Source organism: Zingiber officinale, chromosome 1B (genome assembly GCF_018446385.1).
Source record: "Zingiber officinale cultivar Zhangliang chromosome 1B, Zo_v1.1, whole genome shotgun sequence".
Classification (NCBI taxonomy): domain Eukaryota; kingdom Viridiplantae; phylum Streptophyta; class Magnoliopsida; order Zingiberales; family Zingiberaceae; genus Zingiber; species Zingiber officinale.
The window spans coordinates 87030843-87102931 of NC_055986.1; positions in this window are offsets into that span (position 1 = coordinate 87030843).

Here is a 72089-nt window from a genome sequence, read left to right on the forward strand (position 1 = left end):
GATATTCTCGAATAATAGGTTGATATGCGTTCAGATTTAAATAAGTTCGACGAATCTCCTCTCGTTAGTTAGGATGATATTTCCAAATTTGTTGACGCAATATATCCTGGATCATACTATAAAGAATTGAGATCAACTTTTTTAGTTTTTATATTTTTGAATCTTTTAGGAGGAATTTCAGATGGAAGATCATTATTATTTGATCTTGTCGATGGAGTTATATATTGGAGTAGTTGGATTTTACTCGTTTGCTTTCTTCCTTTGAAAAAAATTATCAATCATAACGGATTTTTTCATTTGAAATATATGAAACCAGTGACAATGAAAAACTCAAATTAATTCAAATAAATGAATAATAATAATAACAACATTAAACTAAACATTAAACTAGTGACAAATAATAATAATAATAATAACATTATAATTCATAAAAAAAACACTGAGATCACAAAATAGGGGCAGACGGTTAGTCTCAAATCATGATATTATTTTAAAATTTTGGTACCAAATTATCAATTGAAAGTTTAGATCGTTAGTTTTCTGAATATATAATAAATTCTAAATTCCAGCAATCAACGACGATATAATCGAGGGTGAAAATAACAACTAAAGTTTTGGGATGAATGGGGGAAAATTTGATCGGCAAGAGAATGTGAATAGAGGAAAAATATAAACCACGTATGTAAATACGTGACATATCCACGTAAACCTAAATCCTAATGTTATTAAAATTTAATAATATTAAATCAATAAATCATGGACAAATCCTCTAAATCTAAAATTTAATAACATTAAATGAATAAATTTTGTACGTGGATTACGGTAATCTATAAAAGGAATAAATCATATATTTACAGATAGATGTACAGAGGGAGGGCCCCCCATCCATACATAAATCCGCCTTTGAACTCATACAACATATCGTAATTACTACCTAATTGAAAATTTTAACTATTTTATTTAAATCAAAATTATTATACGTAAAATATTATTATATTAAAATAATTTTTATTAACTTTATCAAAAGTAATTAAACTTCAACCAAATTATTTTAAAAACACTTTAAAATAGTTACAACCGCTACTTACGTGTTACACGATTGTAACCGCTATTAAATATCTTACTATTTTATTAAAAATCTCCCCCCTTTACTAATTAATTTTGGTGAATCCTAAAATGAATTTATGTTACTATCCTTTTTTCTATTCACACTAAAAATAATTTCAAGGTTTATTAGTAATTCTTACTATTTTATTAAAAATCTCCCCCCTTTACTAACTAATTTTGGTAAAACCTAAAATGAATTTACGTTACTATCCTTTTTTCTATTCACACTAAAAATAATTCCAAGGTTTATTAGTAATTCCACAAGCGAAACAATTAGTGATCTAGAGTTCGAGACTCAGCTACGCCGTATTATTATGAATTTTTCTCATCATTAATTTTCTCTAGTTATTTTATATAAAAAAAATATAGTTATCTTTAGTCCCATATCTTAGAATTGATAGCACTATGATCAAAGAAGCTTCTATAAATATTTTAGGCCGACGATGTTAAAAAATATACTTTTCTTAGTTTCTTTTACTAAGATAAGTATAATATTAAATTAAAATAATTTTTTGCATAGGGAAGCCCATTACAGTAGTTTATTGTTGGGATTCTCTAACGTATTATTGGATTATTGCATGAGTCTTGGTTCTGAACGTAAGGATGACACTAGAAAATCCAAATAATTCGAATTTTCAAATACCCAAATAATTTATATATTATTATATTCCACACGCAATGTGTTAATTATTATATTCCACACGCAACGCGTGTGCACGATTACATTAGTTTGTTATAATACTTCAACATCACTAGAAATAAAGGTTGTTACAATGTTGTTATTCTTACGTAGACGGTAGTTATTATCCATTATAGTAGTTAATCGTAATTATTATAATAACATTGAAACTACGATATTGGACTTTTTCATAAAAATACCATTAAAAAGTCAGCGTTCAATTTTTCTTCCTCTCCTTCTTCTCGAAGAGCCGACTCTTTTTTATTTTTCCCCAAACGCTAACATACTTACAAAACCCTAACCTCTCTATGATAACGTTGCAAGTTTTCCTTGCGACACCACCATCGCATGTCTCTGTCATCGACATTGCTGCCACCCGACCCCTCCATTCTGTCTGTCTCTCTCTCACTGCCTCGTCGTCGCTCGCCACCCAGCCGCGACGTCGTCGTTTGCCATTTTGCCAGCCTACACTGGTCGTCCAAGTGCGCCAGGCTGACACAGCAGCCCTTAATCTCACATTCCGACATGGTCACGCATTCGCACGCGGCCCTGATGTTTCAACTCATCTGTTCATACGTGACCTATGACGTCGTCGTCGTCGATCTCCTTCGCGACAAACCACTTTCATTAGAGGCTTCCATCCAAAGCCTCAGTTGCCGACCACCACTAGTATCTCGAGAACTCCAATCCTGATGACTCGTGGTGGGTTGGCACAAATAAGATAAGAAATATAACAACATGAACAAAAAATGATTAATCTTATCTGACCGGTCCATTACGAGAAATATATAACACCATCTGATACGGTTGGCAATGGAGGGGCCCAAGAGGAAAGGGTGAGAAGGGTCAAGGCCATATAGCGGTCAAAAGTCAAGAGGACATGACGGTCAATAGTCAAGGTGACTTGGCAGTCAATAGTCAAGGTGACTCGGCAGTCAATAGTCAAGCTGACTAGGCAATCAGAGGCAAGCATATGAGGTAGTCAGAGGTCAGACAGACTTGTCGATCAAGGGGGCAAAGTAGTTGAAAGACAAAGGGAGACGACAGGCGGAACACCGGGCACAGGTCGGGATCGGCAGAGCTGGGTAGAGGCAGCTCGATCTACAGGCCTGCGGTCGAGGGCCAGCAAATACTCACGGGTCCAGAGTACAGACCGTGATCGACAGGGCTGTTCATGGTTAGCCCGATTGACAAGTAACGCTTAGAGGCGGGACCTGGTTGAGGGGTGTGAGGTAGATGCAGACCGCGATAAATAGGATGAGCTAAGCTGTGCAGGAGTGGGAGGATAGATGCAGACCGCGATAAATAGGATGAGCTAAGCTGTGTAGGAGTCGGAGGATCACAATTTTCCGTCAAGGGTAATCATTACATACCAGTGAGACGTGCGAAGGCGGAGGTTCCTAAACGAAAAGATGCCCTCATAACCAATAGTAGCCTGACAGATGTCTTTCGCTACAAGACAAAACCCATGTGTAAAGGCGGAGGTTCCTAAACAAGAAGATGCCTTTACGACCAATAGCAGCACGACAGATGTCCGGGATATACGACAAAGCCCAGCATCTAACGTTTTCGGAGAGGGTTGCAGGTTCTGGAAGCGAGGCGGGTGCATAAAAAGGAGGGGATTCCTCGTACGCGGGTACCCTTTCTCGTCACTTTTTTCCACAACTTTTCACTTTCAGTCAGTTTTTTCCTTCTCTTTGCGTTTTCTGGGGAAAAAGGACCTGACTGGAGCGTCGGAGGGCCTGATCCGGGGACTTTTTCCCTGGGTTCTGGTCTCTAACGTGAGGAGGGAGATCGTCTGAGTGTATGCAGGATCCTGCAGCATCGTCAGCCGCTCGTGGGAGCCGAATCACCCACACTTTCCGTCAACAACCAGGCCGTCACGACCAGCCTTCGTTCGACTCAGCTTTCGGGCAGGATCAAATTTGGCGCCGTCTGTGGGAAACACAACAGCCTGATCCGAAGTGTGAAGATGGAGGACTCTGGTCGAAGCTCCAGCAGGAGGATTAACGTTACCATGACCGCGGGGGAGTACGAGCTCTTCAAGGAGGTCAGAAAGCTAGCCGCCTTTGAAAAACAAGGCACGATTTCACGACCTCGCCTAGCACCTGAAGCGTCCAAAGAACCAGCTCCTGTTTCCGACAGGAGTTCAAAGAGAAAGCAACCGGAAGAACTCCCTCGTACTTCATTCCGAGAGCCTCGCCGCAACTATTATCGATCTGGACCTCGAGAGCATAGTCCGAAGAAAGAAGAGCCGCCGATGTCGGTGGCGGAGAGCTCTTTACATCCACCCCGGGATTCAGGAGAGGGGAAGGCTATAATCTCTGCCAGAGATCTGCCTGAAGATTCGGATGATAAGGTACCCTTCTCGGCTCAGATCTTGAGGGAAAGCCTGCCAAGGGGTTATCGAGCCCCAAACATCGGAGAATATGATGGGAGCAAGGACCCGGAAGAGCATCTGCGGAAGTTCAAGAACGCGGCTATGTTGTATCAATATAGCGATGCGTTCAAATGCCGAGTCTTCCTACATACCCTATCAGGGTCGGCGCAGAAGTGGTTCGATGGATTGCCCCCAGAGTCCATCAACCGCTTCATGGATTTCAAAATGGCCTTCCTACGTCATTTCGCCAGTAGTCGTAAGTATCAAAAAACCGACCATTGCCTTTTCGCTCTTAAACAGGAGCCGACCGAGCCTCTGCGAAGCTACATCAACCGGTTCAGTCAGGTGGCCAATGACGTCCCCTCCGCCACCTCAGAAATATTGATGAGCGCCTTCTCCCACGGATTGCGAGAAGGGGAATTCTTCAGGGACCTCATCAAAAACCCCGCCCGGAGTTTTGACGATATGGTGGAGAAAGCTTCTTGCTACATCAAGGTGGAGGAAGCTCAGGTCGCTAGGAGGAAGGCTGAAAAGATGGTGGCTCCTGGCAACCGACCTGAAAGGAGAGCACCCCAACCAGCTCAGCCCTTCCAGCGCGTTCAACCCAGGCCTGCCCCTCAGCCCGCTCAGGGAGTCAGACCAGCCCCAAGAGTTGCTGCCATACACGCGCCCAGGCCTGGACCAAGGGGAGCACCATATTCCAGGCGAGCTGCCGAGCAGGGTCTACCCCCCCCCGGAGTTAGCGCCCCAAATACAAAGAATGGAGGAAGAACGGGCCGCGGCTGGACGTGCTCGTCAGACCCGACCTGACCTAGCCGGTCCTTCTAACCAAGCCGGTCCCGGGGAAGATCAAAGAGATGCTGGAGAGCTGGAAAATCGGGGCAACGCTGCTGTGCGAGAAATCGGCATGATTTCAGGAGGGCCCACTGACGGGGACTCAGGCCGAGCCCATAAGTCACATGGTCGGCGGTTATATGTGGGAGCCGTGGGATGCAGCCACGAGCAGGCGTCCGACCCTGTTATTAGCTTTGGGCCCCAAGACTTGGAGGGTCTGGAACTACCCCACGACGACGCTCTCATAATCAAGGTCGTTATTGCTAATAGCCGAGTGGCTCGGGTCTTTGTGGATACCGGGAGCTCGGTCAATATTTTGTTTAGAGCTACGTTCGAGGAGATGCAGATTGACACCGCTGAGCTCCAACCTGTAACCACTTCTTTATACGGGTTCACAGGTAACGAAGTCAAGCCCATGGGTCAGATTAAGCTAGCCATATCCATGGGCACTGAGCCACTGGTGCGCACAAGGAGGAGCACCTTTATAGTGGTGGACTCTCCTTCCTCCTATAATGTCATCTTGGGAAGGCCAGCTCTGCATGAGTTCAGGGTTGCTGTCTCTACTTTCCACCAGAAGATTAAGTTCCCGGTCGGCGAGCAGGTCGGAGAAGTCAAGGGAGAGTAGAAGGTGTCCCGAAGTTGCTATATTGATATGGTCCGGGTGGAGGCGCGCAAAAGCCGGAGGACGCAGGATGGTGGTGTACACGCTATCCAAGAGGAGCCTCTGCCTATTGCCGAGGAGCCTATCCCTTGGGAAGAGATTCAGTTGCACCCTGACAGAGCAAAGAGCATCACTCGCATTGCCAGCGACTTACTGCCGGAGCTTAAGTCGGAGCTGATACAGTGTCTGATCCGCAATAGGGACGTTTTTGCTTGGTCACCGGAAGAGCTGCCCAGAGTCAAACCAGAGGTAGCCTAGAACAAGCTGCATTTAATGCCCGAAGCTAAGCCAGTCAAGCAGAAGAAGAGAAACTTCTCTGCCGACCAGAATAAAATTATCCGAGCTGAAGTGGATCAGCTCAGGAAGGCAGGACATGTTTGAGAGGTGCAGTTCCCGTCCTGGCTTTCTAACGTTGTATTGGTAAAAAAGCCTAACAACAAGTGGAGGGTGTGCATAGACTTTCACGACCTCAACAAAGCCACCCCCAAAGACTGTTATCCTCTCCCGCGGATCGATCAGGTGGTGGATTCAACTGCTGACTGTGAGAAGATATGCATGATGGGCGCTCAGGAGAAGGTTAGCTTTATAACGGCTGACGGTACTTTCTGCTATACGGTCATGCCATTTGGACTCAGGAATGCTGGGGCTACCTACCAAAGGATGATGGACAAAGTCTTTCAAAGTCAGATTGGGCGGAACGTCGAAATCTATGTTGATGACATCCTAATCAAGTCCCCCTGGCGTCCAATCTCATAAGAGATGTAGAGGAAACCTGCGGGACTCTAAGGCAATATGGTGTAAAGCTGAATCCTCTGAAATGCTTGTTCGGGGCCAAAGGAGGGAAGTTTTTGGGGTATCTGGTGACTGAACGAGGGATAGAAACCAATCCTGAGAAGGTTCAAGCACTTCGAAACATGCAGATCCCTCAGAATCTGAAGGGAACGCAGAAGCTAGTCGGCAGGATAACAGCGCTGTCCCGATTCATCTCCAGATCTGCAGATCGAGCCGCGCCCTTCTTCAAAGTGCTCAGGAAAGCAGCCAAGTTTCAGTGGACGGAAGAATGCACACAGGCCTTTGAGGAGCTAAAGCAATACCTGGAGGTCGTGGGGGCCTTGCTGGTTAAAGAGCAGGACAATGTACAACGGCCAGTGTATTTTTTCAGTCATCTATTAAAGGGGGCTGAGTCTCGGTACACGGCCCTGGAAAAGTTGGTTTACGGACTTGTTCTCATGGCTGGCGCCTCCGACCGTATTTTTTGGCGCATCCCATCACCGTCCTGACAAACAGTACAATGGGTCGAGCTTTCACCAAGGTGGAGGTAGCAAGTCAGCTTATCAAATGGGCAACCGAGCTAGGGGAATATGATATACAGTATCAGCCCCAAACCGCAATCAAAGCACAAGCTCTGGCGGATTTCTTGACAGAGGTTTATCAAGCAGACTCGGAGGAGGTCTGGAAAATTTATGTAGACGGGTCGGCTACCCATCATGGAAGTGGTGTAGGCGCACTTCTAATATCTCTGCAAGGAGACATTATGCAGCTGGCTGTACGGCTAAATTTCAGAGCTACCAACAATGAGGTAGAATATGAAGCCCTATTAACAGGTTTGCAAGCAGCTCGGCATGTAGGGGCCAGCCGAGTCATAATATATTCAGATTCCCAGCTAGTAACTTAATAGGTGACCGGGCATTTTGAGGTAAACAATGAAAAGATGCGAGTTTACAAGGAAGCCTATGAAAAGATGAGGGAAGAGTTTAAAGAAGTCACAGTCACTAAGATTCCCAGGGCTGAAAATGAAAGAGCGGATGAACTAGCTAAAATGGCCAGCTCCCTGACCACTTGGGCGCTTGACAGATCTATAGCATAGACCTTCCTTATAGCTCAGATAGATCTACAAAATAACATGGGAGAAGTAATTGATTGAAGGGCGCTCATAATAAGCTTCCTCCAACAAGGAATTGTACCCACCAACTTAGAAGAGGCGCGTATGCTCAGGAGACAGGCCCATTCTTATGTTATGATTGGAGATCAATTGTACAAAAAGTCTTTCTCCAGACCTCTTCTCAAGTGCTTGAATACAGAAGAAGCAGATCAGGCCTTGCGGGAGATACATTTAGGGTGCTGTGGCAATCACGCAGTGGAAGAACGTTGGCTCGGAAAGTACTATTGGCCGGGTATTTCTGGCCTACCCTACAAAAGGATGCACAGAAGCTGGTGAATACTTGTTTGTCATGCCAGAGGTATCAAAACCTGACGCACCGACCCACAGAGCTGCTAAGAACTTCTATAGTGTCTTGCCCATTTGACCAATGGGGTATGGATATTGTAGGACCTTTCCTAATTGCTACGGGGCAAAGACGTTTCTTGCTGGTAGCAGTAGATTACTTCTCCAAGTGGGTGGAAGCGGAAGCCCTGGCCAGAATCACTGAAGATGCGGTGATCCAGTTCCTGTGGAAGAATATCTTTTGCAGATTCGGCTTACCTCATAAGTTAGTGTCGGACAATGGCAGACAATTTCAAGGACGCAAGATACAAAATTGGTGCAAGGGGTTTGGCATAACTTAGGCCTTTACTTCAGTGGCTCATCCTCAGAGCAATGGTCAGACAGAGGTGGTCAATCGAGAAATAGTGCGAGGGCTCAAAGTCAAGCTGGATCACACGGGAGGCAGTTGGGTGGACGAGCTGCCGAGCATTTTATGGGCCTATCGTACGACACCCCGAGAAAGTACAGGTCTGACACCCTTCCATTTAGTGTATGGTAATGAAGCAGTAGTACCTCCGGAGGTCGGGATACCGTCCGTGAGAAGAATGATGTATGACCAAGGGAACACAGAGCGACGGCTGACCGAACTAGATTTTATCAGCGAAATTCGTGAACAAACAGCTGCCAGGTTGGAAGCCTATAGACAGAGGATGAGACAAAACTATAATAGAAGGGTGATCCCCCGATTCTTCGGAGAAGGAGACCTCGTCTGGAAGCAGATGAAACCCTTAGGGGAAGTGACGAAGTTAGCGCCTCAATGGGACGGACCATATAAAGTTATCAAGAAATTGGCATCAGGGGCCTATTATTTGCAGGACGCTTAAGGAAGGAAGATGGATCGACCTTGGAGTGCTAACTACCTACGACCCTATCGGGTTTAAGTGGGCTGACTCTGTTGGTGTAAGCCGGGTCAGGCGAGGGGCCTGTAGACAGTAGGATAGTCAAGTAAAAATCCGAAGATGCATATGTACATGTAAAAATTCCTCAGTTTAAGCGGTTGGTACAGATCATTTAAAAGGAGCAAAAATCTCATCCGGAAAGCCTTGAATGATTTTGTCTTGATCCAAAAAGTCTGCGGGAGGGATGGAGTTCAAGAAATTCTGCGCGTGAAGCTGTCGGATAACCCCAGCCGCCGTGTATGGTATGGTCGCGGAAAAGCGTGCCCCAGCCTGGGATAAAAATTCAGGAGAGGTCAGATAGGACATTCGACTTCGCAGGCAACGATCCTCCTCTCCTTCTTGATAGATCGCCAGGGCAGCGGATACTCCCGTCAAAGCCGCCCGAGACTGGGATAGTTCCTCCCTCAGGGCCCTCAGCTCAGCTCCTTGAGCTTCCAACTGAGCTGCCTGAACCTCCAGTCTATTGTTCTTCTCCTGCAGAAGGGTATCTTTGGACTGTGCTTCCTGAGCCTGGTGGGCTAGTTGTTGCTGATACCCCGCCTCAGAGGCAGCTCTTTCCTCCCTCATAGCTCGGAGTTCATCTTTGACCTGCATCAGGGAACTTTTCTGCCGGTTGGTCTGACTTGTTAAGGCTTGGATCTCTGCTCGCAATGCATAACTGGCTTGGGCGGGGTCATTCAGTTGTAGCTCTAATTCAGAGACTCTCTCTCGGAGTTCTTTGCTTTCATGATGGAGGGCGTGGAAGGATTGGTTCAGCACCAAAGATTCTGCATGAGTCTGGATGGAAGATATAACCCTCAGTTAAGGCAAACTAATACCAAGTATAAGGTGAAGAGTACTTACTTTAGCCCAGGACTTCGAGAACCTATCCATCTGAACTAATGGTGACGCGCTATCCATTTGACTCATGCTCTCCGCCCACAAACTGCCGAGGCAGCCTCTCATCATCAGAATGCTCGTGGGGGCGTCGTGTCGACGAGCTAGAGCAGCTTCAGAGGGGATAGTGGTCCTGTAATGATGGCGGGCGGAGGAGGAAGGTCGAGAAGGGCCGGCGTCAGAACCAGGAGGAGCAGGAGGTGGCTCGGGAACGGGCTCAGTTGGGACGGGGTCATGACGATCGCCTGGGCTGTCTTCCTCAGCAGGAGTGGGGTCAGAGTCAGCCACGATGGCAGCAGGGAGCGATATGTTAGCAAAAGGAACAGGATCAAGCATTTGTGAAGTCAGACCTGGTCTCCGACGTCGTCTGTGAAGCAGGGGCTGGTTGTCAGAGTCAGAATTATCAGAGCAAGGCTGACCCTGTGGACAGGCTGAGGCAGCCCTGTCTGTGGCACCCCAACCGGATGAGCTTCGACCTGCGCGATGAAGGGCTGCGCGACCACGTCTAGAGGCCCGGGGGGCTCCTCGGAAGATGCGGCTGGCCGGACGACTGGCTTGATCACAACCCCGGCCTCGGTTCGGGGCGGCATGTGAAGGAGAAGCCGTGTGCGAGGCGGGGTTGGAAGCGGGCTGAGTCGCTGCCCCAATTGAGGTGGATCCAAGATGAGGGAGTAGCCTCCTATCCAAGATCACCCGACCGCGTCGCAGTATTTCCAGATCATCAAGGGGCAAAGGCAGAACTTCTGAGGCGCGATGCAGAACCTCCGCTGTAGACACCAATACGAAAGGTCATTCTCACAAAGAAAATGGTCGAAAACGGGGGAGGGGGGTTCAGCCTGAACTTACCTAAGGAGCGCGGTGTTTCAGAGGAAGCGGGGCTCAGCCGGAAAAAGGAAAGTAGGTCTTCAGATAGCAGTCTTGTCAGATTCAAGCGCCAATCCTCCATCTAGGTTGCAGCCGTAGCAAAGGAGAAGTCCATGTGGAATTCGTCCAGCGCCGGAGTTAGAGGGAGCTCAGACTGCCAGTGCATAGGCCAGCCTGTTTCTTCGGGAAACCGAAGAAAAAAGAATTTTTTCCTCCAGTTAGCACTGAGAGGAGGAAGAGGAGGAAGAGGAGAGAAGAAAGCAGTATGACTGCGAGCCTGGAAATAAGAAAGACCATCGGCGTGCCGAGCAAGAGCAAAGAAGCAGTGAAAGAGGGGAGCGGACCAAGAAACCTCGCAAACTTCGCAGAGTATTACAAAGCCACATAAAATCTTTATGGAGTTGGGAGTTAGCTGACCTAAGGGGATCTTAAAGTAGCGGCACACTCCAGACAGAAAAGGATGCGGGGGTAGACCAAGGCCAGATACAAATTGCTCAGTGAAGAAAGTACAAGAACCAGGCGGAGGATCGAAGTACAAGTTCACACCAGTAGGGATGATGGGGCGAAAGCTAGTAGGGATTTCGCAAGTGTACTGTAGGTCATCCTAATCCAACTCAGCGAAAGTCGAAGCGCCTGGGAAGTGCTCCGCCAACAAGGAGATCCAAGAAGGAGAAACCATTGCAGAAGAGATTATCTCAGAAAATAGGAAGAGCAAACGTAAAGAAGAGGTTTGGAGAAAAGGGAGGGTTGCGGCAAATTCCCCGAGAAAGCCAGTCGGTGGCGGCGACGTTTGAGTATTCCACGGTGATGGTGAATCACAACAAAAGGGAAAGATTACGAAGATACTTATAGGTATGGCGGAGGAAGGACACTTTCGTAAATTGGCAACGGATGGTTGATGCAGGGGCGGAGATAGACAAGGAACGCCCTGTGATGGTCCTCGAGAGTATAACCAGGGGGCATTATGGGAAAGGCAGGGGCTCGAGATACGAAGCACCTCCTAAGGTGATTACTCCAAGCAGGACAAAAGTGTACGGAAGGGCCACTAGGAAGGTGGGTAGATCAAATCAGCGGGCTTCAGGGACATGCAAAGTAAAGTCTAGCCCTGGCCGGGCTAGGTATAAAGGCAACTATCGGAGGAAGAGCGACGTAGCCGAGCAAAATAAGCAAGGGCGAGTGGATTAGCAGAGATCAACCAAAGTCACGGACGGCCTACTAAGAAAAGAAGCAAGCTAAGGACACATGAAGGGGAAGCCATACGATTATCCAGACATAAAGGCAGATAAGTATAATCATCTAAAGTTCAATAGGACCACGTAAATAAGTACAATCACGGAAGATTCAGCGTTAGCACATGGAAGTTAACATTACAACATGTCGCCAATCACACAACATCCGAAGAAGAAGGGGCAGGGTCACTGGAAGCCAACGGAAGGGGCCCGGGGTCGGCTGGCACTTTGGCGGAAGACGCAGGATCAGCGGACGCTTCTAGAGCAGCAACAGGAAGGGCCTGGGCAGAAGTATCCGCGGGAGCCGGATTGGCCGCAGGGTGAGGAGCCTCCAGGAAGAAGAGTCCATCATCCGCTTTGAAGGAAGGGAAAGTTTCCTGCGGCAATTCCCTGGATAGGCAAGCTGTGTCCAGAAAGGTGGCAGGAGGTGCCGAGCGTAGAAAGCCTTGCTCGTATGCCTGTCTGACCCCGCCAGCGACCCCGTGACACAGCAACAAGACCATCCAGCGCCCCAGCTTTTGGAGGAAAAAGGAAGAGCTGACATAGGCCAGTCTGTATGCCTTCAGCCGCTCTTATTTGCCAGCTCGGTACACTTCCAAACTGTTCTTGTTCTCGGCAACCTCGGCGCGGGCCACGGATAAGTCCCTTTGGCCCTGAGTTGCTGCTTCCTGGGCCTTCAAGAGATCTGCTTGCAAAGACTGAAGAGTGGCTTGGCACGCTTCCCATTGAGTTCGCATGGTCGCCTCCCGATCAGCGGCAGCAAGGGCCAGAGCTTGGGCATCGGCCAATCCCATTTGCAAGAGCTCCTGAATCTGACGTAACAGTGTCAACTCCGCTGATATGGAAAGCAGCGCGACCTCCTTATTTTTGTTGGGTTCTTCGGGCCGCGGAAACCGCTTTTCGCGTCGCGGAAACCCCGAATCACCCAAGGCCAACGGATCCGTGCAAGGAAAACTAAACGATAAATACAAGTACGAGTTTGAAAAACCTTCTTTAGATCTACTCCTAGATCTATGTGTTAAGAATATACCTTGAAGCGTGCCCTTTCGTGTTCCCGCTCGTCCAAGGAGTTGCCGGATCTCTAGACCGTCAAGCGTCGGTCCTCTAGAAGTATCCACACGGATACGTAGGTGGAGAAAACCTCACACAAAGGTGTGCTAGCACCTTGGTAAGATTCGGCCAAGTAAGGAGGAGAGGGAGAGGAAGAGCTTCAAGAGGAAGAAGAAGAAGATATACCCACTTGAATGAAAAATGAATTCACATTCAAATCCAAAGTGGCCGGCCACTCTCAATGGTGAAAACTCCCAAATTAATTGCATTAATTGCAATTAATATGAAGCCATTAAAGAGAATGACTTTGTAACTTCCATGAGGTGGCACCCATGATGATATGGAGTATCATCATTGGTCCACCTAATGCCAACTCACCAATGAGGTGGCAAAAGGTCAAGTCAAAATTAACCTTTGGTCTTCCTTCTTAAGTCAAGTCAAACTTGACATAATCTTTTCCATGGTTGATCTAATCTAACCATTTGATTCAAGCCAACTTAATATAATGAATCTAATTCATTTAATTAAATTGATTCAATGAGTCAAAATCTAAATTAGACTCATTGAACACATGAATCAACTTGAGTCGAACTCAAGTTAGCCCAATTAGGATTACTCTTAATCCAATTTGATTAATCAAATGAATCTAATCCTCTTGGTTCATCATATGAACATAATCTCCATCTAATTGTCCTAAGTGTGTGACCCTATAGGTTCTTGTAACGTTGGCAATGCCCTAAACCCATTTAGGAGCATAAGTAATGAGCGGTATCTAGCAACACATCATTACTACCCAAGTTACAAGAATGTCGAGATCCGACATCACCTTGTGACTACTAATTGTGACTCCTCACAATATGTGACATTGTCCTTCTATCCTAGACATCTAGATTGATCAATATGAGGCATAGACCGTGTCATCCTCTAATCAATCTAAATCTTGAACTCCAAGTAGACTCACTCGATCAAATGAGCTCAACATCTAATGTTGACTCATTTGGGCATGGCCATGCACTTAGTGGTCTCACTCTATCAAGAATACCGATGTCGCTCCCGTCATATGGGAGGGATAGATCCCATCTACATCACTCACATCCCTCTACATAATTCGTTATATACCCAGTAATCGCCTTTATAGTCCACCCAGTTACGGGTGACGTTTGACGAAACCAAAGTACATAACTCCTTATGTAGGGATCCATGGTGACTTCAGGTCCAAGGACTAATAGTCATACTAATAGCCACATGAGAAAGTATATGACATTCATATAACGATCCATGATACTTTCTCATGGCGGGTCATTCAATATACATTCTCCAATGAATACCCATGTGTCAACTTGATATCTCCATATCCATGACTTGTGAGATCAAGTCATCGAGTTGACCTACATGCTAGTCTTATTACATTAACATTGTCCTTGAATGTTAATACTCGACAAGGAATGATTTAGAGTAGTGTTCCCTATATCATCTCACTATCGATTCAACTAATCGATTGATATATGTATGAACCTTCTACTCAAGGACGCTATTATACTTAGTCTATTTGGCACTAATACAAATAAGTATAATAACCAAACAAATGCCTTTATTAATATACAAGAATATGATACAATGAGTCCATACAATCATCAAATGATTGGCTCTAGGGCTCTAACTAACAATCTCCCACTAGCACTAGTGCCAATCAGTATAGGCTCTAAGGCCTAATGACCTAGTGTGACCATCATGCTTCCTCTGTGCCAAAGCCTTGGTCAAGGGATCTGCGATGTTAGCCTCTGTAGGTACTCTGCAAATCTTCACATCTTCTCTATCGATAATCTCTCGAATGAGATGGAAGCGCCGTAGTATATGCTTGGTCCGCTGGTGTGAGCGAGGTTCCTTCGCCTGTGCTATAGCTCCATTGTTGTCACAATAGATCTCAATGGGGTCAGCAATGCTGGGTGTTGGTGCAATCGACCTAGGTTTTGATGTGTGTGTCAAAGAGTTTAAGTTAGGCTTTCATATGTATTTGATATGTGTTTGAGTCTTGCAGGACTTTGTGGAACACATGAGAACTTGGTGCGGCCAAGTGTGGGAAGCTCATCCAAGGGCTCGGATCGTTGAGTCGGTGAAGGGTGGTGTGGAAGACATCCGAAGGACCGCAAGATGAGGAGTAATGGAGTGGAGCCGAGGGAAGTGGACTTCAAGGCAGCGTGAAGGATGACACGGAGAGGAGCTGCGGGCTCGGGTGCATCTGAGGGACGAAGGCCGAGGAAGAGGACTTCAAAGGCGACTCCGGAAAGGATGAGAGGAGTGAATGTACTGGGACCAGTCGACTGATCCAACTTCACAGAATGCATAGAAGCATTCTGTGCTTGTTGGCTACGGGGACCATGTTGGAGTGTATACTAAAAGCCTAGCTTTTGGTATAAACATTTATCTAGAAATAAGAATCACATTGGTCAAATGTCTACATTTATGATAAATGTAGTTGTTCAATTAATTTATATTGTAGATGACATGGTGTGTGGTGTCACACACAGAAGATCATGTTATCAGTACCTTATAAATTATAAACAGTAGCTCACGACCATGATGGAAAGGAACAAACCATTGGAAGGTCGTAGTGTAATTAGGTATTAGTTTATCTTGACTATATAATTACACTAGTACACTCAGAGTGTATTGAGTAGGACCATTTGAGGTCGTTTCTTTTATACTGACTTTATAAAGAAACAAAGACCTCGGTTATTATGGAAGTGTGTGCTCTTAATCCTAATGTAATAACAAGCACATATATTTGATATTTATTTCTTTAATTTATCAATGGGTGAGATTTAGTTCGTTGAATCAATAAACCCGATAAGTTGGGAAATGATATCACTTATAGTGTGTGTTGTTGATTATAGAAGGAAACTGTGTCCTAGAGATACTAGGTTGATAATGTCCTCAAGAGGAGCTCATAAAGATTGTCATGTTAAACCTGCAGGTGGACTTAGTCCGACATGATAATAAGGTTGAGTGGTACTACTCTTGGACTTAGATATTAATTAAATGAGTTGTCGGTAACTCACTTAATTAGTGGACATTTAATATCTTAAACACAGGAGACTAACACACTCATAATAAGAAGGAGCCCAAAATGTAATTTGGGATTGGTGCGTAGTTCAATGATAGTTCTCTAGTGGAATGAATTATCATTGATAAAATTAAGTTGTGTGTTCAAGGCGAACACGGGATGCTTAATTTTATCGGAGACCAAAACCAATTCCTCCTCTCGGTCCCTATCGTAGCCTCTTATTTATAGAGTTCTATACCCACCTATACCCACCTTCTATACCCACCAATAGGGGCCGGCCAAGCTAGCTTGGGAATCAAGCTCCGGCCTAGGTATGAGATTGGTGGCCGGCCCTAGCTTGAACCCAAGCTAGTAGGGCCGGCCAAAATAAATTAAAAGAAATTTAATTTTAATTTTTATTATTATGTGGAAGATATATTTTAAAGAGAATTAAAATTAAAATATCTCTCTGGTAAAGATCTACAAAGATTAAAGAAAGAGATTAGATCTCTTTCCTTATTTGTAGATTGAGAGATGTTATTTTTTCTTTAAAATTATTCACATGTTGATAAAATTAAAATTATAGAAATCCTTTATCAACCATGAAGAGATTTTAAAGAGAAATTTTTTTTAAATTTCCGAACAAATTAGGAAGTTTTAATTGTTGATTAAAACTTGTCCTCTTTGTTTTCCAATAATGTGGCCACTTGAAATTAATTGGAGAAATTTTATTTTATTTCTCTCAATTAAATCATGTCAAGGAAATTAAGGAAAATTTATTGTAATTAAATTTCCTAATTTGCCTAGGCCAAGGAATATAAAAGAAGGGGTGAGGGTGCCTTCACAAGACACAACATCTATTATTCCTCTCCTCTTTGTTCCTTGGTGTGGCCGGCCAACCTCTCCTCTCTTCCTCTTGTGGTGGCCGAACCCTACCTTCTATTGGAGCTCTTGTGGTGGCGGATACTACTCGGAGAAGAAGAAGAAGAAGGAGAGAAAGCTAGCATCTCTTGGAGCTTGGTTAGTATTTTGTTTTCTTCCTTGGTGAAGCTTCCTCTTTGTTGCCGAACCTAGCTAGGAGGAGAAGAAGGTGATTGGTGGTTTCTCGTCTCGGAAGATCGTTGCCCACACAACGTCCGAGGTTAGAAGAAGAATCGGTAGAAGATCAAGAGGTTTTCTACAAGGTATAACTAGTAAATTTTATTTCCGATCATGCTAGTTATTTATGGAAATAATACCAAATACAAGAGGCTTACGTTCTAGAATTTTGAATATGTTTTTTCGAAGTTGTGTTCTTTGTTTCTTTCTTTTCCTTGTGATTTGATTGTTCTCTTTGGTTAACCTAAAGTTATTTTAGGAAATTAAATAGCTTTCTATTAAAGGTTTTGTCTAGTCGGTGGTGGTTGCTCCATATCCAAGAAGGCCATGTGCCTCGCCACCTCAGATCTGGGAACCTATATGGAAATTAATATTTAATGGAATTAATAACTTAAGGAGACTTGGGTCGAACGTGTTAAGTTCCGCAGAGATCCAAGTTAAAACCTAAAAGAACAAATAGATTAATTTTGGATCAAACGTGTTAAGTTCCGCAGCGATCCAAAATTTAATTTAAAAGAACACATGGTAGCTAGGAAAAGGTTCAGACCTTTGTACAAAATTTTTGTACAGTGGAACCTCTAGGCTTTCCGAGTAGCAACCAACAATTGGTATCGAGCTAGGGTTTTGCCTCGTGTATTTGGTATTTAGTTTAATTATGCACATGTCATACATAATTTAGGCGGGATAATAGTAGGATGTGCTAACTTTGTGGATGCAGGATCCAACTATTATGGCTTTTAGTTAATTATGTGTGTGATTGAACCCTTGGACATGTCAAGGGCAATTTATATGTGTGCATGATTGTATTAAAATACAGCAGAGTCGTATTTAGTTTTATTAGGATTTTATTTTTGATCTAGATACATGTACATTCCTTTTATGGAATATAGGATCAAAATGTAAAATTCTATTTATGTCGCGGAGCGAATCTTGCAAAGCGTGGAACCTTCTAAGGACCAGAGGCGTAGTGAACTAGTAGTAAGATGGATGCGACAGCTAGACCCAAATATGGCAGCAGCTTGGGATGACAACACACGGAGGACAACTAGAGATAAAAGCCATAATAGTTGAAAATTAGATTTTCTATTTATTGCTTTTATATTGTGTGTGCATGTTAGTATACATGACTAGTAGGCTAGCATAGTTAAAATTCCTCGCTTATAAATAACTAATGGGAGAGGGATTTTAAATAAATCCATGGTCTCCATTATCGGTTTGTAAGTGATGCAAACAAGCTTGCCTGGCTCGAGTGCCTTCCTCCATAACGGATGAGCTTGTTTGTGGATCACTAGAACGTACTTCCATTTTGGATGACTATAGGAAGTTAATTAAGAGCGTGTGATCTTCCCCAACGAAGGGCATAATCTTATTAATGGACTTAGTGTCAAGTAATGGTATACACTTAGACACATCTAATAGTATCCTCCCCGACGGAGTATTATTTGTGTGACCAAATGAAACCAACTATTAATTTGTCATAAAACTAGGTTGACAAGATAATAAAATTAAAGGGTTAAAACCCCTCTTACAAATGATTGATTTTGTATACGTCCATACTAACGTGACATACAAAATTAACGGTGTTTGAGATAATTTTATTTGTCATAAAGATACGTTGACAAGATAGTTAATGGGTAAAACCCTCCTTTTACAAATGTTGAATTTGTATACGTCCACACTAACGTGGCATGCAAAATTCACGGTGTTTGAGGTGTTGGTGAATTTAAATAATATTGTTTGAGGAATCAATATTTTATTTTAAATTCAAAGAGTTTTGACCAAATATTTGATCAAAGACAGATCAACTATTAATTTTATTCGTCATAAAGTAAAGTTGACGAGATAATAAAATTAATGAATAAAAACTCCTCTTCGATTTTGTATACACAAAATTCATGGAGATTTTAAGGAGTTGATCTTGACCAAATATTTTTGTGATTCTTAGGATGTTTGTCAATCCCTAGTAGTCATACTATAGAAAAAAACTTATTAGTCCCAATTGTAATGATTGGAAATAGGACTTGGATATTAAGGTAGACTGTCTTCTTAGAACTAAGAACAATTTAGATGTATTTAATTCATTAGTTGAAACATGTCCAGTGGTATTATCTACTAGAACCTGGAGTGTAGATACAAGATGCCATTAATCATGTCTGCAATTCATTGCAGGGTTCCAAGAAACCCGACAACTAAATGAAAGGTAAATCACCGTCCACATGGGCACTACTGTAAAAGTGGTAGCTGTTGCAGTGGGAGATGTTTATCCTTTGATAAGAATAAAATATGGTTTTTAAGTAATTGTCTTTACGTACCAAGTTTAGAAAGAACCTGATTTCAGTTTCTAAACTATTATAGATATTGTGTCTATTTTGATAACAAAGTTGTTATCAAGAAAAATAGGAAAGTTATCTATTCTGGTATGATGGTTGACAATTTATAATCCAATAACTCCCACGATGCAACAAATGGAAATTAGTAACACATCTTCTAATTTTAAGAGAAAGCAACCTTCGGAAATGAACCAATTATATCTTTGGCATATAAAGCTAGGTTATACTTGAGTAGGATTCATTGGTAGCTGATGAACTTTTGGGTTCATTGGTAGTGGAAATCTTTCCAACCTACGAGTCTTACTTGGAAGAAAAATAACCAAGAAGCTTTTAAGTCCAAGGGGTATAGAGTCAAAGATATGTTGAAATCGGTTCATTCTGATTTGTGTGATCCTATGACTATCCAGACAAGAGGTAGTACTGAATATTTTGTCTAATTTATAGACAACTATTCAAGATACAAATAAATTTACTTAATGTACCGCAAGACTAAGTACTTTGATTAGTTCAAAGAGTACAAGGTTGATGTGGAGAAATAAAGTAAAAAGTCACTATGGAAGATCGTAGTGGCAAGTACCTCTTGAGAGATTTTAGGAGTCACTTATCAGAATTTGATCCCAACTAACTGCATCTGGTACACCCCAACTGAATGGTGTAGTAGAAAGAAGGTAAAAGAACTCTTATGGAATAATTAGATAGATGATGAGTTATTCAAAAAATTACCAAATTTGTTTTAAGGATAAACTCTGAAAATGAAAGTGAACATAGTGTCTTTCAAGTCATAACTCTCTACTCATATAGAATTGCTGAATAGGCGTAAGCCTATTTTGAAGCATATTCGGATTCAGGTAATCCAGCATATATGTTAAAGAGAGATAATGATAAGTTGGATAGGAGTTCACTTGTTTGTAAGTTATCCTAGATAAACAAAAGTAGGTTTATAGTCTTAAAAATCAGAAGGTCATTGATAACATCAATGACTGATTTTTAGAAAAGGACTATATAATGAACCACGTGCTCATAAGTAAATTTGTTCTTAAGAAAATAATAAAAGACATGTCTAATCTAGTACCAACTGTACAAGATGAGATACCACAAGAAAACTGCAACACATATCACAAATAATACACAATTGCAGAAAATGCCTTGTCGTAGTGGGAGGGTTGTTAAGCAACCTTAAAAGATTAATGTTTTGGGAGAGTTTTTGAACTCGATCCCTGAAGGACATGAACCTGATCTCCGGACATATGACGAAGCACTCCAAGATAAATATGAAGCATCTTGGCAAAGAGTAATGAATAATAGAATTAGAATATATGTATTCTAATAAAATCTGGAAGCTTGTAGAACCACCAAGTGGTGTAAAAGCCTTTGGGTGTAAAAGGTCTATAATAGAAAAAGAGGGATAGACAGGAAGGTAGAAACCTTCAAAGCAAGGCTTGATGAAAAAGGAAACCTTTTCACTGGTAGCCATGCTTAAGTCTATCCGGATTCTTTTATCTATTTGGCAAGTGGATGTCAAGACAGCATTCCTTAATGGAAGTCTTGAAGAAAGCATCCATATAAAGCAACCAGAAGGGTTCATTGCAAAGTGCTAAGAGCATCTTGTGTGCAAGCTCAATCAGTCTATGGACTGATACAAAGCTTCAAGGTCTTGGAACATCCAGTTTATCAAAGTAATCCACACCTATGGATTTATTGAGTGAATTGAGAAATTTTTGTTTATACAAAAGATGTGATGGAAACGTGTTGTTATTTCTTGTACTATACGTAGATAACATTTTTGGTAGTTGGAAACAATATCAAAATGTTGTCGAAGTAGGGTATGGTTGTCCAAATAATTCGATATAAAGGACTTGGGAGAATGTATATATTTTTAAGATCAAAGTAATAAGGGATCACAAGAAAAAATATATTTATTCCAAGCTTGATACATCGGAAAAATCCTTGCTCGTTTTAAGCATGCAAAACTCCTCAAAAGGTTTCTTACCTTTTAAGCATGGAGTGTCTTTATCTAAAGAGATGTCTCCGATGACATTAAACGCGATTGAGGACATGTAGGCGATTCTTTATGCTTGGCAGCTAGACAACCTAATGTATGCTATGCACGAGATCAAATCTGTTTTGCCAAGAGCATAGTTAGCAGATATCAAAGTAACCCTAGACAAGGACATTGAACTGCAGTAAAGCATATATTAAAGTACCTTAGAGGCACTAAAGATTATATGCTAGCTTACAAGGCGATTAATTTGGTTCCTATGGGTTGTATGGATTTTGACCTCCAATCGGATAGGGACAATAATAAGTCAACCTCGGGGTTTTGTGTTTATTTTAGGAGGTAAAGTCATAACTATGGAAGAGTGATAAGCATAGGTGTTTTTCTGGACTCCACCATAGAAGCTTAGTATATGGCAAGCCTCTGAGGTAGCCATTAAAATCAGATGACTCAATAACCTCAAGATAGACTTAGATATGATTTCTGGTTTGTCCAAAATTATTACAATTTATTGTAATAATGTTGGTGCAATAGTAAACTCGAAGAAACCATAAGTCTATAAGGCAAGTAAACACAATAGAGCGCAAGTACCACCCAATACGAGAAATCGTATAAGCGAGGAGAAGTTGTTGCCGCCTAGATTGCATCGGTGATGACCTATTGATCCTTCCACTGAGGTCCTTAAGGCAAGAGCTTTTGATGGGCATGTTGAAGGGTTAGGAATCGGATGTAAGGCAGCAGATATAACAGTCTTTTAGTATACGTGGGAGATTGTTGGGTGTATACTAAAAGCCTAGCTTTTGGTATAAACATTTATCTAGAAATAAGCATCACATTGGTCAAATGTCTACATTTGTGATAAATGTAGTTGTTCAATTAATTTATATTGTAGATAACATGGTGTGTGGTGTCACACACAGAAGATCATGTTATCAGTACCTTATAAATTATAAATAGTAGCTCACGACCAAGATGGAAAGGAACAAACCTTTGGAAGGTCGTAGTGTAATTAGGTATTAGTTTATCTTAACTATATAATTACACTAGTATACTTAGAGTGTATTGAGTAGGACTATTTGAGGTCGTTTTTATATCGACTTTATAAAGAAACAAAGACCCTGTTATTATGGAAGTGTGTGCTCTTAATCCTAATGTAATAACAAGCACATATATTTGATATTTATTTCTTTAATTTATCAATGGGTGAGATTTAGTTCGTTGAATCAATAAACCCGATAAGTTGGGAAATGATATCACTTATAGTGTGTGTTGTTGATTATAGAAGGAAACTGTGTCCTAGAGATACTAGGTTGATAATGTCCTCAAGAGGAGCTCATAAAGATTGTCATGTTAAACCCTGCAGGTGGACTTAGTCCGACATGATAATAAGGTTGAGTGGTACTACTCTTGGACTTAGATATTAATTAAATGAGTTGTCAGTAACTCACTTAATTAGTGGACATTTAATATCTTAAACACAGGGAGACTAACACACTCATAATAAGAAGGAGCCCAAAAATGTAATTTGGGATTGGTGCAGTAGTTCAATGATAGTTCTCTAGTGGAATGAATTATCATTGATAAAATTAAGTTGTGTGTTCGGGGCGAACACGGGATGCTTAATTTTATCGAGAGACCAAAACCAATTCCTCCTCTCGGTCCCTATCGTAGCCTCTTATTTATAGAGTTCTATATCCACCTATACCCACCTTCTATACCCACCCAATAGGGGCCGGCCAAGCTAGGGCCAGCCTAAGCATGGATTGGGTGGCGGGCCCTAACTGAACCCAAGCTAGTAGGGGGCCAAAATAAATTAAAAAGAAATTTAATTTTAATTTTATTATTATGTGGAAGATATATTTTAAAGAGAATTAAAATTAAAATATCTCTCGTAAAAGATCTACAAAGATTAAAGAAAGAGATTAGATCTCTTTCCTTATTTATAGATTGAGAGATGTTTTATTTTTTCTTTAAAAATTATTCACATGTTGATAAAATTAAAATTATAGAAATTCCCTTTTATCAACCATGAAGAGATTTTAAAGAGAAATTTTTTTTTTTTAAATTTCCGGAAACAAATTAGGAAGTTTTAATTGTTGATTAAAACTTGTCCTCTTTTGTTTTCCAATAATGTGGCCGGCCACTTGAAATTAATTGGAGAAATTTTATTTTATTTCTCTCAATTAAATCATGTCAAGGAAATTAAGGAAAATTTATTGTAATTAAATTTCCTAATTTGCCTAGGCCAAGGAATATAAAAGAAGGGGTGAGGGTGCCTTCACAAGACACAACATCTATTATTCCTCTCCCTCTTTTGTTCCTTGGTGTGGCCGGCCAACCTCTCCCTCTCTTCCTCTTGTGGTGGCCGAACCCTACCCTTCTATTGGAGCTCTTGTGGTGGCCGGATACTACTCGGAGAAGAAGAAGAAGAAGGAGAGAAAGCTAGCATCTCTTGGAGCTTGGCTAGTATTTTGTTTTTCTTCCTTGGTGAAGCTTCCTCTTTGTTGGCCGAACCTAGCTAGGAGGAGAAGAAGGTGATTGGTGGTTTCTCGTCTCAGAAGATCGTTGCCCACACAACGTCCGAGGTTAGAAGAAGAATACGGTAGAAGATCAAGAGGTTTTTCTACAAGGTATAACTAGTAAATTTTATTTCCGCATCATGCTAGTTATTTATGGAAATAATACCAAATACAAGAGGCTTACGTTCTAGAATTTCGAATATGTTTTTTCGAAGTTGTGTTCTTTTGTTTCTTTCTTTTCCTTGTGATTTGATTGTTCTCTTTGGTTAACCTAAAGTTATTTTAGGAAATTAAATAGCTTTCTATTAAAGGTTTTGTCTAATCGGTGGTGGTTGCTCCCATATCCAAGAAGGTCATGTGCCTCGCCACCTCAGTACTGGGAACCTTATATGGAAATTAATATTTAATGGAATTAATAACTTAAGGAGACTTGGGTCGAACGTGTTAAGTTCCGCAGGAGATCCAAGTTAAAACCTAAAAGAACAAATAGATTAAGTTTTGGATCAAACGTGTTAAGTTCCGCAGGCGATCCAAAATTTAATTTAAAAGAACACATGGTAGCTAGGAAAAGGTTCAGACCTTTGTACAAAATTTTTGTACAGTGGAACCTCTAGGCTTTCCGAATAGCAACCAATAGACCAGTCGACTGGTCCTGCGACCAGTCGACTGGTACATAGCCGTTGGCAGGATTTGCTTTCTGCAGAGAGCCGTTGGCTGGGTCCAACGGCACACCAGTCGACTGGTGCTTGGACCAGTCGACTGGTGTCAGGGTTTGAGTTGATTGATGATCAACTCTTTCCTCTTATTTAAGGGGAGCTTTGGGGCATTAAGGAGGTTACTGATGCTTGTAGTTTAACTCCTATTCTGTGCCCAAAGCACCCAAGACAATTCTCTTCCTCCTAATTCTAACTCCATCTTGTAAAGAGGAAGAGTGCTTTTGTGAGAGGTTTGCTCCACCGAGAAGGAGAAGCTTTAGCCGGAGATTGCCGGGGACTGATCCACCAAAGGATCAAGGGCTCGTCCACCTCAAGGACATGTCGTGGAGTAGGAGCAAGCAATCTCCGAACCACGTTACATCGAGCGTGTTAGCGTTTGTATTCTCATTTGTGGTTCATTGTTTTAGTTTCTATATTTCCGCTTGCGCAAACTAACGTACTGTAGAGAAGAAATCGATTTGGGGGTGGCCTAGCTATCCAACCCCCCTTCAAGCCGGCCACCGATCCTCCAACAATTGGCATCAGAGCAAGGACGCTCTTCAACGGACTAATCGCGAAGAAGAACAACATCATCAATGGCCGGCTCAAACATTCATCCACCCAAATTCGAAGGGGACTTCTCTTGGTGGAAGAAGAGAATGGAGGTATTCTTCGAGACCGATTTTGATATTATGCTAATCATGGAAAATGGTTTCGAAGTGCCTAGGGATCAAGACAACAAGATACTTGAGAAAACAAGGTGGAGCAAGAAACAAAGGGAAGAACATCTAGCAAATTCGAAAGCCATCCATCATCTACTACATGTTCTTCCCCAACAAGAAGTAACAAGAGTTGGAACCTACTCAAGTGCCAAGGAGTTATGGGAGAAGCTAGTGGAGCTTCATGAAGGCACATCGGAGGCTAAATTGGCAAGAAGGGACTTCCTTCGAACTCAACTCAACAATGTAAAGCTTGAGAAGGGAGATAAGGTATCTACACTTCATGCTAAAATTAAAGAAATTTTAAGTGGACTAACAAGTGTAGGTGAGAAACTCTCCAACCGGGACATCATAATGAAGGCTATCAATGCCTTCCCAAGATCCTCAACATGGAGCTCCATTGTAGATTCGTTCTATATCTCAAAGGATCTTGAAAAGAGCTCTCTAGATGAATTCTTCTCAACCATGGAGCTTCACGAAACAAGGGTTGAAGGATTAGAGGGAGAAGCAAATAGATCAAGAGGAGTAGCCCTTGTGGCAAACAAGGGAAAGGGTAAGAAGAAGAAGTCTTCATCCCCACCATCCTCCGACTCCGAAGAATCAAGCGCCTCAATGGATAGTGATCAAGAGGCGTATATGGTAAGGAAAATGAGAAGAGCTTTTAGAAAATTTTCATCTAACAAATCTCATGCTAGGAAAAGCTCAAGAAGCAAAAGTAGGACAAGGAAGATAATTTGCTACAATTGCCAAGGAGAAGGACACATAAGAGATGATTGTCCTCTCTTGAAAAAGAAGGAAGGGAAGAAGAAGAAGGAGAAGACAAAAGAAAAGGGGAAGAAGGCTCAAAACCTAAAAGCAACATGGGATGATCCTTCATCATCATCGGAGGAAGAAGAGCATCACATAGTCAATTTTGCTCTCATGGGGATTGATGATGTAGCCTCCACCTCATCCGAACAAGAAGAAGGAAGGAGCTCAAGTGAAGATGAAGAGGGGAGCTCAAGTGAAGGGGGAGGTCAATCATCGGATTCGGACTTCTCGGTAAGTGAGGTACATAATCTTCCTCCTCATATTTTAATTAAAATTATTTCAAGCACAAATGATGACTTGTTCAAGGTAAAAAAGAAAAACAAGTCTTTGAAACATGATATTAGCATGCTTGAAGAAAAATTAGAATCCATGTGCTCTAAGGACTACAATAAGCATGTTCTTTCTTCCTCAAGTTCAAATGTATCATGTTTAGAAGAAAAAAATAGGGAATTAAGGAAAAAGATAGAATATCTTACCAATGCCCTTAGGAAATTTGAAATTAGCTCTAAAACCCTAAATATGATCATTGGGAGCCAAAGGGCAAGTTTTAAGAAAAATGGGATAGGATACAATGAACAAAATAATGAAAAGACCTATCATTGTCTACTTGTTAGGGGGCAATCCAAAACAAAGATCATAGATAGGAAATGGATCCCCAAAGAGTACTTGGTCAACCCAATTAAAAAGAATTTCTATTGGGTACCAAAATCAATCCTCAAGGGTTAGAGGATTTTATGGCAAGTCAACCATGGAAGTCAATAATTCAAATTTTTCCTATATGGTTGACTTGAGACCTTAAGGGGGAGGGCTTAGCCTTGATAGAGATTTATGATCAAGAGGGCTAAGTAGAGGTTACCTTTATCTCATAATGATTTGTATTATTTTCTAACCATGAATGTGAGATATTAGGATGATACAAATAATTCATTTATGCTTATGACATTTTGATGAGTTATGAAGTGTATCAATGTTTGGTGATCATAGGCCAACTATGGGGAAAGCAAATGTTTAATTAATGTATATCTTGCCCATAGATCATAGTTGGATATTTTAAATATTTTTGAAAACAATTCTATGTTTTATGGTATAGCTATATTAAAACATATGATTGAAAAACTGAGCTAGAAATTGATACAAACTTGATTTTTTTTAAATGTTTGAGTTTTTATCAAAACTCAAAAAATATGATGACTTTTCATGAAAACATATTTTTCTTAGTTAAATAACATTATAATAAATATGTGTTCAAAATTTCATGATTTTTTGAATTTTCTGGAATTTTTTATGGATTTCTGAAGTTGGATGCCGTAGGCTGAAATTGAGTTTCAGTTTGTGTCAGTCGACTGGTGCAGATACCAATCGACTGGTACCAGCCTTTCAGCATTCTGTTGGTCTTTAAAATCAAATTTTTGGTCCAACATTGATTAGAATTGATACCATAGTATGTGTACGTGTCTGGTACAATATTTTTGATGGTGTCAAAGGGGGAGAAAAGGGAAGGTTAAGTTAAGTTAGTAACCTACTTGGTTTACTTGTGTACAAATCTTTGAAAATTAAGGTTGAGAGCATGTGTTAAGGGGGAGCTTGGGTTTTATGCTTCATGTTTACATATTGCTTCAAAATTTTCAAAGTTGTTATTTATGCCTAACTTAAACATATTGCCACACATCAAAAAGGGGGAGATTGTTGGTGCAATCGACCTAGGTTTTGATGTGTGTGTCAAAGAGTTTAAGTTAGGCTTTCATATGTATTTGATATGTGTTTGAGTCTTGCAGGACTTTGTGGAACACATGAGAACTTGGTGCGACCAAGTGTGGGAAGCTCATCCAAGGGCTCGGATCGTTGAGTCGGTGAAGGGTGGTGTGGAAGACATCCGAAGGACCGCAAGACGAGGAGTAATGGAGTGGAGCCGAGGGAAGTGGACTTCAAGGCAGCGTGAAGGATGGCACGGAGAGGAGCCGCGGGCTCGGGTGCATCTGAGGGACGAAGGCCGAGGAAGAGGACTTCAAAGGCGACTCCGGAAAGGATGAGAGGAGTGAATGTACTGGGACCAGTCGACTGGTAATGGGACCAGTCGACTGATCCAACTTCACAGAATGCACAGAAGCATTCTGTGCTTGTTGGCTACGGGGATCAGTCGACTGGTATATAGCCGTTGGCAGAGAGCGTTGGCTAACGGCACACCAGTCGACTGGTGCTTGGACCAGTCGACTGGTGTCAGGGTTTGAGTTGATTGATGATCAACTCTTTCCTCTTATTTAAGGGGAGCTTTGGGGCATTAAGGAGGTTACTGATGCTTGTAGTTTAACTCCAATTCTGTGCCCAAAGCTCCCAAGACAATTCTCTTCCTCCTAATTCTAACTCCATCTTGTAAAGAGGAAGAGTGCTTTTGTGAGAGGTTTGCTCCACCGAGAAGGAGAAGCTTTAGCCGGAGATTGCCGGGGACTGATCCACCAAAGGATCAAGGGCTCGTCCACCTCAAGGACACGTCGTGGAGTAGGAGCAAGCAATTTTCGAACCACGTTACATCGAGCGTGTTAGTGTTTGTATTCTCGTTTGTGGTTCATTGTTTTAGTTTCTATATTTCCGCTTGCGCAAACTAACGTACTGTAGAGAAGAAATCGATTTGGGGGTGGCCTAGCTATCCAACCCCTTCAGCCGACCGATCCTCCAACATGGAACCACCCCAAGTTCATGATGAACTATGATCCAAACCGCCTCCTTTCGCCCGATGCAAAGAATGTACTCGTTGTAGAATCACCATATCCTCGCTCAACTCTTCCAATGACACCACCATTAATGCAAAATACAAACCCCGATTGCGATCTATAGTCATCAGTTTGGAAGCTAGCATCACTGTAACCCTTTACGACTAGCTCATCATTGCCTCCATATATCAAGAAATATTCTTTAGTCCTTCTTAAGTACTTAAGAATATTCTTGACCCTATCCGATGACTTTCACCGATCAGTATCTCGTCATGCTCAAAGCATGAGACATCCGTCGAGTACATAGCATGGCGATATGATCGATCCTGGCCGAGGCATAAGGGATCTGATCCATGCGGTCTCTCTCCTCTAGAAGAGGGACTTTGAGTCTTGAAAGACTCACGCCATGTGACATCGGCAATCTCTTGGAGTTCTGCATGGCAAACCGAAAGAGTACATTGTCAATGTATGTACTCGACTTAGGCCAAGCAATCTCTTAGATCTATCTCTATAGATCTGAATCCCTAGAATGCGGATGCCTCACCTAAGTCCTTCATTGAGAAACAACTCCCACCAGGTCTTGACAGTGAAGCATAGGGGTGTCCTTCCAATGAGTAGTATGTCATCCACATACAATATGAGGAAGACAACTATATCCCCTACAACCTTCTTGTAGACATAGGCTCATCTTCGCTCTTGATGAAACCAAATTATTTGATTGCATCATCGAAGCGAAGATCTCCGAGAAGCTTGCTTTAGTCCATAAATGGACCTATGCACTTGCATACTCTAGTATGTCGTGGATCTACAAAACCCTCGGTTGTGTCATGTACACATCCTCGAGTAGGTTCATTCGAAACGTAGTTTTGACATCCATCCGCCATATCTCATAGTCATGGTAGGTTGCAATAGCAAGCATGATCCGAATGAACTTAAACATCGCTACTAGAGAAAAGGTTTCATCATAGTCAATACCATGAATCGCTTGAAACCTTTAGCGACCCTTATAGATAAGTCCATCCATGTCGGTCTTTCTCTTAAAGACCCACTTGCACCCAATGGGTTTTACCTCTTCAAGTGGATCAACCAAAGTCCATACTTGGTTGGTGTACATGGATTCCATCTCGGATCTCATGCCATTTCTGAATCTGGTCTCATCACAGCTTCCTGATAGGTGGTAGGCTCATCCTCTATGAGTACAACGTCATCATGGTCGACAAGAGAAATGAGTATCTCTCAGCCGACGACGTACCCTATCGGACTGCGAGAGGTATGTCTACTTGAACCGTTGTTGTTCCTCAACTCTTTGTGGAACAACATTATCCACAATACTGTGGTTCCAGTTCAACTTCCATCGAGGCATCATGCTATTGTTCGCATCTTGAACTTCTTCAAGATCGAACTCCCACTAGTCTTTCTAGAAACAAAGTCCCTTTATAGAAAGACCCCAGTCTTTGCCACACCTTGTCTTGATTGGGAATGTAGAAGTAATATCCCTTAGTTTCCTTGGGATATCCGATGAAATAGCACTTGTCGGTTTGGGTCCTAATTTTTGAGACTTGACGTCGTACATAAGCCTCACAACCCCAAATCCTCATGAAAGACACCAGGCATCCGTTCCCCATATCCTATATGGTGTCTTTATCACGGCCTTGGATGGAACTCGGTTGAGAAAACTGCCGTGTCTAGAGCATAGCCCCAAAGGTATCGGAAGATCTGTGACTCATCATAGATCGTACCATATCTAATAGGGTACGATTCCTCCTTTCGGATACACCATTCCACTGTGGTGTTCCAGAGGCGTGAGTTGGAATAGAATCCCACACTCGGCTAAGTAGTCACGAAACTCATGGCTTAAGTATTCACCACCTCTGATCCAAGTATCTTAATACTCTTGCCAAGCTGGTTCTGTACTTCATTCTTGAATTCTTTGAACTTTCAAAGGATTCAGACTTATGTGTCATCAAGTACACATAACCATATCTACTGAAGTCAACGTGATGAAGTACCTATAACCGCCTCTAGCAATGACATTGAAAGGGCCACATACATCACTATGTATGAGTCCTAACAAATCTCTCGCTGTGCCCACTAAAGGAGTCTTGGTCATCTTGCCTCGTAGGCATGACTCGCATATCTCATATGATTCAAAATCAAATGAGTCCAAAACCATCCATATGGAGTGGGATAGCGCTTGTCATTTATATGACCTAAGCGATGGTGATAAGTTTGGTTCAGGTCATTTGACTTGAACTTCTTGGTATTTATGTTATAAATAGGGCTCTCTAAATCTAGAATGTAGAGTCCGTTTATCGAGGTGCACTACAATAGAACATATCGTTTAAATAGACGGAACAACATTTGTTCTTTATTGTAAACGAAACCTTTCTTGTCTAAACAAGAAACCGATACAATGTTCTTAGTCAAAGCACATAACAACATTCATCTAATTCTAATACAAGCCCGGAGAGATAGAAAATAAGTCCCTGCAGCAACTCCATTGCCTACTCGTAGGTTCACCTCACCCTTTGTCAATGCCCCGCTATTTCTCAGCACATCAAGACAAATGTGAGAAGCACATCCAAGATCTAATACCCATGATGTAGAAATAGATAGATTGACTTCTATAACATATATACCTGAAGTGGAAGTCTCAGCTTCTTCTTAAGATCCTCCAAGTATACCTTGCAATTCCTCTTCCAGTGAGCATCCTTGGCAACCCCTCCTTTGGCTTCAGTGCCTTGCCTTTGCCCTTGGCTTGGGACTTTCCCTTGCCTTTGGGCTTGCCTTGCCCTTATGTACGGACCATCGAATGGGCTTAACCTTCTTAAGGTTAACCTCAGAACATACTAAGGAGCTGGTGGCTTGTCAATCTCGTTCATGTTATAGTTCGAACGAATTGACTATAGCTATCCGCAAGGATTGCAAGATTAAGTCAGCTGGCCAAGGGAAGCCCAGTCTTTGTAGGTTCTCTATGTACCCAATCATCTTGAGTACATAAGGACCTACGGGAGCCCCGTCTGACATCTTGCACTGAAACAGTGCCTTAGAGATCTCAAATCTCTCATGCCTCGCTTGTCCCTAATATAGTTGGCGAAGATGCTCAACCATATCATAAGCGCCCATCAACTCATGTTGCTTTTGAAGCTCAGAGTTCATGGTCGCGAGCATTAGACATGACTCATCTAATGCGTCATCTTGATGCTTCTTGTAAGCATCTTTGTCAGCTCGCGGGGCATTGGCAGGAGGAGCCTCCGGAATGGGCTGCTCCAGAACGTACAGTTTACGTTCCTGGGTGAGAACTATTCTCAAGCTGAGCTTGTCCTTCTCAAGGACAGATCGTAGGGAGAAGGAATTCGTGTTTGACGTCATGGTTATCTACAACAGAAAAATTTGCAGAAATAAATATCATATTCTTTTAAAATCATTTAATTAGGCCTTTAATTAAATGATGCTCCCACTGAATTCTATAATTCTTGTGGGACAAGATCCACATCATACTAACCCTTGAGTTAGCTTTGGCTAATACGCCCAAGGCTTAGTATGATCGGTAGGTAACGATTACCAATTACATCTCTATGCAACTCTTGTTTATAAAATCAATATCCGTATTTATATTAAAACTCGAGTTAGCTTTGGCTAATACGCCCGAGAGTTAATATAAACGTGATTTTGTCCTACCTTTCCAACTATTGGAAGAATGCCTATAGTTGACTCGATCCAACCGAGTAACTAGGAATACTCAATCTAATTGAGTTTGTATTCACCCATGCGTTGATAGGCGGGACCAAGATTGTCCCTCCGTACCCTACCAAGATAATATGTATTGCTCTGCTTTGGCAGATTCAACAATACATGTGATCGAGGTAGTGATAGGTATCACAGCACGGTTAGGCATTTAGAGTTGGTTCGATCGAGATCTAATCTAATCGAAAAGGATGCATCTTGTGCACGACTTAGATCTAATCTAATCGCAAGGGTGCATCATGTGCACGACTTATATCTAATCTAATCGTAAGGCACTAATTAATTAATTACTTATTAAACATGCATCATATACATAAGCAATTAACTAATTAATCTATTTGTGATTTAGTCATGGCCCTACTACGATCTTCTCAAGCCAATGAGAAGATCGAATGGTCAACCTAGGGTCAACAGCTTCTCCAAGCTCCTCCCTTTAGCCACCTTGTGTTGCTCGTGCCCGCCTCGGAACTCTGTCTCGTGTGGACCCTCCACCGCTCCAATTTGTACATTACAATTTGAAACTCGAGTTACATTCGAGTCTAAATCTAATTTACAACAAGAATATAAGAGAAGGCACGACGCGCATGTCGCGAATATAATACAACACTCGCAAACACATAACGACACGCAGGCCGTATTATGAATTACAACAAAATCCAATCATATTGGGTTTTTGGGCCATGACTATCACAAAATTAATATATAATTCAAAATTATATATTTTCATAATTTTCTATAATTTTCTATAATTTTAAAATTAATTTTTACAATTTTTTACGAGTAAAATTTCCCGGCGGACCCGTTTAGCGGTTTCGGGCGCAGCGCCCCTACCCGCGATCTAACCATCGCGAGGGTTCCTTTGCGATCCAATAGCGCCTAAACTCGCTGTCCCAAAACGATTTGGGTCAAGACATTGCCGTTTCGAAAAATCTTCCCGGCAGGTTCGTTTTTAGCGATTTCGAGTGCAATCGCGGAGCAAATCCCCTTGCGGGGTTAGGGACAGTACCCCTACCCATGATCTAACCATCGTGAGTTGCTCCTTTGCGATCTAATGGCACCCAAGCCCGCTGTCCCAAACGGATTTGGGGCAAAACGAAGCCGTTTTGGAAAAATCTTTCCGGTAGCCGAAGCCTACAAGTGCCGAGACACTTGAGCTTTGCTTCTACGGAAAAATTACCCATAAAAACTATAAAATCATAATTTTACAGAAAATTACAGAAACTTTAGTTTTCATAAAACCAAAAATCAAACTCGTACAAGCCTTGCACGTGGCTCTGATACCACTGTTGGGTTCTTCGCGTCGCGGAAACCCCGAATCACCCAAGGCCAACGGATCCGTGCAAGGAAAACCGAAATATAAATACGAGTACGAGTTTGAAAAACCTTCTTTAGATCTACTCCTAGATCTATGTGTTAAGAATATACCTTGAAGCGTGCCCTTTCGCGTTCCCGCTCGTCCAAGGAGTTGCCGGATCTCTAGACCGTCAAGCGTCGGTCCTCTAGAAGTATCCACACGGACACGTAGGTGGAGAAAACCTCACACAAAGGTGTGCTAGCACCTTGGTAAGATTCGGCCAAGTAAGGAGGAGAGGGAGAGGAAGAGCTTCATGAGGAAGAAGAAGAAGATACACCCACTTGAATGAAAAATGAATTCACATTCAAATCCAAAGTGGCCGGCCACGCTCAATGGTGAAAACTCCCAAATTAATTGCATTAATTGCAATTAATATGAAGCCATTAAAGAGAATGGCTTTGTAACTTCCATGAGGTGGCACCCATGATGATATGGAGTATCATCATTGGTCCACCTAATGCCAACTCACCAATGAGGTGGCAAAAGGTCAAGTCAAAATTAACCTTTGGTCTTCCTTCTTAAGTCAAGTCAAACTTGACACAATCTCTTCCATGGTTGATCTAATCTAACCATTTGATTCAAGCCAACTTAATATAATGAATCTAATTCATTTAATTAAATTGATTCAATGAGTCAAAATCTAAATTAGACTCATTGAACACATGAATCAACTTGAGTCGAACTCAAGTTAGCCCAATTAGGATTACTCTTAATCCAATTTGATTAATCAAATGAATCTAATCCTCTTGGTTCATCATATGAACATAATCTCCATCTAATTGTCCTAAGTGTGTGACCCTATAGGTTCTTGTAACGTTGGCAATGCCCTAAACCCATTTAGGAGCATAAGTAATGAGCGGTATCTAGCAACACATCATTACTACCCAAGTTACAAGAATGTCGAGATCCGACATCACCTTGTGACTACTAATTGTGACTCCTCACAATATGTGACATTGTCCTTCTATCCTAGACATCTAGATTGATCAATATGAGGCATAGACCGTGTCATCCTCTAATCAATCTAAATCTTGAACTCCAAGTAGACTCACTCGATCAAATGAGCTCAACATCTAATGTTGACTCATTTGGGCATGGCCATGCACTTAGTGGTCTCACTCTATCAAGAATACCGATGTCGCTCCCGTCATATGGGAGGGATAGATCCCATCTACATCACTCACATCCCTCTACATAATTCGTTATATACCCAGTAATCGCCTTTATAGTCCACCCAGTTACGGGTGACGTTTGACGAAACCAAAGTACATAACTCCTTATGTAGGGATCCATGGTGACTTCAGGTCCAAGGACTAATAGTCATACTAATAGCCACATGAGAAAGTATATGACATTCATATAACGATCCATGATACTTTCTCATGGCGGGTCATTCAATATACATTCTCCAATGCATACCCATGTGTCAACTTGATATCTCCATATCCATGACTTGTGAGATCAAGTCATCGAATTGACCTACATGCTAGTCTTATTGCATTAACATTGTCCCTGAATGTTAATACTCGGCTAGGAATGATTTAGAGTAGTGTTCCCTATATCATCTCACTATCGATTCAACTAATCGATTGATATAGGTATGAACCTTCTACTCAAGGACGCTATTATACTTAGTCTATTTGGCACTAATACAAATAAGTATAATAACCAAACAAATGCCTTTATTAATATACAAGATATGATACAATGAGTCCATACAATCATCAAATGATTGGCTCTAGGGCTACCGAGCGTAGAAAGCCTTGCTCGTATGCCTGTCTGACCCCGCCAGCAGCCCCGTGACACAGCAATAAGACCATCCAGCGCCCCAGCTTTTGGAGGAAAAAGGAAGAGTTGACATAGGCCAGTCTGTATGCCTTCAGCCGCTCTGATTCGCCAGCTCGGTACACTTCCAAACTGTTCTTGTTCTCGGCAACCTCGGCGCGAGCCACGGATAAGTCGCTCTGGCCCTGAGTTGCTGCTTCCTGGGCCTTCAAGAGATCTGCTTGCAAAGACTGAAGAGTGGCTTGGAACGCTTCCCATTGAGTTCGCATGGTCGCCTCCCGATCAGCGGCAGCACGGGCCAGAGCTTGGGAATCAGCCAATCCCATTTGCAAGAGCTCCTGAATCTGACGTAACAGTGTCAACTCCGCTGATTTGGAAAGCATCGCGACCTCCTTATTTTTCAGCTCAGAAAGCGCCGTGGGATGGCCCTCCGCCTCAGAGGCCAATGAGGACTCACTCGTTTTCAAGGCCGCCTCCAACTTTTGAAGTTTATCGAAGGTGGCATGGGAAATGGCTCGGGCAGAGGCCGCAGATTCCCCGACGGCATGCAGATAAGCATCCAAGCTTCCAAGGGAAGGCTCAGGAGGAGCTGAGGAAGCCACAGGAGGCTCTAGTTCCCGAAGGTGGGCCTTGAGCGCCGCATTCTCTCGTTGAAGCTCGGTCGCTTGTTGAACGACGCTCAAACTCGCGGAACAGGTCTGCAAATGGCCATAGGAAGGGAAAGGGGGTTATAGAGGCATATGAATACCCAGAAGAGGAAGAAGAGGAGCTTACCGCTACCAAGGAACGAGCAATTTGATCAAACCCCTCCAGAGGAGAACTGCTCTCCCAGAATTGGCGGTTGGCTGATTGCCAGGTGGTGGCCAAGTCCCCATAAAAATCGACCCTACCAAAGATAGAAGATAGGTCGGCAGCGGGCGCGTAAGCTGGGTCGGTCTCTGAAGGAAGTCTCCAGGAAGCCTCGAAAGCTAGGTCTGCGGAAGGAAGGTTCAGAGTCGGCATGGCTAAGCTCATAGGCGCAAGAAGAGGAGAGGCTAGGGGAGTCAGCAAGCCCAGGGGCTTATCGCCAGAGGACGAAGGCGGGGCAAGTAATACGCTCTGGATTGGTACCGGAGCTGTCAGGTCTAATGACGGGTCTGCCACTTCCAGATCAGAGGCCTTCTCCCGGGCTAAACTTGTCTCCTGGGTCGAGCTTGTATCCGAGGACCTAAAGGGGGAAGAGATACTCACTACACGTTGATGGCGAGGAGGTGGAGGAGAAGTGGCGGTGACCAGGGCCGCTCTCTTGCCCTTGCGCGTAAGGCACAGCTTCATAGTAGGAGGGAGCGAAGGCACTTGTCCTGCTGGCAATGGCTCAGATGCAGGATGATCAGAGATGCGGGGTAGGGCTGAGTCTGCAGGGCTGGGGGCAGGTGGCTCAATACGCGCCGAGGCGGCTACCGTCTCTGAGGTTCGGGGTCCCGAAGGCCGTGGACCGGCGGAAGCAGCGGGGTCAGAAGATAGGCCTTGTGTTAGCTCCTCGTTCAGAGCTTGCAGAACGGCCACCGAGGGTGTCTCTTGATTGGCAAAAGAGCGGAGGATGGCAGCTACTACAAGAATAAGATGAAAAAGCACCTCAGTTAGCGAAGAGCGGCATATAAAAAGTAACAACTTACCAAAAGGAGCTCCGATTTCTGTGGAAACAGGACTAAGACCAAAAGCGTACAGAATGCCTTCTAGCATCAATACAGACAAGTGAACAACAACACCGCTCAACTTGTCCGCAGCTGCGGAGCAGGCAGGCTTATGAGCGTGCGAAGGGAAGTCTGAAGCAAGGATGGGACGCCATTGGGAAGGCCCGGTTAAGGGGACGGGGGGCTTGAGGAAGAAAAAGCGAGATCTCCAGCCTTTATTGGAAGAAGGTAAGTCATCAAAAAACTTATAGCCCGGCTTGGCCTGAACGTTGAATACCCCCGCCTCGGCCCGCCGGAAGGAATAGAAATGATGGAATAATCGAGTGGTCAAGGGAATGTGATAAATGCGGCACAAGATGATGGTTTCGCAGATGGCTCGGAATACATTAGGGGCAAACTGAGAAATGCTGAGGCCGCAGTACTGACACAGCTCGGAGAAGAAAGGGTGTAAAGGAAAGTGAAGGCCGCCTAAGACTTGATCCCTAAAGACGGTGACAAAACCTTCGGGAGGAGAAGAGGGGTGTTCAGTGGACAAAGGGAGACGAAGCTCATACGAGGAATCTAACTTCAAATGGGATTGCAGTAAAGACAAGTCATGATGGTCCAGATCAGAGATATAGCATGAATACCAGAAGGTTTCCTTACCGTCCATGATTGTGAGGAGTAAGCAAAGGAGGAGGTCGAAGACAAGAGGGGTCACAGGTCGGGCGCGAGCAGGAAGACAAGAAGTTGCACTACCAGAAGCGGCCACGAACAAGAGAAAGAGGATAGCGAAGCGTCGAAGTGAAGACGGCGGACTGCCTTTAGGGTTTATAAAGCCCATTCATTCCTAGGAAACATCGAGAGTCGAGCCAAGTATCTTTTTGGGTAATACGCCCCAGCGCCGTCAGATGGGGAGTAAGCGGCGGAGGGTGCGAAGAAGGGTCGAAAGCTGGCATCAGGAGGCGTGAGCAAGAAAGGCGCCGGACAGGTGTCATCGCGAGAGGAAGCGCATTAAAGATTGACATGGCGAGGTAATCATGAAGGGGCATGGCCCCAAAAAAGGGGCATTCTTCATGAAAGGCCCGAGGCTAGGCGGGAAGTTTCATAAAGTTGCAGAAGCCAGACAATTCAAAAGGGTCGCGAATGAGACAAGGCAGGTCAGCAGAAGTGAATGTCAGATCAGAGAAGTATCAAGCGGGCCTGTGGGGGTGCTGCTTGCTCGGATCATCCGAGCAAGTAGCTCTGCGTAGGCAGCCCCTGATCCGATCAGCTAACCAAGCGCATCGCGAGAACTGCGGGGTCATCATAAGCTGCAAGGGCACTGTGGCCCAAGGGTTGAGTAAGGTTTTTACGCTCCCTTCTCTATTTTTAATTCTATACCATACATAATGCAATTGCAGGGAGAAACGCGACGCGAATGAGTAAGCCCAAAGCTAGCAATAACGACCAGATCAACCAAAGCAATGAGTTCGGCATAGGCGAGACGGATGAAGGCGGAGAAGAGCAATGCATCTATGCCTTCGACGTTTGGGGTCCATCTGGTCTCAGACCAGCACCATCGCTAACGGTCTTGGACCGGAGTATCATTACTGGTCTCAGACCAGCACCATCGCCACCGGTCTCGGACCAGAGTATCATTACTGGTCTCAAACCAACACCATCGCCACCGGTCTCGGACCGGAGTATCATTACTGGTCTCAGACCAGCACCATCGCCACCGGTCTCGGATCGGAGTGTCCCAGACTCTCGCCCCAGTGCGAGTTATAAGTGAGCTCTATTCTCAAGCCCAACGACCTTTCAGGTCGGCTCCCCAGTGCGAGTTATAAGTGAGCTCTATTCTCAAGCCCAACGACCTTTCAGGTCGGCTCCCATGCAAGAATTAAAAGTGACCCTTGTGCTCACACCCAACGACCTTTTAGGTCGGTATCTCCAGACTCTCGCCCCAGTGCGAGTTACAAGTGAGCTCTGTTCTCACGCCCAACGACCTTTCAGGTCGACTCCCATGCGAGAATTAAAAGTTAGCCTTGCGCTCACGCCCAACGACCTTTTAGGTCGGTAGTCCCAGACTCTCGCCCCAGTGCGAGTTATAAGTGAGCTCTGTTCTCACGCCCAACGACCTTTCAGGTCGGCTCCCATGCGAGAATTAAAAGTGAGCCTTGCGCTCACGCCCAACGACCTTTTAGGTCGGTAGTCCCAGACTCTCGCCCGATCACGAGTTATAAGTGAGCTCTGCTCACGCCCAACGACCTTCGGTCGGCTCCCATGCGAGTAAAGTGAGCACTAGAACCACAATGGTGGAGGTCATATAAAGTGACACAAAGGCTCAGCTTGGAATCTTATTATCTGCAAGATGAGAATGGGAGGAATTTGGACCGATTATGGACCATAAACCATCTACAACCCTTTCAGACTAGGTAGTAAGTTTGTATTAAATTTATGTAAATTGTAAAAATATTTATTCTATGAATGTAGAAAAATTTTAATGAAAAATTACTAAGTGTCCCAGACTCTCAAGTTGATTAACCGAGTTATAAATGAGCTTGCTCTCACGCTTCCAGACTCTCGAGTTGTTCGGTCGAGTTATAAGCGAGCTTGCTCTCACGCTAAGTGTCCCAGACTTTTACGTCAATTGGCTGAGTTATAAGTGAGCCTGCTCACGCGTTAAGTATACCAGACTCTCACGTCAATCGGTTGAGTTATAAGTGAGCTTAGTCTCATGCTTCCAGACTCTTGCGCCGATCGGCCAAGTTATAAGTGAGATTGCTCTCACGTTTCCAAACTCTCGAGTCATTCAACCGAGTTATAAGCAAGCTTACTCTCGCATTAAGTGTCCCAGACTCTCGCGCCGATTGGTCGAGTTATAAGTGAGCTTGCTCTCACGTTTCAGGTCGGCTCCCATGCGAGAATTAAAAGTGAGCCTTGTACTCACGCCCAACGACCTCTTAGGTCGGTATCTCCAGACTCTCGCCCCAGTGCGAGTTATAAGTGAGTTCTATTCTCACGGCCAACGACCTTTCAGGTCGGCTCCCATGCGAGAATTAAAAGTGAGCCTTGTGCTCACGCCCAACGACCTTTTAGGTCGGTATCTCCAGACTCTCTCCCCAGTGCGAGTTATAAATAAGCTCTGTTCTCACGCCCAACGACTTTTCAGGTCGGCTCCCATGCAAGAATTAAAAGTGAGCCTTGTGCTCGCGCCCAACTACCTTTTAGGTCGGTAGTCCCAGACTCTCACCCCAGTGCGAGTTATAAGTGAGCTCTGTTCTCACGCCCAATGACCTTTCAGGTCGGCTCCCATGCGAGAATTAAAAGTGAGCCTTGCGCTCACGCCCAACGACCTTTTAGGTCGGTATCTCTAGACTCTCGCCCCAGTGCGAGTTATAAGTGAGCTCTGTTCTCACGCCCAACGACCTTTCAGGTCGGCTCCCATGCGAGAATTAAAAGTGAGCATTGCGCTCACGCCCAACGACCTCTTGGGTCGGTGCCCATGCGAGAATCAAAAGTGAGCTCTGTCCTCACGCCCAACGACCTTTCAGGTCGGCCCCCATGCGGGAATCAAAAATCATCTCCCTTGCGAAAATTATAAGCGAACTCGGCGCCCACGCCTAACTACCTTGCAGATGGATCTGCCTCACGATGAGCGGAACGTCTCCCAATAATTAGGTTAACTACATCTGGTTTTGTTGTAGTTCCTTTATGCAAATTGCAAATATGCAGCAAATATGCAAGGTACGGAGTACGGGAGGCCATCCATTCTACCCCTAAAGCATCAATACTAACTGCGGAATCAGGTTTTGCACGTTCATTGCAGTTTTAATTTTCAAGCACTATGTTGATTTTATTATCCAAAATTCATACATAAAAGGGAGTCATGATGCAACTCTTGGCTCTTACATACGGGTCAGTTTCTAAAAATGCTTGCTAGATGAAAATTGAGCAGGAAAGACTATGCCGGAAAAGGACAGATATACAAGTACAGCAGCACAGTTCAATAAGCAGGTGATACAGCTAAGGCTACAAGAGGGAACGTTTTGCGGCAAAGGAGCCACTGAGACAACTATGGCCTGAACTAGTTTTAACTCGGGGAAAGGATTGGTCATGGAGAATGAGCACTGCCGTGTGAAGAAATGTTTGGGGACTCAAGAGCCTCTGGGGCGTTCAAGGCTCGAGCCAGCTGCGCGTGTAAGGATCTGATGACTGTTTGCTGCTGAACGATCGTGTGTTGCTTATCGTCGAGACACGCACGGAGGAGAGATAGCTCCGTTTCATGCTCTTGCTGCAAACGTTCCTGAAGACTAAGTTGGCGCTGCAGGCTAGCCTGGCATTCCTCTTTCCTCGCCTTCTCAGCATGCACGCAAGACTTCGCGAGACGATACTGGGCTTCCATGGAGTGCAGGGCAGCTAGCTGACGGGCTCGATCCTTGGATACGCGCTCCAGTTCACGTTCTTTCTCGACAAGTTGTAAGGTGAGCTGATCTATCCACATTTGGGAAGGTGGTTGATCAACCTCCTCAGAAAAAGGAGAATGCATCGCGTGGGGAAGAAGCTGGTGGAACGCGGGTTAGCAAAAGAAAGTGGGAAGGCGTGACAGAAGAAGGATAGAATAAAGAAGTGACCGTAAGACTCTTTATAAAGAGGATGGGTAGCCAAGTCAAAGCAACTACGTGGGCACGGTACCCCAAGCGACTGGCAAAGCAATTAAGGAGGCATGGCATCCCCGGTGACGCGACACAAAGGTTGATGTGTGAGGCAGGAAGCAGAGCGCGCAGAGGTGTGGTAAGACACAGAGATAAACTGAGGTCATAGAGATATGCTGAGGTGACGGAGATATGCTGAGATCTTAGAGATGTGCTGAGGTCTAGTCAGTCAGACTGTCGTCCTCCTTCGACTAGACTTGTGAGGGAGGCTTGTGATACGGTTGGCAATGGAGGGGCCCAAGAGGAAAGGGTGAGAAGGGTCAAGGCCATATAGCGGTCAAAAGTCAAGAGGACATGACGGTCAATAGTCAAGGTGACTTGGCAGTCAATAGTCAAGGTGACTCGGCAGTCAATAGTCAAGCTGACTAGGCAGTCAGAGGCAAGCATATGAGATAGTTAGAGGTCAGGCAGACTTGTCGATCAAGGGGGCAAAGTAGTTGAAAGACAAAAGGAGACGACAGGTGGAACACCGGGCACAGGTCGGGATCGGCAGAGCTGGGTAGAGGCAGCTCGATCTACATGCCTGCGATTCGAAGGCCCGGAAGTGCAAGTCACAAATCACAGATCGGAATCGGCAGAGCTGGGTAGAGTCAGCTCGATCTACAGGCCTGCGATTCGAAGGCCCGGAAGTGCAAGTCACAAATCACAGGTCGGAAGCAGCAGAGCTGTGTAAAGACAGCCCGATCTACAGGCTTATGGCCCGACTGATAAGTAACGCTTAGAGGCTGGATCTGGTCGAGGGGTGTGAGATAGATGCAGACCGCGATAAATAGGATGAGCTAAGCTGTGCAGGAGTCGGAGGATCACAATTGTCCGTCAAGGGTAATCATTACATACCAGTGAGATGTGCGAAGGCGGAGGTTCCTAAATGAAAAGATGCCCTCATAACCAATAGTAGCCTGACAGATGTCCTTCGCTACAAGACAAAACCCATGTGTAAAGGCGGAGGTTCCTAAACAAGAAGATGTCTTCACGACCAATAACAGCACGACAGATGTCCGGGATATACGACAAAGCCCAGCGTCTAACGTTTTCGGAGAGGGTTGCAGGTTCTGGAAGCGAGGCGGGTGCATAAAAAGGAGGGGATTCCTCGTACGCGGGTACGCTCTCTCGTCACTTTTTTCCACAACTTTTCACTTTCAGTCAGTTTTTTCCTTCTCTTTACGTTTTCTGGGGAAAAAGAATCTGACTGGAGCGTCGGAGGGCCTGATCCGGGGACTTTTTCCCTGGGTTCTAGTCTCTAACGTGAGGAGGGAGATCGTCTGAGTGTGTGCAGGATCCTGCAGCATCGTCAGCCGCCCGTGGGAGCCGAATCACCCACAACTTTCCGTCAACAACCAGGCCGTCACGACCAGCCTTCGTCCGACTCAGCTTTCGGACTGGTTCACCATCAAAATGAGAGGTTTGGTTAGCTTGCATCTCCTACCATCAAAATGAGTAGCAGGGAGGTGACTGTCCTAACTGTTATAGAATATAAATTTATAATTAATCTGAGTCTCATTCACCTATTGAATAGGAAGTGGCTAGCGAAACCTCAAGATATGGGAGTAAACGTGTATGAATGTGGATTGAGTTCCTTCTTGCTTGTCTCGCTTCATTTATCTTGTACATGATTTAATTTATTAAAGTAATTAAATGTTATGGAAAATAAAATTAATTTGACTCTTATCCATGCTCTTATTGCTTGATTATTCTTTCTCATGTTGCTTGTCCTTTTATTCTTAATTCCTATCTTCTTTATTCTTATTTGAAATCCATAATAAATTAGAGTATCTATTTAATTATGTAACTAATGAATTAAGAAACTAATTATATCAACAATTCAGTTCCGTGCTTAGGAGTATGCTAGCACAGATATTAATTAATAAAATAATAGATGCAATCATTATATTTAAAGTTTTAGACTACACTTTGAAAGAGGTGCATTATCATTGATATTAAATTGTCAAGATAATAAATGTAACACTTACATTATAGAGCTTTGGTTTTACTCTCTAAGAAGTGCATGATTATTTGTAATCTTGGGTTTCAGCTCGCACTTTAAAAGAGTTGTATAACTATTTATAATTTAGAGCATCGGCTCTGCCCTCTGAAAGAGTTGTGTGATTATTTGTAATTTAGAGCTTCGATTCCCCGTCCAAAAGAGCTATATGATTATTTATAATTTAGAGATTCAGTTCCACACTCTCAAAGAGTGGTGTGATTATTTATAGTTTAGAACTTCAGTTTCCTCTCTAAAAGAGCTATGTAACTACTTATAATTTGGAGCTTCAACTCGTCTTTTAAGAGTTGTATGATTATTTGTAGTCTAGAACTTCGGTTCTGTTCTTTAAGAGTTGCGTGATTATTTGTAGTCTTGAACTTTAGCTTAGTGCTTGTAAGAAATATGCAACTTCTCAGGTAAATAAATAAAGAAACAATTGTAACCTTTATTTTGTAGAGTTTTTAAATGAATTATTTATGCTAGAAGAATAATTAAAGTAACTCTATATAAATATGGAGCATTGGTTCGCACTTTAAAAGTGACTTTTGAGCCTTTCTACGGATTCATGGGTTCAACTAAATTTGAGATGATTTTTTTCATGGGATGGATTGTAGGTCGTTCACCTTATTCTTATGTGAGGCATCTCACAGGATGGATTACAGATCATTCACCCTATTTTATGTGAGACACTTTTCGAATGGATTGCGAGTCGTTCACCCTATTTATATGTGTTTGTATATGTGCATTATATGATGTATTTTCATATTGAGTGAATTACGGGTCATTCACCCATGTACATACGATATGTCTCTTTCGAGTTAATTACAAGTCGTACACCCGATCTATGTATGTATAATTGCAGATTATTAACTCTTATATATGATGCATCCTCCTTGAATGAGTTACAACACCTTTATATTTACATACATGATGTGTTAGTATTAGGTGGAGTGCAGGTTATTCACCTTTACTTATGCGACACGTCCTTGGTGGGTATAATATACATGATTTACCCACTAAATAAATTATCTTGATTTGTTAGATAAAGTAGGACTGTAATGCATGTAATATTGAATAATGATAAATTAAGGAGAACTGATTAAGAAGAAAATAAAAGACGATTGTCAAGGAAACATAAATTATAAATTTATGTTGCCCTCTTTGATTATATTTTTTTTTATGCACATCTCTTTTATCTTCACTTTGTACTTTGTACTCACTCTCTTTTTCCTTTGATCTCTAGGTTAATTGCTAAGATATGTACATAAAACTAGTGGAGTTATTTCATAGATATGCATGTAGTAAATTTAGTAAGTTTTTGTATATATTTTATCCTGACATTGTTACAATTTACAAGTGGAGAGCGAAGCTAGCGTCATGGTAAGCCTAACTCATATGAGGCGTGACAGATAAAATATATAGTGGGTGTCATTTGGTAATTTTTATAAAATGGTGTTCATTTGCCGATTATTTAAATATGGGGCAGCCTTTTGATTTTTGTCCATTGATGTGGGGGAAAAGTAGAGCCTACACATGTTCTCCACGAGGTTCAAGATATTTGCTCACGTGAAGGTAAAAAAAATCAAGGATAACTTGGTTGTATAGGGTGGGGTTCATGAGGCTACTTTAGCTAAACACTCCCGACCAACCATGCCTGCTTGGGTATCACCCGAGCATGGTGCTAGGGGTAATGTCACTCTCGACCGATTGTGATTGATTGTTCTTGCTCAAGCATCACTTAATCGTTTGAACATCACTTAAGATAGACCAGCCAAAAGAGACCTCATTTAAGAGATCCGACAGGGCAAGGGTGCATATCTTGGATCATCCAAACGGTAATTACTAAAGTCATATACCTAGTTTCCTGATCGGTTATATCTTGAAACACCTACTATTGAGACATTAAAGAAAGTAAATTGTTAGAAGATCAAAAGCCATCAAATGATCATTGGTCATTAATACAGGAGAAGGTTAAAACCATCGGGTGATTATTGATCATTAAACTGACAGATAATTATTGATCATTAATGTATGAGAAGGTTAAAATCCATCAAAATCATAAAAAACATTCATTAAATAACCATCATTAATACACGGAAGGTAAAAGGACATCAATGAAGAATATAAAAAGGGGTCAAGGGGGAGAGTAAGGGGTATGCTCATCTCAAGAACTTTACTACTTGTCACCTACACTATTCTCTTACCTCCCTGTTGATTTTGACTTGGGAGTCAGAGTGACAACGCTGGTGTTGGTTGCTACTAGGAATATCGTACTGGTTCCCCTGTACAAAAATTTTATACAAGCCCTGAACCTTTCCTAACAACCTATTGTGTTCTTTAGAAATTAAATTTGGAATCGCAAAAGGAACTTAACATTATTGATTCCAAATTCAACTTATCTGTTCTTAGTGGTTTAGACTTGGATCACAAACGATGCTTAACATTATTGATCCAAATCCACCTATGTTACAAATTCAATTAAATATTAATTTCAAAGATTGGCTTCCAGGTTAAACATAGCGAGACACTAGGCCTTATTGGGTATGGGAGCATCCACCACTTCCTAGACAAAGCCTTTCAACGAAATTTAATATTTAATTTCCTTATAGTAACCCTAGGTTTAACAAAAAAAAAATAATCGAATCACAAGTTTGAAAAATAAAAGAAACACAAAATCAAAAACATAAATTCGATTACCTAGATTCATTAGCCTCTTGTGTTTGATATTTCAAAATCTACACAAAGAAAACTAGTATGATGCGGAATAGAATTACTAGTTATACCTTTCTTTGTAAGCAACAACCTCTTGATCTTCTATTGTATTCCTCTTCTTATCTTGGACGTCGTGTGGGCGACGATCTACCAAGATGAGAACCACCACCACCTTCCTCCTTGCAAGTTTCGGCCACCAACCTTCAAGCTCTAAGGGATGCTAGAACAAAGCCTCCTTTCTCTCATTCTCCATGCAAAATCCGGCCACCACAAGATCTCCAAGAGAGGGTGCCGCCGGCCACTAAAGAGGAAGAGAAAAGGAAGACTAGGGGCCGGCCACACCAAGGAAGAGAAGAGAGGGAATAGTAGATATTAGGTTATAAGGTGAGGCACCTCTACCCTCTCTTTTATATTCCTTGGTCTTGGCATATAAGGAAAGTTTTAATAAAAACTTCCTTATTCTCCTTGTCAACAAAAGGAAAATTTAAACAACAATTTCCTTTTTAAACTTCAATGGCCGACCACCACCTTGAGCTCCAAACAAGGAAAGTTTTAAATACAAAATTAAAACTTTCTAATTTGTTTCCAGAAATTTTTAAAATAAAATTTCTCTTAAAAATTCCCTTCATGGTTGGTTATAAAAGGAAACTTTTATAAATTAAAATCTCTCTATTAAAACATGTGGATGATTACAAAAAGGAAAGTTTTATCCAAAATTAAAATCTTCCTTTCAATCTACAAATAAGGAAAGATATCAAATCTTTTCTCTTAATCTTTTGTAGAAACTATAAAAGGAAAGATTTAATTTTAAAACTCTCTTTTAAAATCATGAGGATGGTTACATAAAAGAAAATTTTTATCAAAAATTAAAATATTACTTTTATCTACAAATAAGGAAAGATATCAAACCTTTCTCTTAATCTTTTGTAGAAAACTATAAAAGGAAAGATTTAAAATTTAAACTCTCTTTTAAAACCATGCTTTCCACATAAGAAAAGATTTTAAAAAATAAAATCCTTTTATTTTTTTTTGGCCGGCCCTCCTAGCTTGAGCACCAAGCAAGGGCCGGCCACCACCTTGCACCCATTAGCCTTGTTTTGGCCGGCCCTAGCTTGGGCTCCAAGCTAGCTTGGCCAACCACCTTAAGATGGGTAGAAAGCGGGTATTTGGTGGATATAAAACTTTATAAATAAGAGGCTACGATAGGGACCAAGAGGAGGAATTGGTTTTGGTCTCCCGATGAAATTAAGCTTCCCGTGTTCGCCTCGAACACCCAACTTAATTTCATCAATAATAATTCATACCACTAAAGAATTATTATTGAACTACCACACCAATCCCAAATTACATTTTGAGCTCTTTCTTATCATGAGTGTGTGAATCTCCCTGTGTTTAAGATGTCGAATGTCCACTAATTAAATGAGTTACTGACAACTCAATTTAATTAATATCTTAGTCCAAGAGTAGTACCACTCAACCTTACCATCATGTCAGACTAAGTCCACTTGCAGGGTTTACATGACAATCCTTATGAGCTCCTCTTGGGGACATTATCAACCTAGATTACTAGGATACAGTTTCCTTTTATAATCAACAACACACTATAAATAATATCATTTTCCAACTTATCGGGCCTCTTGATTTATCGAACTAAATCTCACCCATTGATAAGTTAAAGAAATAAATATTAGATATATGTGCTTGTTATTATATCAGGATTAAGAGCACACACTTCCACAATAACAAAAGTCTTGTTCTTTTATTTAGTCAGTATAAAAAGATCTTACCTTAAATGGTCCAGCTCAATACACTCTGAGTGTACTAGTATAATTTTATAGTCAAGATAAACTAATACTAAATTACACTACGACTATTCCAATGGTTTGTTCCTATCCATCTTAGTCGTGAGCAACTATTTATAATTTATAAAGAACTGATAACATTATCTTCTGTGTGTGACACCACACACCATGTTATCTACAATATAAATTAATTGAACAACTACACTTAGCATAAATGTAGACATTTGACCAATATGATTCTTTATTTATAAAATAAATGTTTATACAAAAGTTAGACTTTTAGTATATACTCTAACAGCTGGGTATCCCAGCGCCATTCTAATCCTTTTCCAATTTCTGTAATTCTCCAGGTGCTCAAGAAGACAGTGGTTCTTCTCTTTAGCTTCCTCCTTTTTGCGGACTTTAATGGCAACCATCAACAACCTTGCCTCATCACCGGTGGACCTCCCTCCGACCGTTTTGGTGTAGGATCATCCATGAAAACAAATACTTCTAAGAAGATAAATAACATAGGATGGTGCTAATACTTGATATCTTCCCATCAAGTTAGCTTCCATTTTTTACCTCACCCTTACAAGTTGATAAATTTCATTTTATACCATTTTGTACCCCGATCTTAACTAAAGCAGCTTTTTTTAGTCGATGTTTGATGGAAGATGTCAATATAATTGGAGAGATCAATGAGGTCATCATAAATATTCACTTGTCTGACACAAGTATGTCTCCTCTAAAAACCCTAAATAAGTTTTAAATTTCTTCTCATAGATTGAAATGATGAATATATAAGAAAGATAGAAGAGTCAAGATGAGAGATGACAAAAAATGTATACTTGCAACAATCTCCTTGAATATATTTAAACCAAGGAGATGGATACTTTTTATGTATTCAATAATTTTAGTAAATGCAACAACTAAAAGTGTAGCCGCGTATGATTTTAGAGAAAAGTTAGACCACATTTGGTCTTATTTTTGCCACTTAAAATCGATAACTATAATAATTTTAAAGTTTAAATCAATGATCCAGTCCGGAAGCTAAGTTGGATGGTGGGAGCCGGTGATGAGAGTGAGGATGTTGAAAAAAAAAAGAGGACCTGGATCTAGGGACTACGGGAGTGTTATAGGCTTTTCACCTTCTAACGGAGTGTGGGAGGGGGGGGGGGGGAGTGGGGGTGAGTGAGGGTCATCGATGGTATCCATGAGCCTACACACATCCAGAGAGATCACACAACAACATTGGGCAAGAAATAGGGAAGAAATCCCTGGTGCAGACACTCCGACGCTCAAGTCAGGAGTAGCACAAATGGATAAGTGCAGAAGGAAGATGAACAGTAGTGATGTATTAGATGTGTGTGTGTGTGAGTGTACCTAACCAACGTAGAGGACCTCCCTTTTTATACTATCCCTCGTAACTTCCACAATCATGAGGCATCAGAGAATGTTGGATATCAGGGTATGTCAGGTAATAGATGATGTACGACGGACTCTCATTGGGTAGAGGAAGGTTCTGCTTCATGAATGTGACAGAGTATCAAAATATTCCCTAACGAATGACCGTTATTCTCTGACAAGTAGTTGAGATTCCTTGATAATGTTGTCTCATGACAATAGATCGACCGACACTTGGGCTGACTGGGGATAGACTGGGAGCTATGCCCAGGAGAAGTGAAGATTGAGTCCTGGGGATCAAACCAACTAAGCAGTCGACCGGGAGTAGACTGGGAGCTATGCCCACGAGTAATGAGGGACTAAGCCCTAGGTACCTGACTGGCTAAGAAGCTGATCAGGAGTAGACTAGGAGCTATGCCTAGGAGTAGTGAGAGACTAAGCCCTATCCTAAGAGTAGTGAGAGACTAAGCCCTACGGACATGACCAGGTAAGAAGTCGTCTGAGAGTAGATTGGGAGTTTTGCGTAAGAGTAGTGAGGGACTAAGCCCTGGGGACCTGGCCAGTGCCTATGCTGGCCGGGAGTGGATTGGTTATGCGACGTGGGGGACCAAGTCTCAGAGGCACCTTCCACCTGTGAGTGCTCCCTCTTCTTGACTTTTGACCGTCACATCAACTTGACTATTAATCGCCCAATATTCCCCAGACCCTCCATTATACATTATATCACAAGTCTTCCCTCCCTAGTCTAGTAAAAGGAGGCTCTTGTTTAACTGACTAGACTTAAGTCTTATTGTAGCCTTGCCATTTAATAGGGCATCAAATCCTCGACCTTTCCTCGGTGCTACTAGAAACATTATTTTTTTTTTGAAGAAATGCCTATCAGTTGTTTTAAATGTAAGGTAGGGTACTGACGATAGCGTATCAGGGCAATGATTTGATTGTCCCATCCATCATAAATATTATTTTATGGGCACTCACCATTTGTACGTCCCACCAACTTCATTCTAATGGCATGGCTGACACTCTTTTTTATATGAATTTTAATCGACGACTCATTTCCCTTAGATATGATGGTTGCTATTAATAGAATTGTTCCATTCAGATGGCTTATGCTTCTAAGCACTCTCCAGATTCTTATTAAAAACTCTAAGTGTTGCGGGAAATATTTCACCCGTGTTCCGCTGTCCTCAACTCTCGGTTTTGACATTTCTCACAATTTGGGATCATCTTTTTGTGACTTCCCGAGTAAGTGTTCCTTCTTGACCTCGACTCCTCTTTCTCTTGCTCTTTGATGACTTAAGAAACCTTCGTCCTTTGGTATGCTACCTTCCACTCTGATTTCGATAATTGTGACCTCGAGTTGGCTAGGCTGCCCTCATCATCCTCCTCCCGCCTTTGTTACTTTTTTCAAGGATCAACTTCACACTAGTTTATGATTTTCCATTCTCTCATTCTTTTCTGAAATAAGCTAGTATTTCTGTATTTTTTCTTTCTCAGTTTTCTCCTAATGCCTTCTGTGCTATGTGCAGAATGGTAATCTTGTGCTACTTATATGATATTCTCTTCTTTCCTCGTATCTTCCATCACTTATATTACCTTAAGAAATCAGAAAATGGGATTTTTATGGTTCAATCCCATCCTAATGTCGTGTTCTTTAAGAGCATGCCCTCCTCTAATAAGGGATAGAAATCTCAATTCTTTTTCATCCAAGTTCCTGCCCCCATCTTTTGGTCGACTGAGTGGCGATCGGATCTCCCCTCTTCTTCTGAATTAGGAGAGCATCAACATGAGCCTGTATTGTTAGCGTGTATATTAAAAGCCTAGCCTTTTGTAAAAAATTTATTGTGAAATAAAGAATCACATTGGTCAAATATGTACATTTATATGCTTAGTGTAATTGTTCAATTAATTTATATTGTAGATAACATGGTGTGTGGTATTACACATAGAAGATCATGTTATCAATTCCTTATAAATTATAAATAGTAGCTCACGACTAAAATGGAAAAGAACAAACCATTGGAATAGTCGTAGTATAATTTGATATTAGTTTATCTTAACTATAAAATTACACTAGTACACCTTGAGTGTATTGAGCAGGACCATTTAAGGTAAGTTCTTTTTATACTGACTGAATAAAAGAATAACACTTTTGTTATTATGGAAGTGTATGCTCTTAATCCTGATATAATAACAAACACATATATCTAGTATTTATTTCTTTAACTTATCAATGTGTGAGATTTAGTTCAATAAATCAAGAGACCCGATAAGTTGAGAAATGATATTATTTATAGTGTGTGTTATTGATTATAGAAGAAAATTGTGTCCTAGTAATCTAGGTTGATGATGCCCCCAAGAGGAGCTCATAAGGATTGTCATGTAAACCCTGTAGGTGGACTTAGTCCGACATGATGATAAAGTTGAGTGGTACTACTCTTGGAGCTAGATACTAATTAAGTGAGTTGTCAGTAACTCATTTAATTAGTGGGCATTCTGTATCTTAAACACAGGGAGACTAACACACTCATAATGAGAAGGAGCCCAAAATGTAATTTGGGATTGGTGCGGTAGTTCAATAATAATTCTTTAGTGGTATGAATTATTATTGATGAAATTAAGTTGGGTGTTCGGGGCGACCACGGGAAGCTTAATTTCATCGGGAGACCAAAACCAATTCCTCCTCTCGGTCCCTATCGTAGCCTCTTATTTATAAAGAGTTATACCCACCTATACCCACTTTCTTACCCAACCTTAGATGGCCGGCCAAGCAAGCTTGGAGTCCAAGCTTAGGCTGGCTAAGCAAAAGGTTGAGCCAAGTAGAGGTGGCCGACCCTAGCTTGGAGCCCAAGCTTGGTGTGGCCGGCCATGTAAAGAATAAAAGGGATTTCATTTAAAATCTTTCCATATGTGGATACCATGGTTTTAAAAGAGAGTTTAAAATTTAAATCTTTCCTTTTATACCTTTCTACAAAAGATTAAGTGAAAGGTTTGATATCTTTCCTTATTTGTAGTTAAAAGGAAGTTTTTAATCTTTGATAAAACTTTCCTTTTTTGTAACCATCTTGATGATATAAAAGAGATTTTTTAAATTAAATCTTTCCTATTATAGTTTCTATAAAAGATTAAGAAAAGATTTGATATCTTTCCTTATTTGTAGATTGAGAGGAAGATTTTAATTTTAAAGATAACTTTCCTTTTTGGAAATCATCCATATATTTTAATAGAGAGATTTTAATTTATAAAATTTCTTTTTATAACCAACCATGAAGGGAAAAATTATTAGAGAGATTTTTATTTTAAAAATTTCCGAAAACAAATAGGAAGTTTTAATTTTATGTTTAAAACTTGCCTTATTTGGAGCATGATGGTGTGGTCGGCCATAGCATGGGTTAAAAGGAATTTTTAATTAAATTTTTCTTATTAACCAATGGCAAGGAATATAAGGAGATTTTAATTATAATTAAATTTCCTTATTTGCCAAGACCAAGGAATATAAAAGAGAGTGTAGAGGTGCCTCACCTCACAACATATCTTCTATAGTTTCTCCTATCTTCCTTGGTGTGTGGCCGACCCTATTCTTCTCCTCTTCTCTTCTTCTTTATTGACCGGTGCATCCCCTTCTTGGAGTTCTTGTGGTGGCCTGTTCTTGCTAGGAGAAGAAGGAGAGAAAGGATGCTTTGCTTTTGCATCCCTTGGAGTTTGGTTGGTGGCCAAGAATTGCTATCTCTTTGAGAAAGGTGCTCGACCAAAACTTGGAAGAAGGAAGAAGGAGGCTTGGTGGATTCTCATCTTGGTAAATCGTTGCCCACACAACGTCCAAGATAAGAAGAGGAATATGATAGAAGATCAAGAGGTTGTTGTTTACAAAGAAAGGTATAACTAGTAATTCTATTCCGCATCATACTAGTTTTCTTTGTATAGTTTTTGAAATACCAAGCACAAGAGGCATATGATTCTAGGTTTCAAATTTGTGATTCAAGTTTGAGTTTTTTTTATTTTTCGAATTTGTGATTCGATTGTTCCTTTTGGTTAAACCTAGGGTTATATAAGGAAATTAAATATTAAATTTATTTAAAAGACTTTGTCTAGGCGGTGGTGGATGATCCCATTTCCAAGAAGGCCTAGTGCCTCGCCATGCAGTCCTGGAAGCCAATTTTAGAAATTAATATTTAATTGAATTTGTAACATGGTTGGATTTTGATCAATAATGTTAAGCATCGTTTGCGATCCAAGTTTAAACCACTAAGAATATATAAGTTAAATTTAGAATCAATAATGTTAAGTTCCATTTGCGATTCCTAATTTAATTTCTAAAGAACACAATAGGTTGTTAGTAAATGTTCAGGACTTGTACAAAATTTTTATACAGGGGAACCGGTATGATATTCCGCATAGCAACCAACAATTGATATCAGAGCTAGGGTTTGCCTCTGTGTGTTTGGTTTTCAGTTTAATTATGCACATGTCATACATAATTTAGGCAGGATAATAGTAGGATGTGCTAACTATTATGGCTTATAGATATTGTATGTGATTGGACCCTTGGACATGTCAAGGGCATTTTATGTGGGTGCATGATTGTATGTATTAAATACAGCAGGAGCTGTATTAGTTTTAGGATTTTACATTTTTTTTTCGATCTAGATTACATGTACATTCCTTTATGGAATATATGATCGATAAATGTAAAATTCTATTTTTGTCGCAGATCGTATCCTTGCGAGGCATGGTACTTTTTGAGGACCAGAGACACAGCGGAAAAGGAAGCAAGATGGATGTGGCAACTTGACCCAATTGCGGTGGCTAAACATGGCAGCAGCTAGGGTTGGCAGCACACGGAGGATATTGATGGAAAAAGTCATAATAGTTGGAAAATTAATTTCCATATTTATTGTGATGTGTGCTTGCATAGTTAAAATTCCTCACCTTAAATAACTAAGTGGGAGAAGTATTAGTAAATAAATTTCACGGTCTCCATTACTGGTTTGTAAGTGATGCGACAAACTTGCGTGTTGACTCTGAGTGCCTCCCTCCCCATCGGATGAGTTTGTTTGCAGATCACTAGATTAAACTTCCTTTTTGGATCATTATAGGAAATTAATTAGGAGCGTGTGATCTTTCCCATCGGAAGGGGCACAATCTTATTTAATGGACTAAGTATTAAGTAATAGTATACACTTAGGCACATTTAATAGTATCCTCCCTATCGGAGTCACTGCTATTATTTGTGTGACCGAAGGAAAACCAACTATTAATTTGTCATAAAGATAGGTTGACAAGATTAAAACCCCCTCTTACAAATGTTGAGATTTTGTATACGTCCATACTATCGTGGCATATAAAATTCACAGTGTTTAAGGTAATTTTATTTGTCAAGTTGACAAGATAATAAAATTAATGGGTAAAACCTCTCTTACAAATGTTTGAATTTGTATACATCTACACTATCGTGGCATACAAAATTTACGGTGTTTGAGGTAATTTTATTTGTCAGGTTGAGAAGATAATAAAATTAATGGGTAAACCCCCTCTTACAAATGTTTGGATTTATATACGTCCACACTATTGTGACATACAAAATTCACGGTGTTTAAGGTAATTTTATTTGTCATAAAGATAGGTTGACAAGGTTATTAATGGGTAAAACCCTCCTCTTACAAATGTTTTAATTTGTATATATTGGTGCAGCGGAGGCCGGCAAGAGGGGGGTGAATTGCTGAAAACACAAAATAAAAATACCCTCCTCGGATTTCAACTCAATTAATGCAATAGTAAATAAAGTAAAGGCAGAAATAAAATTAAACCAAGCAAGGAAATAGAAATTAAGTAGAAAACAGGATTTAACCTGGTTACAACCAAGGAGGTTGTTAATCCAGGGCAGTAAGAAAAAAGCTCAGTAGAAAAATCTCCTTTGCTGAAGGCGGAGAAGCCTTTTACACTTTGGAAGCTTAGAACTATTGCTAGGAATGGCTACACAATGATTGCTTGAGTTGTTGTTAAATTCCTAGCTCCAGGGGCCTTTTTATAGCTCCTGGAAAGTCTATCTCGAGGGTCCAAGGCGCCTCCAACAAGGTTTAAGGCGCCTCCAACTCGATATGCGGATAAAACTTTATCCGCAGCGCAAACGGTCAAACTGGACTGCTCAAGGCGCCTTAAACAATCATTCAAGGCGCCTTCAATGTGTTCAAGGCGCCTTCAATGTGTTTAAGGCGCCTTCAAGGTTACTGCTACAGTAATTTCTGCTACAGTAATTTCAGCCTCTTTTGTCTTCTTTTCTTCTCTTCTTTAGCTTCCGAAGCTCCGTTCTTTTGGGTGATTGCGACCAACCGAAATAGGGCTCACCCGAACCCAATTCCCGGCCTTCTCCTCGAGCAGCCTTCCGTCCCGGCTTAACGTCCCTCGAACGCCGCGCACGCTCTTCACGCCCACCGGAGTACTCTTCCGCAGCTCTCTCGTCCTTCGGACGCACCGAGCCCGTCGGCTCCCTTCCCGTGCCGTCCTTCTCGCTAGCTGCGTCTTCCGCTCGACTTCCTGTGTTCCTAAGCTCCTGCACACTCAGACACAGGGATCAAACACAGCAGGACCTAACCAACTTGGTTGATCACATCAAAACTACCACGGGGTCCAACAATCTCCCCCTTTTTGATGTGCATCAACCCAAGTTCAAGTTAGGGTTAAAATAGACATAAAAAGTAATTTTAAAGAAAAAATTACTAAACTAACAAGTTAAGCATAATTTTTTGCAATTAGTAAAATTGCAACACTTTGCAACACTTTTTATAATAACAGAAATGTTAAATTTTTCTAACTCCCCCTAAACTTATACTTTTCTCTCCCCCTTTGATCACAGCAAAAATGGGGTTAAAAAAAACTAAGTTAAGTGAAATGTATAGAAATTTAAAAAATTCTAAGTCAAAATGAATTTTTCCCAAAAAAAATTTCTAAGTCAAATTTTAGAATTTAAAAAAAATTCTAAGTCAAATTGAAATTTTTGAATTTTCACAATCTGACTTTTTAGAATTTTAAAAAGATTTAAAAACTTTTAAAGCATTATATAATTCTAGTTTAATGCTTTTTCAGAAAGTTAATTAAACATTTTCTTTCAATATTTTAGCTTCCAGGTCGTGGCGAGGCACTAGGCCTTCTTGGTTATTGGAGCAACAACCACTTCCTTAGACAAAGCTTCCATAAAGAATTTCAATATTTAATTTTCTCACTGTAAGCTTTTAATTTTTGAAAAATTAATTAAGCACAGATTTTGGAACCCAATAGAGGTTCCTACCTACAGGGTTATTCAGATACTTAGGGGGTACATAATTTTTGGGTATCCTTCTAAGCTGACCCTGATGGTTTCTAATATACCAGTTCAATTTTCCATAAACTTTAATTTTTGAATTTGGAAATCTATTTAAACATGTACTATTTCTTAATTTCTCAATTTCTAATTTTAGATTTTTATTTTCAGATTTCAAATTTTTATTTTCTTTTTCTAATTGATCTAATTCTTTAGACAAAGCTTTAATAAACTCAAAAGACTGTTTAGAGTTTAGGGCACGTACCTTACTTACCTCATCTTGCGATGTTCCCCCTTCATCATTGCTTTCTCCTTCTGATGTTCCTCCCCCTTCATCTATGCTCATTTCTGAGCTAGACGTTTCTTCTAGCTGATGGTTGGCCATCAGTGCTAGTCCCGAGAATTCTTCGATGTCTGACTCGGAGGATGATGAATCTGACCAAGTAGCCTTCAGGTTCTTGTGCTTGGAGGATTCTGGTTTCTTGCTTTTTGATTTTTCCCTTTCTTTCTCCTTTCTCTTTAATTTCGGGCAGTCATCCTTGATGTGCCCTTCTTCGTTGCAGTTGTAGCAGCGAACCGTCCTTTTTCTTTGTTGATGCCTATTTTTCTGCGGTCTAAATTTATTAGAATTAAAAAACTTATTGAACCGTTTTACCAGTAGTGCTGCTTCGGATTCATCGACCGAGACTTCGGAGTCAGAACCGATTACTTTTGCCTTTAGAGCTATGTTCTGACCGGTCTTCTCTACTCCATTTGGCTCTGAAACTCGAGATTCGTGAAGTTCAAAAGTCGAAAATAACTGTTCTAACGTACTTACCTCGAGGTCCTTAGAGATGTAGTATGCATCTACTAAGGAGGCCCACTCTGGAGTTCTCGGGAAGGCATTGAGCGCGTACCGGATAGAGTCCCGGTTGGTTACCTCTTCTCCAAGGTTCGTTAGTTGCATTATCAGCTCCTTGATTCTCGCTTGGAGTTGCGCTACCTTCTCGCCTTGGTTCATCCGGAGGTTCGTCAACTGGTTCCGGAGGATGTCGCACTTTGCTAGCTTCGCTTCGGAGGTACCTTCGTGAAGTTCTAGGAATTTTTCCCAGAGATCTTTCGCGGAGTCGTAGCTTCCGATCCGGTTTACCTCTTGCGGCGGCAGAACGCTGAGTAGATGGAACTCAGCTTGCTCCTTTTTGCTCCATGTGTTTTCTTCTTTGTCTTTAGGAGTTGCAAAACCATATTTCATAGTAATTAAAATATCAAAGTCTGCTTTAAAAATACCTCCATTTTGCGCTTCCATGTGGCGAAGTCTCCGTCGAACTTGGGGATGGATGTCGCTCCGACCATCGTCTTGATCGTAGTGCTTCATTGGCGGTTAGTCCTTCCGAGGCGATCGGCTCTGATACCACTTATTGGTGCAATGGGGGCAAGAGGGGGGGGAATGCTAAAACACAAAATAAAAATACCCTCCTCGGATTTCAACTCAATTAATGCAATAGTAAATAAAGTAAAGGCAGAAATAAAATTAAACTAAGCAAGGAAATAGAAATTAAGTAGAAAACAGGATTTAACCTGGTTACAACCAAGGAGGTTGTTAATCCAGGGCAGTAAGAAAAAGCTCAGTAGAAAAATCTCCTTTGCTGAAGGCGGAGAAGCCTTTTACACTTTGGAAGCTTAGAACTATTGCTAGGAATGGCTACACAATGATTGCTTGAGTTGTTGTTAAATTCCTAGCTCCAGGAGCCTTTTTATAGCTCTTGGAAAGTCTATCTCGAGGGTCCAAGGCGCCTCCAACAAGGTTTAAGGCGCCTCCAACTCGATATGCGGATAAAACTTTATCCGCAGCGCAAACGGTCAAACTGGACTGCTCAAGGCGCCTTAAACAATCATTCAAGGCGCCTTCAATGTGTTTAAGGCGCCTTCAAGGTTACTGCTACAGTAATTTCTGCTACAGTAATTTCAGCCTCTTTTGTCTTCTTTTCTTCTTCTCTTTAGCTTCCGAAGCTCCGTTCTTTTGGGTGATTGCGACCAACCGAAATAGGGCTCACCCGAACCCAATTCCCGGCCTTCTCCTCGAGCAGCCTTCCGTCCCGGCTTAACGTCCCTCGAACGCCGCGCACGCTCTTCACGCCCACCGGAGTACTCTTCCGCAGCTCTCTCGTCCTTCGGACGCACCGAGCCCGTCGGCTCCCTTCCCGTGCCGTCCTTCTCGCTAGCTGCGTCTTCCGCTCGACTTCCTGTGTTCCTAAGCTCCTGCACACTCAGACACAGGGATCAAACACAGCAGGATCTAACCAACTTGGTTGATCACATCAAAACTACCACGGGGTCCAACAGTATACGTCCACACTATCGTGGCATACAAAATTCACGGTGTTTGAGGAGTTGGTGAATTTAAATGATATTATTTTGAGAAATCAATATTATTTTAAATTCAAAGTTTTGACCAAATATTTGATCAAAGATAGACCAACTATTAATTTTATTTGTCATAAAGTTAGGTTGACGAGATAATAAAATTAATGGATAAAATCTCCTCTTAAAGATTGAATTTGTATACGTCCACACTAACGTGACATACAAAATTCATGGGGATTTTGAGGTGTTGGTCTTGACCAAATATTTTTGTGATTCTTAGATTTCAAATGTTAGTCAATCCACTAGCTGTTATACTATAGAATTGACTTAGTAGTCCCAATTATGATTGGAAACAAAACTTGGACTCTAAGGGGGGTTGTCCTCTCAGAAATGAGAATAATAAAAATGTATTTTATTTATTAGTTGTTGAAACATGTTTAGTGGTGTTATCTACTAGTATCTGGTATGTAGATACGAGAGCCACTGATCATGTCTGTAATTCATTGCAGAGGTTCCAGGAAACCTGACAACTATATGAAGGGAAAATCACCGTCTACATGGGCACTGCTGCAAAATTAGCAGCTGTTGCAGTGGGAGATGTTTATCCTCTGATAGGAATAAAACATGGATTTTGAGAAATTATATTTACGTACCAAGTTTAGAAAGAACTAAATTTCAGTTTCTAAACTATTCAAAGAACTTGATATTCTATTTTTTTTATAACAAAGTTATTATCAAGATAAATAGGGAAGTTATCTATTCTGGTACGTTGATTGATAATTTATAATCCAATAACTCCCACGATGTAACAAACGGTAATTAATAACACATCTTCTAACTCTAATAAGAGAAAGCAACCTTTGAAAATGAATCAATCATATCTTTGGCATCTAAGGCTAGGTCATATTAACTTAAGTAGGATTCAAAGGATAATAGCTGATGAACTTTTGGGTTCATTGGTGGTGGAAAACTTTCCAACTTGCGAGTCTTACTTGGAAGGAAAAACGACCAAGAGGCCTTTTAAGTTTACGGGGTATAGAGCCAAAGATATGTTGGAATTGATTCATTCTGATTTGTGTAGACCTTTGACTATCCAGGCAAGAGGTGGTTTTGAATATTTCGTCTCTTTTATAGACGACTATTCGAGATACGGGGATATTTACTTGATGTGCCACAAGTCTAAGTGCTTTGATAAGTTCAAAGAGTACAAAGCTGATGTGGAGAAACGTCAAGGTAAAAGTATCAAGACACTACGGTAAGATCGTAGTGGCGAGTACCTCTTAGGAGAGTTTAGGAGTCACTTATCAGAAGTCGGGATTCAATCTCAACTGACTACACCTGGTACACCCCAACAGAATGGTGTAGTAGATCAAAGGAATATGACTCTTATAGAAATAGTTAGATCAATGATGAGTTATTTAGAATTATCAAATTCGGTTTTAGGATATACTCTGGAAACGGAAGTGAACATAGTACCTTCTAAGTCAGAACCCTCTACTCCCATAGAATTGTAGAATAAGCGTAAGCCCAGTCTAAAGCATATTCAGATATGGAGTAGTCCAACACATATGCTGAAGGGAGGAGACACTGATAAGTTAGAATTAAGAACAGGAGCTTACTTGTTTGTGGGTTATTCTAAAGAAATGAAAGGAGGTTTATAGTCCTAAAAATCAGAAGGTCATGGTTAGCACCAATGGCCGATTTTTAGAAGAGGACTATGTAATGAACCATAAGCCCATAAGTAAATTTGTTCTTAAGGAAATAATAAAGGACACATCTAATCTAGTACCAACTATACAAGATGAAATATCACAAGAAACTGTAAGACGTATCACAAATGATACATAATTACAGATAGTGCTTCATCGTAGTGGGAGGGTTATTAGGCAACCTGGAAAATTCATGTTTTGGGAGAGTCTTTGAACTTGATCCCTGGTGAATATGAACCTGATCCCCAGACATATGACGAAGCGCTCCAAGATAAAGATGCAACATCTTGGCAAAGAGCGATGAATACAGAAATAGAATCTATGTATTCTAATAAATTCTGGGAGCTTATAGAACCACCAAATGGTGTAAAAGTAATTGGGTGAAAATAGGTCTACAATAGAAAAAGAGGGACAGACAAAAAGGTGGAAACTTTCAAAGCAAGGCTTGTTGAAAAAGGGAAACCTTTTATCGGTAGCCATGCTTAAGTCTATCCGGATTCTTTTATCTATTGTTGCTCATATGGATTATAAGATTTAGTAAGTGGATGTCAAGACAGCTTTCCTTAATAGAAGTCTTGTAGAAAGTATCCTTATAAAGCAACCAGAAGGGTTCATTGCAAAAGGCAAAGAGCATCTAATATGTAAGCTCAATCGGTCTATTTATTGACTGAAGTAAAGCTTCAAGGTCTTGGAACATCCAGTTGTAATCTAGTCTTATGGATTTATTCAATGTCCAGATAAATCTTGTGTATACAAAAAGTATGATGGAAACATGATGGTATTTCTTGTACTATATGTAGATGACATTTTGATAGTTGGAAACAATATCAAAGTGTTGTCGGAAGTAAGGGTATGGTTGTCCAAGCAATTCGATATGAATGACTTAGGAGAATGCACACATATTCTTGGGATCAAAGTAATAAGGGATCGCAAGAAAAGGATGTTGTACATGTCCCAAGCTTCATATCGATACAATCCTTGCTCGTTTTAGCATGCAAGACTCCAAGAAACGTTTTCCACCTTTTAGGCATGGAGTAGCTTTATCTAAAGAGATGTTTCTGAAGACATCAAAGGAGATAGAGGAGATGAAGGCAATTCCTTATGCTTCGACTGTCGGAAGCCTAATGTATGTTATGTTGTGCACGAGACCGGATATCTGTTTTACCGTGGGCATGGTTAGCAGATATCAAAGTAACCCAGGACCGAGACACTGAACTACCGTAAAACATATATTAAAGTACCTTAGAGGGATTGAAGATTATATGCTAGTTTACAAGGCAGATGGTTTGCTCCCTATGGGATATACGGATTTTGACTTCCAATCAGAAATGGACAATAATAAGTCGACCTCGGGGTTTTGTGCTTACTTTAGGAGGTGAAGTCATAACTATGGAAGAGTATTAAGCATAGGTGCTTTTCCGGACTCCACCATAGAAGCTAAGTATGTGGCAGCCTCTGAGGCAGCCATAGAAGTTATATGACTCATAAATTTTATGATGGACTTAGACATGATTTCTGGTTTATCCAAAAATTATTACAATTTTTGTAATAATAGTGGTGCAGTAGCAAACTCGAAGAAACCATAAGTCCATAAGGCAAGTAAACACAATAGAGTGCAAGTACCACCCAATACGAGATATCGTATAATGAGGAAAAGTTGTTGTCACCTAGATTACATCAGATGATAACCTGGATCTTTACACTAAGGCCCTTAAGGCAAGAGCTTTTGATGGGTATATTGAAAGGGTTGGGAATCAAATGTATGGAAGGAAATATGACAGCATAGTCTTTTAGTATAAGTGGGAGATTATTAGAGTGTATACTAAAAGCCTAGCCTTTTGTAAAAATTTTATTGTGAAATAAAGAATCACATTGGTCAAATATATACATTTATATGCTAAGTGTAGTTGTTCAATTAATTTATATTGTAGATAACATGGTGTGTGATATTACACACAGAAGATCATGTTATCAATTCCTTATAAATTATAAATAGTAGCTCACGACTAAAATGGAAAAGAACAAACCATTGGAATAGTCGTAGTATAATTTGATATTAGTTTATCTTAACTATAAAATTATACTAATACACCTTCAGTGTATTGAGCAGGACCATTTAAGGTAAGTTCTTTTTATACTGACTGAATAAAAGAACAACACTTTTGTTATTATGGAAGTGTATGCTCTTAATCCTGATATAATAACAAACACATATATCTAGTATTTATTTCTTTGACTTATCAATGTGTGAGATTTAGTTCGATAAATCAAGAGACCCGATAAGTTGAGAAATGATATTATTTATAGTGTGTGTTATTGATTATAGAAGAAAATTGTGTCCTAGTAATCTAGGTTGATGATGCCCCCAAGAGGAGCTCATAAGGATTGTCATGTAAACCCTGTAGGTGGACTTAGTCCGACATGACGATAAAGTTGAGTGGTACTACTCTTGGAGCTAGATACTAATTAAGTGAGTTGTCAGTAACTCATTTAATTAGTGGACATTCTGTATCTTAAACACAGGGAGACTAACACACTCATAATGAGAAGGAGCCCAAAATGTAATTTGGGATTGGTGCGGTAGTTCAATAATAATTCTTTAGTGGTATGAATTATTATTGATGAAATTAAGTTGGGTGTTCGGGGCGACCACGGGAAGCTTAATTTCATCGGGAGACCAAAACCAATTCCTCCTCTCGGTCCCTATCGTAGCCTCTTATTTATAAAGAGTTATACCCACCTATACCCACTTTCTTACCCAACCTTAGATGGCCGGCCAAGCAAGCTTGGAGTCCAAGCTTGGGTTGGCTAAGTAAAAGGTTGAGCCAAGTAGAGGTGGTTGGCCCTAGCTTGGAGCCCAAGCTTGGTGTGGCCGACCATGTAAAGAATAAAAGGGATTTCATTTAAAATCTTTCCATATGTGGATATCATAGTTTTAAAAGAGAGTTTAAAATTTAAATCTTTTCTTTTATACCTTTCTACAAAAGATTAAGTGAAAGGTTTGATATCTTTCCTTATTTGTAGTTAAAATGAAGTTTTTAATTTTTGATAAAACTTTCCTTTTTTGTAACCATCTTGATGATATAAAAGAGAGTTTTTAAATTAAATCTTTCCTATTATAGTTTCTATAAAAGATTAAGAAAAGATTTGATATCTTTCCTTATTTGTAGATTGAGAGGAAGATTTTAATTTTAAAGATAACTTTCCTTTTTGAAAATCATCCACATGTTTTAATAGAGAGATTTTAATTTATAAAATTTCTTTTTATAACCAACCATGAAGGGAAAAATTATTAGAGAAATTTTTATTTTAAAAATTTCTTGAAACAAATAAGGAAGTTTTAATTTTGTATTTAAAACTTGCCTTATTTGGAGCATGATGGTGTGGCCGGCCATAGCATGGGTTAAAAGGAATTTTTAATTAAATTTTCCTTATTAACCAATGGCAAGGAATATAAGGAGATATTAATTATAATTAAATTTCCTTATTTACCAAGACCAAGGAATATAAAAGAGAGTGTAGAGGTGCCTCACCTCACAACATATCTTCTATAGTTTCTCCTCTCTTCCTTGGTGTGTGGCCGACCCTATTCTTCTCCTCTTCTCTTCTTCTTTAGTGGCCGGTGCATCCCCTTCTTGGAGTTCTTGTGGTGTCCGGTTCTTGCTAGGAGAAGAAGGAGAGAAAGGAGGCTTTGCTTTTGCATCCCTTGGAGTTTGGTTGGTGGCCAAGAATTGCTATCTCTTGGAGAAAGGTGCTCGACCAAAACTTAGAAGAAGGAAGAAGGAGGCTTGGTGGATTCTCATCTTGGTAAATCGTTGCCCACACAACATCCAAGATAAGAAGAGGAATATGATAGAATATCAAGAGGTTGTTGTTTACAAAGAAAGGTATAACTAGTAATTCTATTCTGCATTATACTAGTTTTCTTTGTATAATTTTTGAAATACCAAACACAAGAGACATATGATTCTAGGTTTCGAATTTGTGATTCGAGTTTGTGTTTTTTTTTATTTTTCGAATTTGTGATTTGATTGTTCCTTTTAGTTAAACCTAGCTAGGGTTATATAAGAAAATTAAATATTAAATTTCTTTAAAAGGCTTTGTGTAGGCGGTGGTGGATGATATCATACCCAAGAAGGCCTAGTGTGTCACGCCCCCAGAGAAGACCGTACCGAAAAATTTCGGCAGCATCTCCCCTGTACGGGTGACAATCTGAGGCATACATACATACAATATACATCAGCCACATACGGCTGAAATATATCTACACAACCACGCAATTATATAAGCAGCCCACTCGGCTGGAACAGAAATAAATACAACCACGCAGTCATATAAATATATAAATCAGCCCACACGGCTGTACTAAATCAACACAGCGGAAATCACAAACAACGATCACAAAACATAAAGTAACTAACTGCGAGCCGGCTCGGCTTGACACAATAATATCAAACCAAATACAAGAGAATACAAATACATAAACAAGTACAAAAACCCAAAATACAAATAACGTAAGAAATACCGAAATCGTAAGGTCGTCCTCGAATGTGACGTGGAACTGGCGGACAGGATCTCCAGGCGACTCCATAAATCCTTTACCTGCTACCTGGTGAAATTACCAATATACGGGGTGGTGAGTATAAAGACTCAGCGGGTAAGAGACAGATAGTGCATGAGTGTAAGTAAAGAACTAGAGATGCAAAGGTATACAGTCTCGTATGGAAATAGCAGATACTACAGTGATATCATAATAAGTGTCCATACCTGAAACCATATCCTAGGCTAGTAGTAAAAGGTAAAGTGTAGCAAAGTCCTGCTACAGTACTGCTCATAACTACATGGTATCGTGTGAGGTATATACATGTCAACAATAAGTAGGCCAGTGTCTAAACACATATCACAGGTATAAATCTCAACCTATGTAAGCATAACAACATAAATAAACAACAGCAGTATAATCTAGCAACAGCAGCATAGATAAGCAACAACATCATAAGTAAACAACCAGCAGATATAATAACAACAACGTATGTACGGATGGTCACCCCGCCCACCTCTCGGCACCATGACCCCTGTATGGGCGAGAGGCCGGATCGATGACAACTGTACCACCCAAAGGCCGCCACTACTCTCGAGTGACCGGATGGACAGGTGCATAGTAGCTGAATAGCTACGTCTGCGACGGGGGTCCCTGCTGCCGCGACTCCAGCGATCACTACCCATGAGTGTGCGAGTGGGGGCACGACAGGACATGCGGCACGCTCCAAGCTACCACTACCCATGAGTGGCCGAGCGTGCGGCCCAGGCCAACGACCGTCTCAACCACAAGGGAGCCAAAGTCGTCGGCTATGCATGCAATGACATGATGCAAAAATGCAACAGTCAACATATATATATAAACAGAAATAGGTATGCTACATGAAGCCAGCATGCTCAGCAAGGTGTGTAAATAAACAGAAATCAAAGCAGGTAAACATGGTATCAGGTGTCCATATATCCAATACCTACTATCTAATGTCTGGTATCTGGTATCCAATACCTAGTACTATAGTATCTGCCAAATATCATGAATAGCAACGAGAGACTGTATAGATACAGAAATGAGTAGCTCAAAGATTGAGTGGAAGTATCAAACGCAGGAAAAATAAGAGTGAAGTCAAGATAGATACAGCAACTATCTGAACATGAAGCTCATGCACTAGGATCAAAATACTAAAGAGATAAAGCAAGAAATACCCGCCTTATGTGTCGATCGTGCCAAACGATCTCACGTCGAGATGCTCATCTCGGATCAAAATCCTGCAAATCACACGATGTACAATTTAGCTAATCACATATGTAATATCTAGCTAAACCCCAAAACCCAAACTAACTAGTGGATACCCTAATAGAAATGATTAACCTCAATTATCTTCTTTATAGATCAAATAAGATCCAACCCAATGTCAACCATAGTTTAATCCATTCAATTGAATCTCTATTATCAATAGATTATTAAAATCCCAAATCTGATACTCATCAAACAAGTCCATATCTCCTTCACAAGATTAGATTTATACATAAATCATCCTTATTCCAAAACCAAGCCTCAACAGATTCCCAATCCATCACCGCCAAGAATCAAATCTCCCTTAATCATATAATATGTACAACCCATCCATACTATAATCAAATCCCAACATTCCACAATTCATCATACAAATCAATTTTATATTGATTAAGCCTCAATTATTACAATCATCCTTTAGATAACTAAATTCCAAACATAAATACTCATATCAACTAATCAAGTCCATAATCCAATACTTATATTTAACTAAACAATGAATCCATAATTTCACTATTTTATCCCTTAACCAAATGAACCAATTATCATCAAATCCTAATTAACCAAAACAATACTAATAGAATGACTTCAACAACCTATAACTAACACTTACCCAATTCCAAGTGAGTTGCTGGTAGCTCATGTCTGAAGAGCTCACAGTTGTAACAAGATGGCCGACACTGTGGATCGCCGGTGAACAGTGCTGGCCGGAGCTACAAAACCAACCAAACATCAAATCTCTATATTCCCATACAACATGAAAATTAACTTGCTACACATCTGATACGAACCATACCTCAATCTAACTCTGTGTATGAAATCTGCCCCACCCAATGGATCGATAACCAATCTGTACCAGCGACGAAGAGGAACCAAAATCCAGTGATCGGAGCTGCGATGTGCAGAAATCCAGTGGCAGCAGGTTGAGTCTAGGACTCAGATCACATATCAAACCTTACAAGAATGACGACTCAACCTTCGGAACCACAATGACATAGATCTATGCCGACGATGAAAGGGAAGAGGCGACGACAAGGCCGAGTTGCTTCAGCCTCAACCGATCGAAAGAACGGTGACCAATCAAAACAAAGAAGCAGGAATCAGAGAAATCGCAAGAAAGGCAAAAGACTCAAGAACCCTACTGTCACCGACTCACGCGCTTGGTTTCCGGCGAGTTCCTGGTGTCCGCGGCTAGGGCTGGACAGAGACCGCTGGATTGGTGCTAAGGGGGTTCAGCGTCGGCAATCAAGTGTCGGGATGAGGGCGAATCGGGAGAGGATCGGTGAAGAGAAGAATCGACGATCTGGGGGTAGGCTGCGACGTCCGGCGTCAAGCTGTGGTGGCCGACGGTGGCACGGAGAGGAGGATGATCGGGAGACGGCCGCGCACAGGTTGCTGGCGATCGGCGTCGGGCTGAGGTGGTCGGCAGCGACGCGAGAGAGGAGGGGGAGGAATCGGGAAGTGAGGTGGTCGACGTGAAATTAGGGCACGGGTTAGGAATAGGTGAGGTTTTAAACTTAGGTTCATTCAATTAAACCCTATGTTGGTTTCCTCAATCAACTCCTACTAAAGGATATTCCAAACAGGCTTTCTCTAAATCTAATAATTGATCCCCTTAAAATATGTCAAACGAGCTCTGAAAAATTCTCAGAAAATCTCTAAAAATTCCTAAAAATTCCAATAAGATTATTTGTCAAATAACCTTATTATTTAACTATTATTTGGGTACCGTATTTTACATAGTGCCTCGCCATGCAGCCCTGGAAGCCAATTTTAGAAATTAATATTTAATTAAATTTATAACATGGGTGGATTTTGATCAATAATGTTAAGCATCGTTTGCGATCCAAGTTTAAACCACTAAGAACAGATAAGTTAAATTTGGAATCAATAATGTTAAGTTCTGTTTGCGATTCCTAATTTAATTTCTAAAGAACACAATAAGTTGTTAGTAAAGGTTCAGGACTTGTACAAAATTTTTGTACAGGGGAACCGGTATGATATTCCGCATAGCAACCAACATGTATATGCTGCTGCTTCAGAGAAGCTAACATGTATGCAGTTCCTCCTTCCCTCATTGTTATGAGAAAGTCTTCTCCATGTATTTGGGCTAGGCCTCGTCCATATAGCACATCCTTCTCCCTTCGGTAATCCCATGTAACTTAGCACTTACATCTTCACTGATTGAGGTCCTTTCTTTTTTAAGCAGAGGATATCATGTTTAGGTTCTACACTCTTGGCTTTGCACAACTAAAAAAAATGTAATAAAATGGGGAGGGCAGGCCATATCGGCCGATCAAGAGAATCAGCCAACTAGCTCTTCCAAAGAGGCCTCCCGTCATCAAGCGAGTGACGATGTGGCTGCCAGTGAGGAAGTGGGGGCTACCGAGCCCCTCACCCTTCCTAAGGAAATTCCCACAGTGGATCTCGAGCGGCCCCTACAACTCCAATGCAAAAGGCATCGAGTTACGTCCTTGGTGCATACATCTCTCGAGTGGCCATCTTCGACTAATCTACCTGCTCGGGGTTATACTCTTGTCCATGAAATTACTCTAGCTTCCCTTGGGTAAGCTACCTCACTCCCCCATTCCCCTAGCCTAGCACTAGGGAAAATGACTTCTAGGGAGAGCGGCTCGCCTGTCACTTCTATGCCTCAGGGGCCTTCTCCTCCATCAATTGTCTCGCTCGTGGAGGCTCTTTCCCAATCATCTCACCCCCTAAAAGCTGCTTCCTATTTACATCTACCTTCAGTGTGCTATCCTTATAGGTGTTGGACTTAGCTTCATCTTCAGAACCCTTACCTATCTGTGGGAAAGTACGGTTGAAGGGTTTGCTAGAGGAGGCCTAGAAAGGCGCACCCGACAAAGTGCTAGATTGCCCAATGTAGGAGTTGGCGGATCGGTTCTCCTAGGAGATAATTGCGGTGAGTTACAATTGCTTTATCTTTGTATATAGAATGTTTCTAACTATGCTCTTTTGTAGGCTTGGGTGATTGGGATGAGTGTTTCCCAGGCCATTGTGGGGATACAACGAGAGAATGAGGCTCTACAAGGGGGAAGCCATGGAGTCGGGGACTTCCACGTCTATGAGCCCGATCTTTGACTTGACCGACTCGTAAGAAACTCCAACACAAGCTAACCTAGTAAATGAAGCGGAGAAGAAAGCATAGAAAGCTCAAGACCTAACCAATGGCAAAGAGGAGAAAGGATAGGAACTAGAGGTTTCCCTGAAAACTAGTGATGATAGGCTTTGGTCGGAAAGTGCAAGGAGGGTCCAAGCGATGACTGATTTTCATACAAAAACCCTCAAAGCTTAGGACCTTTCTACCAAATTAAAGGAGATGGAAATAGCTCACGCTTCTACCCTGGTGGCCTTGGCGATGAAAGATGTCAAGTTGGTGACCAAAACTTAGTTGATATCTGACTAGCAGTAAAACATAAACACTCAGAGGACCACCCTGCAGTCACTACATGTCAGATTAGAGGCTATAAAGTCCAAGGTTGTGACTTTTAAGCTAGAGCTAGTTGGGGTAAAATCTGAGTTAATTAAATCCTAAGATGAGCAAGCAACCTACTGGGCAGGAGAGGATGACCGCTTTGCAACCAGGAATACCGTCTTCCTTGCTTCCCCTGATTTTGACTCTTAGATTGGCGATGCTATTAACCAGATGCTTTATTATGGTGCCGAAGGAGCCGTTACACAATTACAGGAGGCTGATTTGCTGATATCAGGACCTCCCAAGGATTTCCTGGACCACGAGTGACTTTTGAATGAGCTCTCAGACAAAACCTTCCTTACCTTCAAATAGATTTTTAAGTCTTATATTCAAAACCTTGATTGGGGGTAGATTTTTCTTGTCTGTAATTAATTGTTGCTTTTATTTGCTTTTTATGGTTATACTATTTATTTCCACTTGCATGCAAATAATGGCCTACCCACAAGGGATGGGGGTCAAGGCCCCGTCCCCTTATATGCGAGCCGGGTAAGGAGACCCAGCTCTTCCTCATGGGCAATGGTATGTGCTGCTCAAGTAGTTGTCCTCTCCAAAAACTTGATAATAGGTAATTCGGGTGTAGTCCCTTGTAATTTTACTATCAATCGAGAAGTATGTCACATGACATACCCGTGTATCAAATTTGATCTCGTTTAGAAGCTGAGTCAGATTAAGCTAAGAGCTGGTCGGTGCATAGCCGACCGACTAGCAAGATTTACTATGTGTTGGGGAAATAGCCGTTCGACGCATAGCCAACCGAATAAGGAGTATGCACCAATTTGATTATTGAGTGTTCCACCCGGGGTAATGGAGAGGTCATAGGCAAAGTGAACTCTTGTTATAAATCTAACCGAGATCGACTATTAAAAACCTCACTCGGATGAACAGCTAGTCGGCTATAGTTGAGTAGTCTAGACGGGCATCCCGCCCTTATAAGGACCCTCTTGGTCATAATTGAGGGGATTCACGTAAGGTTGTTATATGTTGAATGTTGATAAGCTAGAAATGGTCAAACCTATCAGATTGCAAGCATCATAAATGCAAGAAAAGATGTTGGGATAGTGTGCGTCGCTATTTTTTTTCATCTTTTGCCGATGTCATAAATGTATTCTTTCTAATGCCACCATGTGTCTATTAGACTTACTTTTCCTAGACAAGACAACTAATGCGCAACATTTCGTATGGACGATAATTTACCTATCCTCAAAATCCAATGCTCTGGGTGCTGAACCCATTTTTGATGCGGTCGTGTAGTTCATCCAACAGCCCGAGTGGTTAGCCCATCTTTCAAGGTGATCATATGATTTATTTCCCCTAGATGCCTCTTAAAAAAGACCTAACGACTTCTTCCATATGCCTACACTTCGTATTCATCGTGCTTCTTCACTTTCTTCCTTCGACGACCTTGACCACATCCTCATTCTTGTCCGCTCTTGATCTTTCCACATTCTTCATTTTCTTGAGATTTTCTTGACTCAACCCTCTCTTTGACTCTCTTATGGATGCCTTTATGGTATACTTAGCTAGTTTTAGATTTT